Source organism: Lutjanus erythropterus, chromosome 17 (assembly GCF_056507025.1).
Source record: "Lutjanus erythropterus isolate fLutEry1 chromosome 17, fLutEry1.hap2, whole genome shotgun sequence".
NCBI lineage: Eukaryota > Metazoa > Chordata > Actinopteri > Lutjaniformes > Lutjanidae > Lutjanus > Lutjanus erythropterus.
In genome coordinates this window covers 21,940,884-21,996,825 of record NC_139333.1, presented here as the reverse complement: position 1 = coordinate 21,996,825, position 55,942 = coordinate 21,940,884, and the positions used below count along the sequence as shown (strand labels likewise).

Genomic DNA, 55,942 nt, shown 5'->3' with positions numbered 1-55,942 from the left:
CGAGGAGGAGATTAAAGCATAAACACGAGTATAAGTGTGTATAAAGATGTTTAGTTAGATAGTGGATCAGTGGATCAGAGTTATGATGTCTGTGTGTGTGTGTGTCAGTGTGTGCGTGTGTGAGGGGAAAGCAGGGCTTATCCGTTGTCATTTTGTGTTCCTCCCTCAGGATTAGACTTGAGTCTTATTAATGAAAAACTCATCAGATATCAGAACAGTTCCCCAAGGAACCAACCAGGGTTATGAGACACAGATTAAGACCCTGTTTAAATACCGTGTGTGTGTGTGTGTGTGTGTGTGTGTGTGTGTGTGTGTGTGTGTGTGTGTGTGTGTGTGTGTGTGAGCATGTCACAGACAGAGAGTGTGAGTGAGCAGCAGAGAGACAGCAGAGTGGTATTTAATTTTCCAAGATGGGGGGATTATCACTGGCAGAATTTGATCATTCTGCTCTGATCAGGATGTTCAATCACAGCTTATCCCAAATATTAAACTCTCTGTCTTTTGTCCCCTTTCCCCTCAATCCTTCACACACAGATACACACAAACACACACACACACACACACACACACACACACACTCTCACACACATATCTCACTCCAACTGCCGAGCTTCTCATTCAGTAAAGTGGCCCGCTGAGCCTACTGTCAGGGTGGCGTGTGTGTGTGTGTGTGTGTGTGTGTGTGTGTGTGTGTGTGTGTGTGTGTGTGTGTGTGATTGTTCAGCCACCTGGTCACCTCAGGGGACGGACGGGTGAGGAGGGGGAGACACACTGTAAAAATAAACTCTTAGTTTTAACTTGAAAAAGTCCAAGTGTCCAGGCTGCCTTCCAATTTTAAGTTAACTGACCTTTTAAAGATAATTAAGTTATAGTTAGATTCTAGTTAAACAAAGTTGTACTTGAGAAAACATGTTCAATAAGCTTAAGATATTAAGTCAAACCAACATCTCTTCACTGATGAACAATTATACCCTTTATTATAGTTGAATACATTTTATTTAAGTAATTCAATATTAACCTTCATCATGGTTCGCAGTGTTTTTATTATTATGAAAGCAAGCAACCAAGACTTACTTTGAAGTGTATTAAGGACACAAAGTTTTCATCATGGATCTTTTCGTCTTCAGGTAAACTTGGATCTTTGAGTTTTAGAAAACCACAAACACGGGGCGTGAATTTTTTTCAGCTTCTGAAGGAGGCACGCCAGGAAAAGTTTGGGAACAACTGATCAAATGAAGAAAAGGAAATTATCTCTATCTATTGAAATACGTTCCCTTGAAATTTTGTGTTTTCTCAACCTTTTCACTTTTACAGTGTAGTCGATTCCACTAAGTTCAAGTATGACTTTTTACAGTGCAGGGAGAAGCAGGAGGAGGAGGAGGAGGTGGGATGGGATGGGATGGGGGTGGATGGGGTGAGGGGGGTCTCTGGTGGGGCGATGCCGGGCTTTAGCGTCTTATGGAGGCAGCTGAGGAGAGTAAATTAAAAAACTGTTATGTCTAATCCGGAGCACCAAGAACAAGTGGCACACACCATCAAAATCTGATCCCTCGTGTTTACATGGATCTGGATGAGCTTAAGCACACACACACATGAACACACACACACACATGGACGGGGACATCACACGCACACATTCCCTCAAATGATACGTGCATACATACACACATATTCCCTCCCTGCTGTTAAATGCTCTGTGATTGTGTCTCGGGCCGGATAGGGAGGAGGAGGAGGAAGAGGAGGAGGAGGAGGAGGAGGAGGAGGAGGAGGAGGAGGGGGCATAGAGGAGGGTGACGGGAGGTGCGAGGCCCTGATCTGCACTCTCATTTTCAGCCTGGAGGATCTGCACCCGGGACATCTGGGTCACATCATTACAGCAATCTTCTGCTTGTTCATTCCCAGCTTTAAAGGGCTTAGAGTGACAGACCTGCAGACACACACACACACACACACACACACACACACACACACACACACACACACACACACACATACAAGGATACAGATATTCTTACACAGCATGTAACAGTCGAGAGCAGTGAAATAAATCATGTCTGAGAGAGATTGATGTGTGATGTGTAGGGTTTTCAGTGACACGGATGTTAAAGGGATAGTTCAGATTATTTGAAGTAGGGTTGTATGAGGTATTTGTCCATATAGTCAGTATATTACCTGCAGCAGATGGCGCCTCCAGTTTGGAAAAGCAGCAGGAGTCCCGGTGCAGGACACCCACCCAAATTAAAATAGATATCAGTTCAAGTGTACACTATATTTAGGTTGTTTTCACCACCTTACCTTGCTGTCAGACTGTCTTTTCCAGCAGGAAACAGCTGTTATTTAAGCCAAATATTGCTCTTTGTAAAGCCGCCAAACTCCATTGGTGAAATCAGAAATTTTACCTCACAGAAAACATGAGTTAGGGTTAATCAATCAGTTTGTGTGTTTTAAAAGGTTAGTTAGGATTCACCAAAGTCTCACAGTAACACAAACAAATCAAGGCAGCAGTAGACCAACAACTACTGTGTTCTGTGCAGTAAAATTACTGCTTTTTGCCAGTGGAGTCTTGTTGCTTTGAGGAGAGCCATATTTGGTTTATATAACGTTGGGACTCTTAAAGACTCTTAAAGACCTGGTATTTTAACCTTTAACCTTTAATTTGCCTTAATCCAAAGATTAAACATACAAGAGACATTGACTGTAACTTCATACAGAGTTGATTCTTACATTTATGTGTTAATTGGTTCATGTAAAAGATACAATTTGGCTTCTTGTGTTGTTGGCATGGCTGCAACCACAACATTAGAGTTCCATGATTTTCCACCAACTTTTACCTGACTGTAAATGAGTTCTTACATTGACCATCCTAACGTTTTATTGCCTCATGCAACTCTTTAAGAAAAGGGTCAAATATAACATTATTATTATTATATTTTTTCCTCATACCATATACAACCCAGCTCCAAACAATCTGAACTATCCCTTTAAGGGGGATACAGCGAACAAATTGAGTGTGCTATAAAAATGTCACTAAATTATTTTGTGAATACAAACGACCAGAGATGTAGTAGGACAGCACTCGTCTGAGAGAGATGAGAGAACCTCCATATCTATAAGCATGTCTCCGCTCTGTCTGGTACAGTTGCATCGCCATCTAGTGGTAAAAAGCTGGTTGCACAACAGAGTCGCAGTTCCAGCTGTCAGACGACAGGGGGCGCTGCTGAACGACTTACCTGAGAGGACAGAGACACCGCTGTTTTTATTTCAATAAACTGTCTGTATGAAATAAACATGTCTTCTTCTTCTTTTTTTTAAACTGTGCTTGTTTTCATATTGTCCAATTGACTGTAGATGGTGATTGTCAAGCTGCTAAAATGTTTTTGTCATCAAATGTCTCATGACAGTTTTTTTTTTTTTTTTTTTTTTAACTTTTTTTTATTTCTTACTACTTTAGTATTCCTGCAGAATTACTTTTTTAAACATAGTTTTTAAAAAATTGCTGAATAATATAGTTCTTGTACTAAGAAAACAATCTTGTTCATCTCTGAAAACAAAGGACTCCTTTTATTATTGGCTTAGTGCATCAATTTATAAAATAAAATTACATTTAGATTTTTCTTTAGAATTTAAAATCTATCTTAGAAAATAGAAATTAGTTCATCATGTATATATCTACAAATTCATATACATAAACACATAGCCCCTAACAAAAACTGGCAGATATTTAAGGCAGTTGAAAACATCAAAATAAAGCAACTTAACATGACTTAGACACTTCTGCAGTCTGAAAAAGACTGAAGCTAGAGCCTAACCTTCAAACAGCAAACCATATTTAACGAGGTAAGATCAAACAAAACACACAAAAACAAAAACAAACAAACAAACAAACAAAAATTCAAACAAGACAAAGACAAAACGATACAAAACAAAGAGATAAGCTAAGACAAAATAAAATAGGTAGAAAAGATCAAATACAAAAAGAATAAAAAATATACAAGAATTAAATATAAAAATATAAATTATAGATAAGAAACAACTAAACACACAGACTATACACCATATATGGCTACATAGACAAGAAAAAACTACTTAATCCAAAATAATTTTGGTATGCAATGAAAGAAAAGATGTCCTTCAATAAATTCAGATCACATCATGTTTCATTGAATATATTTGAGTCCTATAAACCTTCATTTTCATCAGATGGACACAAACACGTGATTATATCACAACATTCCACCTTAATTTTCTATTAAAGGATGTATCGAGGTATCTTTTATTTATCATTTACACAGGGTTGAATAACGAGATGGCAGTAGACCCCTGCCCCAAAAAACAAAAATTATAAACATTAAAAAGGTGAATAAATAATAAATCATAAAAATTAAACTGTTTTTCATGGTAGAGTACAGTGGATTTATCCTGACAGAAGTTAATCTGCTTCCATCAATCACTCACACCTGTTGACAGGAAGCAAGAAGCCACTGTGTGTTTTTAAATCTCTGTCGTTGACGTGTATTTAGAGTTGTACTTGAATATACCACCACTGTTATGGAGGGGGATTACTGCGTGACGTCATTGCTGCGCAGTACAGGAAGTCCCCCCCCGTGTCTCGTGCTGCGGGGTTTACCTGCTGCCACCAGGTGAGGGTTAGTCTAAAAACTCTGCTCCAGGTGAGGCTCGAACTCACAACCTCGGCATTGCTCTGCTGAATACTGTCATATAAGTACCGCGCGCTAACCGATTGCGCCACTGGAGCTTCGGCGGGAAGGGGACAGGAAATCGGTTTAAGAAAGAAACGGGAGCGCGAGGAGAACAAATACCCTCCATTTTAGTTCCTTATTGTTTAAAATGACTCCAACAATGGAGATAATGGAGACTGGATGAGAAGGTGTCGAGACGCTGGTGGTCACAGAGTCGAACAGCTTACACAGAGCCGATTTACGTGCTGCGTTCAAGGACCTCTCAAAAAGCTCCGACTTCCAACAACAATAGGGAGTAAATATGATTTGTTTGTTTTAGCGCGTTTAGAAGTGCTTGTTAACCTTGTTAGTATTTTAGAAGGAAACTAATAATAATGAAACTTAAATTTTCTTCAATTTAAAAATTTGTCCAGCCAACAGTCCAAAACCCAGAGTCTTCATTTACTATCATAAATGGCGAATAAAAGCAGCAAATCCTTACTCAGAAGCTGAAACCAGCAAATATTGACATTTCTACTTGAAAAATTACAGCTTATCTATTAATCAACGAATTGTTGCAGCTCTGTTATACATAAATGGATTTTTAAATTACTATGTCAGCTTAAATGCTTATTTAGGCATCTCAAAATAGAGAAAACAATAACTAAAATATCTGCCATTTAAAATCTTTTATTATAATCATCATCAGTTGCAATAGCCTACAAGATGCTTAAAATCAATAAAAAAGTGAAAAAAAAAATATCTCAAGTGAAAAGCAGCTGGAGAGTATTACTATAGACTAGTACAAAGAAACACATTTCTTTAAATCATTCTTGTAATTTTCCATACACAAAGAAAAATTTGTAGAGGTGACCATACCGGAAACTATCATTTAATTTGGGAAAATATGAGAAAACAAAATGGTGCAATGGGACAGATTCATTATTTTTTGGCCAATAAGACAAATGTATGTTCACATAACCCAGTGGTTCTCAGACTGCGGGGCGGGGCCCCTGGTGGGGCATTGAGCCTTTGCAGATGGTAAACACTCACTTTGTACTTCATAGAATTTGGACTTGTTTGAATGTCATAATTCTAATATTTCTGACAATACCTGAAGGCAGCATATTCCTGCAGGTGCTACTGTGCTCTGACTGTGTCAGAGATGAACTCAGAAGATACATCATGTGGCCAAAAATATGTGGACACACCTGTGATTTGTGATGTTGTTCATGAGCCACTGAGCTCTGGCTAAAGAGAGTGTTCAGCTTTGTAGCAACAGATTGGGCAAGATCTGTTCCTGTTTCCACATTCAACAATGCCCCTGTACACAGAGTACACAATTCTATTTTTTTTTTATTTTATCTTTATTGGATAAAAAAAATCCATATAATTTACATATATGATATTTAGTGTGTATCATATTTGATACATCAGGCATTTATGAAAATTAATTGATCACAATAATTTTGATTTTAGAAACAATATCAAGTATTGGTCATTGCTTTTGGAAAATTTGGCACATTTAAACTGGTTTTGTTCTTTTTTTTTCAGTAACAACATAACCGTTATTCTGACTGTGCCTTTTTCAAAATCAGTAAAGATTTCACTGCCTAAAATGTGCAACTCATTTTGTGAAGGCAGCCATGTTGGATTTTGCATTCAGAGGCTGGCTGCTGCCTGCAGTGCACTGATAATCCACCAGAGGGCAGAAGACGTGTCTCAGATTGCATGCAACAGGTTTTTTAGGGAAGTATTAAACACATAAATATTGTACAGGCCTCAGAAACTCATGTGACAAATATGATCAAATGGCATTAGAGGGTTAACATCTATGGTTTTGGAATGACATGTTCATTGCTCACAAATGCATGTGTTGTTTAGGTGTCCACATACTTTTGGCCACTACATTTGACATGCTTTTTAAAAAGCTGCTCAAGTCAAATGTGCAGCTGTTAGAAATGACAAAATGAACGTGTAAATGTCTAATCCCCTGCAGTCCCACGTGCCTTAGCTGAAAAACAAATCCAATTTTATGATATTCAAAATGAATAAACTTTTCTATTCAACTAAACTTGATATTACTTCAATGCACTTGAGAAAATATGTTCAATAAGCTCAGGGTTTTAAGTTGAACCCACAACTCTTCAGTCACACTTGACGAACAGTACAAACAAATGTGAAATATCATTTTTTCTACAAACTATAAAAAAAAAAGAAAGGCATCAGGAGAGTTTTAACTTTCAAGCAAAGCATGCTGGGAAAATTTAATTAGGTAATTGAACTCTGTACAGTACATTAATTCAACTCAGCGCTACTCTGCGATGCAACGAGTCTTGATTTCCATTTGTTGTAGACTTTAACAGCTCTGAAGTGATCTGAAAATAGTTAACTTGAATGAATAAAACTTGTCAATTTACGTTAAGTTGATGAGAAAAGATTAGTTAATTTTTTATGATTTAGCTGCAGTGATTGACTGTAAAGCTCCATGCTGCGACAGGAGTGTAAGTGAGAGAAGGACAAACCTTTCTGAACATACAAACAGGGTCTGTGTCAACACACACACACACACACACACACACACACACACACACACACACACACACACACACACACACACAGAGTGCATTACCTTGAGGCAGGCTGTAAGCTCCCAAGAACATGATTTATGTTCTGAGAGCGTTCCTCGTTCCTCATCACTGTGTCAAATTGCCATATTCTGTGAGGGTATTTTACAACAGTCACACACCGGCCGGCCACAGTGTGTATCATCTATTACACTCCCCCTCAAGAGCAACACAAAGACAGACAGAGAGACAGAGTAGGTGGCTGGAAGACAGGGCAGCCTGTCACAGCACACTCTGAGAAATAACGGTTCCAAAAGGGTTCTGCTTGAAGGGTTGAGGTTCTACTCTGAACTATTTGTTTCTGAGGAACCTTTTTTGGATCAGTTCTAGATAAAACCCTTAGAATATACAAGGGTTCTCAGGAGAACACCCTGGGTGGGTACTAGATAAAAGTCATGGATTCCAATAGATTCTTAGTAGACCCCACTGGCGTGGTTCTAGATAAGACATTTGGAATATGGAAGTGTTCTCAGTAGAAATCCACTGAAGATTATAGATAAAAAACCTTGTTGGTAGAACCCCCACGATTGGTTCTAGATAAAACCCTTGGAATATTATAGGTTGTTGGTAGAACCCCCACGATTGGTTCTAGATAAAACCCTTTGAATAGAATAGGTTCTTTATAGAATGCCCCGAGTCAGTTCTAGATAAAACCGTTGGATGTAAAAGGGTTCTCTGTAGAACCACCTGGGTGGGTGCCAGATAAAACACCTGGAATATAGAAGGGTTCTTGGGAGAAAGCCCAAGGGCGGGTTCTAGGAAGTACCTACGGAATGCTTTCTAGATGAAACCACTGGAGTGTAAGAGGGTTCTTGGTAGAATAGAATAGAATGGCACCCTGGACAGAACCCCCAGAAAGGGTTCTGTGTGGACCTGTTACAATATAGAAGGGTTCTCCTTTAGAAATTCTCATAAAGGGTTCTATGTGAAACCTTTTGCAGATGGATCTAGGTAAAACTCTTTATGTTGGTTTCTAGATAGAACCCTATGAAAAGGTTTCCAGTTATACCTTTGTAAAAAGGTTCTACCAGGAACCACAAAGGGTTCCCCTATGGGGATAAGCTGAAGTTAGCACCTTTATTTCTCTGAGTGTGTGACACCATGAAATGACTCAGTGACTCTGGACACCATATTCTGACATCGTGTTGTCGTTGTTGTTTTGTTTTTGTTTTTTTTATTATTCTCAGCATATTCATAATTCAACACATGACATACAGGAAACACTAACATAAACATTCTGAATGAAAGAGAAGAAATCATGTGACCCAATCGGTCAGCGGAGGCTCTCACCTCAAAGACATGCGGCGGCGATGCCAGTTTTAAAACTCATAATCAAACACACCCGAAGGCTGGATGGGCAACTTTTTGAGGCAACATCCTGTGGCAATTTTGTCACGCAGCAAGGGAGCGCGAGAGAGGTCTGAAAACTGGACAAACTTGACTGTTTGGGTTTAAAGATTTAATGCAATGACGAAAATACATGTTAGCAAACAGCTGCTGGCAAAGTTGCTCATGTTCTTGCCTCAAAATGTTGCAGGTGCATCACAGCCTTGAGGAAAATATGACAGATTCATGCCCTTTTCTGCTGCAAAGGAAGTGCTTTAGTACCCATGTTAGGGCTAGGTAGGTACAGTCGGCCATAGAAATAGAATGAGTAGATTTACAGTGCTGTAATGAGATATACAATATATTATACACTGGTTCATGAGGGAGGCTTATGCTGTTTGATGTAAGCTGCTGGCTCCATATTTCTTTGCCTTGTTATATTCTTTCCTGCAGATTTGTCATGAATAACTGACAGCTTTTTGGGTAGAGTTACAGACAGTTTGGATAATAATGCCTCCAGGTGGTCATTCGTCAACTCCGGCTCCAGCTCATCGATTTAAACTTCAAGAACAACGTGAAAAACTGCAGGTCAAACACAATTTAAAGCAGCCATTTCTTTAAAAAAAAAAAGAAAAAAAAAAAGGCCGCTAGTTCAGTCTTCGACGTATAGTGCATTTTCTTTTTAACGTCAGCATTGGGACATTCGCCTCTTCTCCAATGTTTAAGGGTAACTGGTATTTTTCAACCTGGAACATATTTTCACATGTTTTTGTGTCTTAGGCTGGGTTAAACCAACAAAAATGATTTTTTAAAAAGTAAGATTATATCATGGTTTAACTTTAATTTATGTTGCACCAAACTTTGAGGCTAATTTAACCTCTGTTTAGGTTTTACTCTAAACCTAGATTAAATTTACATCTGTTGCAGAAAAACTTTGAACTCCAATTTTTTAGAAAATGTTAGCTAGCAAACAACATAATGTTTTGTTAACTTTCTATCTTACATGAGCTAGCAAACAATGTAATGTTTGTTAACTTTTCAGAAAACATTAGCTAGCAAACAATGTAATGTTTGTTAACTTTTAAGCTAATGCTAGCCAGCAAATGATGAAATGTTTTATTAGCTTTTTAGCTAATGTTACCCAAAAAATAATCTAATGTTTTATTAGCTTCTTAGCTAATGCTAGCTAGCAAATAATGTAATGTTTTGTTAACTTTGTAGCTAACATTAGCTGGCAAATAATATAACACTTTATTAATCTTTTAGCCAACTGTTACACTTTGTTATTTATTCATTTATTCTAATTTGGGCGAGCAAGACTCTAAACAAACTGAACAGAACTAAACAAAGATTAGTTTTTAATTGTGCACCAGAGCTCTGCTTAATTTTGAACCTGGATTTACTCATTTTAAACCTTTTTTTGCTAAACTCCGATTCGTTGGTGCCACCCAGTCTAAGACACAAAAATCTGTGAGAAAATACGGTCCAGATTAAAAAATACCTAATGTTTCCCTTTAAAAAACCCTTAGTCCCCACAAATGCAACCCCGCCCCCCTCCCCTCCCTTCCCAACCAGCCCCATGCCCCCACCCGAGCCCCTTCCCAAAATAACTTTATACAAACTGATAAAACTTCACAACAATTCACCATCAACACAAAGGTCACACAAAGTTCTGTCGTTAATGTCCATCCATAAAAACCATAAGAACAGCACACGTCAACATCCCCTCAGTCTTTCATGTGTTGTTGGCATGATTACACACACACGCTCACTCTCTCTCTCACACACACACTGCCACACACACTGCCACACACTCTCATGCACCCAAATACAGTATGTACACATACAAACACATTCCCAGGGGATTTTAAAGACAGGCAGCACTTGCAGTCAGGTCGGGTGTATGTTTCTATTGCATCACATCCTTCTGTTTCCAACAGTTAGATAGCTTGTTTACGTGTTGTCAAGGATTATAACGGTATTTTAAAAAGCAAAGGAGGGTTTAATGAGAGAATAGGAGGTGTGAATTTGTTAGTGTATTATGCAGTCGGGGTGTGTGTGTGTGTGTGTGTGGAGGTCGGAGGGTCCGATCAGTCGTGGATGACGATGGGGCCTCGCATCCTCAGGCTGGGGTGAGGGTGCGGAGGCGCGAGGACGAGCCCCTGCGGCGGGCCCTGGGAGACCCTGCGCAGGGTGATCTGCTCGCAGGGTTGCCGGCAAGCGTGCCTCAGCTGGGAGCGGGACAGCAGCCGTCTGGCCCTCCTGGAGGGGTGGAGACAAGACAGGACATAAGTGCAGAAGAAGATACACTGCTGCAGAGCCAATAACAGTAAAAACTGGAACTTAATCCAGTTTAAAAGTAAAGTCTTGACCTTAGAAACAGTAATTATCAGTATTAGTAGGTGAATAGTTTGCCAAATTACTGTTTCCAATGTCAAAAATTAAATTTGAATGAAAATTTTTAATCCAGCTTGGATGAGAGGTCCTTCAGGTTCTCAGGAAAAAAAATAATTTAAATCTACATTTCATAACAACTTAATTTTATAAGGATGACTGTATGATTTAAAGCTCCCAAACAGTTACTAGAAAGACCTTGTGGTGAGATTATTTTATCAATCAAAATTAATCATTCAAATGGTTGTGCATACTAGCATTAATTTATGAATTAATGTTTTTTGGTATACTTCTTAGTAAACCTATTTCCAGGACAAGGTTAGCAACAGAAGGTATTTAAAAAGGTCCACCTGCAAAAAAGTAATATCAGTTTAAGTGTACGTTATATTTACAATATTTTCAACACATTATTTTGCCATCAGACACCCTTTTCTAACAGGAAACCGCCATTACATAAACCAAATATCGCTCACTCTAAACCAACCAAACTCCATATGCAAAATCAATCACAGAACACAGGAGTTGCTGAGCTGCTGCTGTTAGTTTATTTGTGTTATTGTGTGATTTTGGGTTATTAAAAGGAGAGTTTTCATTCAATAAAGTCACACAATAACACTAACTAACAGATCAAGGCAGTGGTAGACCAGCAAGCCCCATGTTCTGTGAGGTAAAATTAGTAATTTAGCCAATGGAGTTTGGTTGCCATGGAAAGAGTGACATTTGGCTTATATAACGGCAATTTCCTGTGCAGTAGATAAGCCTGCAGATAATACTTGTTTTAATACATTATTTATAAGTAGCTGACCACAAGTTTGATGCTTTGAGGACTTCGAGCTGCTTCTCATTACTGCAGCCTCTTCCTGCATACATTAAGCTTGTTGCTCTTGGTGTCATGTTTGAAAGTAATTTAAACTTTAAAATGTACGATTGGTATCAACTAAGTAACATTACCCAAATGAGACTACATTAAGCTTTAAAGGTACAGAAATTATTGTCCATGCTCTCATGTTCCTGAGGGGGACAGAGCTTTTGCAGTAAGAGCCCTGAAGCTCTGAAACACCTTGCCTGAAGAAATACGACAGGCTGACTCAATGGCTTCCTTTAAATCTAAGCATATAATGTACTTCCTTTATCACACTGCCTTCTCTGATTTAGTCTGATTAATTTTTTTTTTTTTAGGGATTTATCATTTTTAATTAGTTTTTATTTGGTTTTATTTGGCACTTTTATTCCTTTATTCCTATGTTTTCATGTTTATGTGACACATTTTATAACTTTGTTTTGACGAGAGCTATACAAATAAAGAGGTTAGTGTATTATATCATTATTACTGCAGTGTGGGAGCAGCAGACTGCAGTTTAAAGGGTGCCAGCACATTAAAACAATGATGAAGGCAGCTTATTTGTCACGTCTATACTATTAGTTTACCTGAAGTTTGACAGTGATATATGCTAATGGATTTAAAGGATTAATCATCTGATTGTTTGCTTATAAAAATGATTTTGAAAAGAAAAATTCCTGTTTTTTGTTTTTACGTGAGGTATAAAGTGCGAAGCTTCTCAACAGGATCCTAAAGTCTGGATCCTAGCAGACCTGAACCGGCTGAAAATAAATCATCCTGTCAAGAACTTCTTTTTACTTGCTTCAGGGGGGAAAAATGCATTTGGCTGAGCTGGAAATCTGAACTCCCTTCCTCACGAAGACACTGGATCAGTGAGTTAATATCATGCTGTAGTCTAGAGAAGATCCTCTATAGTGTTCAGAAAGATTTGGAGAATCCTCACAGATGCCTTCCCTCATCATAAATGTGATAGACGATCACTCAAATGCTGTTTTATTTTAAACCAAACCTAACACAGGGGTTTGTGGTGAGTGCTTGTCCTTTTGTGTTGTCATTTTTATTTTTTAAAGGAAGTAAAAGAGTGAATTTTATCTTTATTTTCTGAGCATTAGCCTACTGTTTTCTCTTTTTTCCTCTTGTCTTTTTTCATTGACATATTGCACATGTATATGCACATTATTCCCAGTCATTATATTTCTGTCCTTATCTATTTATTTTGGGTTCTAATTTTACTTTATTTTTTTTTACTACATGTCCCTTTGGCCTGTTACTTTACTCATCTTATCTTATCTTATCTATAGAACCATTGTGCTCTGGCTGATTTTCATCAATAACCAAATCCTTCAAGGCATAAACGCAAAGAAACTCATCTGAATTACTGTCCAGTAGTGCGGCTGTGTCGAATAAAGAGCCGCATGACTCCCCCTGACCTGCAACAGAAGACCTAACATCATCAAAATGCACATAACCCAAGGTCTTTTATCTGTTTCATGAGAAATATTTCATTGTTTAAGATCCCAAATGTCCTGCGCAATCGATTTTTATATAGTAGTAATGGCCATAGCTTTAATACTAGATGTGCATCAAGAGGATGTTTTTCACTTTCTGTCTCAGAAACTAATGCAGAGTTATGTGCAGAGGAATGAAATTATGACATGGTTTATGATCAGAAGTTGCACTTTTAACAGGTACATGGCACAGAGCACCGGCCCCTCTTTAAAATAGTTTGTTTTAGTACATAATATCTGACTAATGATCATTAATGAGGAACTTTATTGGTCATCTGTCATTTCATTTTTACTTTATCAGTTACACTATACACTATTTTTTCGAGCTATTATTATTATTATTATACACATATAATGTAGGAGTATGAGTCCATTGTTGTTATGGTGATAAGTAGTTTTATTGGTGTTGATTTGTTGTGAGCATTTTGTTGCTGCTGTTGTTGTTTTGTCCCCTTTTGCTGTGGATTTTTAATTGTGTAATTTTAATTGTTGTGTGGAACCCAGGAAGATTAGTTGCTACTTCAGTTGTGGCTAGCGGGGACCTAAATAAATAAATAAATGAATGAATAAAGTGAGAAAGACAGAAATTTAATTTGAGCAGAAAAGTTCAGTTAAAGGGCACCAAGTCAAGGTTCCAGACGGCTGAAAGTAATAAGGAACACCACGGAGGATCGACTGAAGCAGACTGCAAAAGTTATTATCAGTAATAGAGTTACTAATACGTGTCTGTTACGAGGTAGAAAACTGTCAGGCTTATAGAGGAGCTCGGTGGTAATTTCCAGTAACAGGATGTCTCTTTTAACAGCCCACAGCAACCGACGGCACTAAAGCCAAGACTGTGGGGCAGACTCACATTTATGTTGGACACGGCACTAATGGAATTCATTCGGAGACAAATGTGAGATGCAGAACCACAGTGTTTGGGTGATTTGCTTGTGGTTTTCTTCATGCCGTCAAGAAAAACACTTCTGAAATCCCTCTTGACGTGCTCTCACTTTCTTCCACTGATCTGTCTGCAGCAGCGAGGATGTTTTTTCTTGTATCGTGAACCGGAAAACACATCAGATCCCCGCTGCTGATAAAATTAAACACTCATCATGACTCTGTGTGCATTATGTTCATCTGAGTACAGTAAATGTGTCTGGAAGCGCGTGCACCAGTCCTACAATGAGCCCTAAGATTGATTATTACGCATTACACATGACAGACACGTACTGTCACTTAGTGTTAGAGCAGAATATCAACTAGAGAGGAACAGAGCAGATTTATCTCTGGTGGCACATTATCTAAAGCTCTGCTGTGTGTCTGTTCAGCTGGCCATCGGGAGGAAGAGAGCAAACATGTAAATCCACTCTCAAACACGTCAAGCTGTCTCATTTACATTTCTGTTTTGCTTTTTGCTCGTTCTGGTTCCTAATATTCCCCATTTCTGATTCTTGTCCCATTATTTGTCGGTTACACTGCAAAGGCAAAAGTCTCTTTCATGCACTGGTCAGTTTAGAGATTTTGCTTCCTTACTATGTCGTCTTTCAGATTAGTGGAAAGAAAACATCCAAAATGCACATTCAGGTGTTTGTTTTATGACCTGTCGCATCTCATTTCTCCTAAATTCACCAAAAGTTACCATTAGATAATTCTTCATTTGCATATTTAAACAGAAAAATTCACAAAGCTTGTAAAACAGTGCAAAAAATAATTGTCTTAATGAAAATAATCAGCTGTGGAAGCTTCAGCATGATATCTGAGTGGTTTCTCCACATTACTACATTGTAAAAATACTGCATTACTGCTCAGTGTCCTGCAGTCAAAATCCTCCTTAACTAAAAGTACAAAGGTATTATTAGAAAAGTAAGAAAAGTATCCAAAGTAAAAGTACTCATCCTGTAGAATAATGTCACCTCTGACTGATACATTATTATATATGACATTTGTTAAAAGCGAGGTATATACAGCAATATACAGTTGTATATACAGTTAGGTGGTTTATTTCAGTGGTTAAGCCAAATCCAAAGGGTCACAAGATAAATCTGAGAGGTTCATTAGATGATAAATGTGGTAAGAAAGTAGATAAAACAAAAGTTTGGCTGCACAAGTTTTCTCTAATCTCTGCTTTTCATGATATATTTGATAATCATATATTTTTAGGCATCACATTATTCTTTAAGTGAAACCAGTTTACAACCACTGGTTCAATCTTCAGATATGCATTCTAGTTTATAACCTCATCATTTATCATTTTTTCTTAATAATTATCCACAAAGGAATCTTCTGCAATGAAATTGTTGCAGTTTCTGTAACATGAGCTTTTTTTACGGGGTGATGTAGCCTCCAGTCAAACCATCCATGATTTCCAGCTTCTGGAAGTTTTTGGAGTTGATTTATTTGTTATTTTGTGCTGAAATGTAGCGGTTTAGAAGTATAAAGTAGCATAAAGTTAAAATACTGAAGAAAAATACATATACACATATATTTGGCTACTTTTGTCTATATTTCAGCAGGCTTGCTAATTCTTTTTCTTCACCTCCAGCTGCGATTTTTTTTTTTAATACAAACTATGTCTTTGCTACGCTAGCTAGCATGGGTCTACAGATGGCAATATAGGTCAGTTGGTTGGTCCAACACTTTGGTCCAGAGTGAAATATCACAACAACTATTGAAAAGATTGCCAAAACATATTCTTAAAGACTATTGATCCTCTGACTTTGTCTCAAGTGTCAACAATAGGAAAAAAGTTCTTTGAAGTAAAATATCTCAACATTTAATAGACTGATTGTCACACAATTTTACAGAGACATTCATGGTTCTCAGAGAATCAGTCCTAAAGACCTTGCTACTCTCCTGACTCTGCCTCTCGTGCCACTATGAAGCCTTTTCCACCAAAATGGAACTGGCCTCATTCCAGTTTAGCTGGTTTTCCCTCAGAACCAGGAAGTGGGCGTGTCTTATTAGGGTTCTAACCCCGAAGGGGTAGAACCCTTCTAAGATTGTACCGGTTTATTATTATTTTTTGTTGTCTGCCGCTTGAGCTCAAATTCCCGTGAGCTGGAATGAGCCAGAAACCTGAAACTTGGCCCATTGATTGGAAATGATGTGCATCAACTTTTATTAAAATATGAGCCCAGTCGGCCACATGGTGGCGCTGTAATTAAGGCTTAAAAGTGACTTTTTGGGGAGGCCACGCCCCTCACACCATAAGTCTGATTGACTTGAAATTTGACACACAGGTCCAGCTCAATGTCCTCTACAAAAAAGCCTCTAGGACCATGAAGGTCCGTCTGACTAGATTTTTTGCTAATTTGCATAATTTGAAAAACAGTAAAATGACATAAACTTTTACAATTTTGACTCCATCAACACCAAATTTGGTACAGAGCTTTGGGGGATGACGAGACACATTTCTATTACAAATGAGCCAGATTGATCAAAAAACACGGCCGCCACGGACCAATGAATCTTCGCTGTGGGCGGAGCTTAGAATTGATTGGCCATAACTCCCACACCCTTTGACCTATCGTCACCAATCTTGGTGGATAGGTCCAAAATGAGACTTGGCAGCTGCCTACCAAAGCATTTTGAGCTCAGCCTATAGGGGGCGCTATAAATGCCACACATCTGTATCTCAAAGACCGTTGGATGGAATTTCACCAAATTTGGTATGCATGCTCTAGGGGTGGCTATTAACTAATATCTTGAATGCCATGTTGATATGTGTAAGTGGGCGTGGCCTATTCGTCATTATTAATTTATGACCAGCTGGAAGGACCTAGGGACATGAAACTTGGTACATGGACTTTAAATTACATCCAAATATTGCTCAAAAAAATTGGTCCCAATCGGCCTCATGGGGGCGCTATAACATAGAGTGTAAAGTTTGAAAGGCTCTGCCTGCCGCACCACAAGTGCTATTGACTTGAAATTTTACACACACATCCTCCTGATTATCCTCTACAAAAAAGCCTCTTGCACCATGAACGCCGCCCTTACAGAATTTTTGCTAATTTCAATAATGTTAAAAACAGTAAAATGAATAAACTTTTACAGTTTTGACTCCATCAACACCAAATTTGGTACACGGCTTTGGGAGATGACGAGACGCATTTCTATTATAAATGAGCCAGATTGGTCAAAAAACACGGCTGCCACGGACCGATGAATCTTCGCTGTGGGCGGAGCTTAGAATCGATTGGCCATAACTCCCGCACCCTTTGACCTATCATCACCAATCTTGGTGGGTAGGTCCACAATGAGACTTGGAAGCACACCCTAAAAAAGATTTTGAGATTGGCACATAGGGGGCGCCACCGCCATTCCCAGATATTCCCCGTTTTTTCCCAAACCGTTTTCCCATTGAAAATGAATGAGGGAATCTTCAAAGATCACAAAATTTCACCTTTTTTCAAACGGTAACTACCGATTCATACTTTCAGCTAGAAACTCCATTCAAACTGGAAAATGTTCAGCAATTCCTTGACTTTTTACATATTATTCAACTTTTCAATACCATTAAAACTTTCCAAAATATTCTGTGTTTTCTGAAACTTGGTTATAATGGAAGTGGATGAGAAAATCCTTCAAACTCACTCATTTTCACCCACGCTTCACCAACTCATACATTCACGTAGAAACTCCATTCCAAGTCTGAAACGTTGACATCGCCGTCGACTTTCAGTGACCGATTCGTATTTTCCATATCTCTTTTAGTTTTTCTACAGCAGCTGTTTAAAAATCATGAAATTTTCAGCCCTTCTCAGAATTTATAATGGGTGTGTATTGCGTGGAATGTTGCAACTTAGAGTGGGTGATGTCATCGCTAGAGTGCACAGCACCTCTGAAATCATCAAGAAATTTTCTCTTAAACTCGCCGGTGCGGCCACATCGTTCACTCTACATACACAAATTGTACACCAAATTGTAGGAAAAGCCGTTCCGGTCGCAGAGGTGCGACCGCTGAAGAAAATGGATTTAGGGTTTTGGCCGCAGGCGGTCTGAAACGACAACAAGTCCGACCGCCTGCTCCATTCGCTCCCATCTTAAGGGAGAGCCCAAACTTCTGGAAGAAAGCAGACCCTTCCAGTTATGTCCATCGTGGCTCTGGCCTCATTTTTCACACCACAGAAATGAAATTTACACCTTTGCGATCCGCATCCCGTCCTCTCGCCGACGGTGTGCTTTTTGTAGCTGTAGCACTTACGGTTTTTCATTAAACAGTTGGAGTTTGAGAGGAACTTTTGGCTCAGTTTCTGCCTTTTCTCGGTGTATTTAAATATGACTGTGCCATTGCCGACCGGCGATTGGCTGAATCAACTCCAGCCGTTCGGCCAATCGTCTGTGTGTCACAGCACAGAGGAACTTTTGGCTCAGTTTCTGCCTTTTCTCGGTGTATTTAAATTCAACTGTGCCATTGCCAACCAATGATTGGCTGAATTGACTCCAGCCATTCGGCCAATCGTCTGTGTGTCACAGCACGGTCAAATTTGGAAAACAGAGAAGTGGCTTTGAGGTTTACTACAGTAAAGAGATGGTCTTCCTGTCTGAACTTTCACTTACCTTCATTTAGGTAAAATCATAATAGTACACTCACATCTGTGTCTTTAGCCTTACAGAATATTTTACAGCCTCTCCCGTACACAACCATTATTATCTCCACATTTCTCCCAAAATGATCATGATCGTGTAACTGTGATTGCTTAAACATTAAAATACCTATTGAAACTTTGAAATACACATCGATAGGTACAATTTCAATGTATGTTTTGATGTTCAAACGGAGTCTCTGTGTGAAAGTATATCACAAATGTCATTAGCGTGTAGGCTGGCTGAAAGGCCGATTTCAAGAAACGTGTGACTTGGAAAGAGTATGTGTCGCTCGGAGCTTTCGGGGACAGGGTGGGGAACGTCTTGCACTACGGCAGATGAGGGTCACGCTGGGTGGTGAGGGTCACGGTGGCTGGTTTGGGGCGGAACAGGTTAGAACCCGCAAATTGCCGCTTGCGGCTATATTTCTACAAGTTGTTGTGTATTCTGCAGCGCCTTCTGTTGATTATGATCCTTCATTACGACGGTTCCTCTCAAAAACAGGTGGAAATGTGGGCTGGTTCTGAGGTTCCAAGAATATTGAAAGGAAACAGTTCAGGAACCAGAGCTAGTTTGGTGGAAAAGGGCCTCCTGAGGTTCACATTTATGGTTCAGACTGAAATGTTTTGACAACTTTCAGATGTATCGCCATGAAGTTTTCTATATTCAACAGTCAAAGTCCCTGAAGGATGAAAATATCTCCACATCTAATGGACTGTTTGACATGAGCTGTAGATGGTTCCCACTGGATTAGTCCTAATAACTGATTTGACAACTTTTCATCTTGAGTAATTTCCAGTTCAGAGTGTGAAGTCTTAACAATTATTGGATGGATTGCCATAAAATTAGATACAGACTTTGGTTCTTCCTGCAGGATCATGGCATAATGATAATCCCTGACTTTGCATCAGCTCCATCATCATGTTTTACGACACTCTGTAGCTCCCTGTGTGACCTATCTTACAAAAGTGTTAATTTTCCGACTCTTTCTGTTTCTGTCTCTATTTATTTCTCTTGCCTCCCTGAATCAGTGGGAGTGATCTCCCACTTCTCTCTGCTCCATGTGTTCTTCATCACACTGAGAAGGAGAAAGAGTGGAATAAAGAGACAGAAAAGGGGAGAAAATTAAACTTTCGATCATTTCTCATTAGCAGCATCCATTCAAAGCAGATCTATTAACGTCTCTTATTCAGAAACATATTAATCGTCTCTATTAGGAGAACTAATGACAGTATAATATAACAAAGGATATTCAGACTGATGCTGCCTGTCTCAAGCACAAACACACAGCCATCATGATCTTGGTGCTAAGTGAGTGATCCATACGAGTGCAGCCATGGTTAATGTGGTAATGATATTTCCACTCAAGGCCCAGCGGTGCCTGGCTCCTCGCTGGCCCATCTGCACTAGTTAGCTGCTCTAATTTTAGCCCAAACGGTCGGAGGGTGGCTGTGAGGGCTGGGTGCCATGGCTCATTTAGACACAGCCTTAATGGAGGAACATCTTTCTCTCTCACATACAGACATGCAAACATTGACTCATTATGTGCATGTGAGTGTGTGACAGAGGGTGAGTCCATGTCTGTGTGAGAGAAATACAAAGAAACTGATTTTTTTTTAGATGCAAAACATAAATACATGTTTATTCAACAGTATATTCAGCAAAACGTGGACTGATGGTCAGTGTTTGTAAAGAGAAACAGAACATAAATATGAATAATATGCTGTTTGGGTTTTTTTTAATCCTTTGAATCAGTAGTTTTTTGCACTGCAGTCTCAAGCAAGTTATGTGTTTACAAAGCAAAACAAATCAATAGCAGCTTACATCAGTTAGTGGCAAGGAGAGTATTAGAGGATGCTGAGGCATCACATTTTGCAAAGAGCTAATCAATTTTATTTCATATCCACTCCTTCAGCTTCAACTAAATGCATCATCATATCTTACATTTCTGCCCACAATGTTATTTGATTCAATTTGAGTGTTGAAAAGGCTATAATATCTCTGCAAATGCTGCAGTTAACAAGATTAGGAGAGTCTAAAACCATGCTAGCAGCTCTGTGAGGCTGTCTGTAGTGGCAGTGGCACTTCAAGCTAAATGCTAACATACTGACAATGACAGTGCTAAGATGTTCATGTTTATCACCTTTTTTAGCATGTTAGCCAGTAAAATAAATGTTACACTGAGTGTCTAGCAGCTAGCATACCTTTTTCAAGGCAGACATGTTGATATGATATGAAATATCTATGACATGTTTGTTATGTTTGTCATCTTTGTTGCGTGTGTTAGCATGCTAACATTTGCTAATGAGCACTATAGACAAAGTGCAGGCTAAAGGGAAAACTATTAGTTTTGTGGCTAATTAGCCATAAACCAAAGTATCTGACAAATAAAAATTCTGCTGTTGAAAAGTTCAGGGATCACCAAAGTTACTACAATTTATCCTGAGTCAACCTCATGCTAGCACTAAGCAAAAACATCTGCAAAGACATGAGGCCTCATTCATTAATGTGAACCATGAATGTCTATAGCAGTCCATCCAAAAGTTGTATACTTCAGTCATCTGGACCAAACTGGTGGACCGACATTGCTATCATTAGAGCTACATGGCTAGCATAGCTTAAAAGTAGAAAAAATAGCTCTATATGCAACAATAATAAAGTCTTTTGTATTGTAACACATTTCAGTAGTAACTTTCACTAGTAATGTTTGAAGAAATTTGATTTGAAAGTTGAAAAGTGGGCATGTTATAATCTTACATATGCAAATTTACCAAGCACTGGCGTATTTTACCAGCATTTGGTTGGTGGCTGATGCTAATTTCATGCCCTGAAAAAGAAATCAGTCAGTGTTTATCTGACGTTAAATGATGTTTTGATGCATCATTAGGCCCTGCAGTATCACACTGTGGTGTCATAAATCTAATGAGCCAACTGACAGGCAACACTGGTAGAAACTGTACCTTTATAAACCCTACACTCACCCAGGCAAGAGCAGATACCCAACCTTATATCTATGTTTTATCTGCTTAGATATGGTAAATAAATATCTTAATGCATTTGTCAAAATGTGTACTTTTACTGTGTTTCTTACCTGTATGAGCTGTATGACTATTTTTATGAAAATAAACAATTCAGATCTATTTTAATCTATTTAAAATTTTACTCTTTACACTGCATAAGAACAAGACTCTTCTTGGCTGCCATTCAGTCTCAACTCAGTGGGTCTGTGTGAATTTAGGAACATACAGTACGTCTTGCATCATTTCTTTCTCTGTTGTGTGTTTGTTTGTGCACTACACAGCTGTTTGAAGGCACTACGGGACTAAAATAACTCCTGAGTGTCTTTTTATGTCACGGCTCAGTTCCTCAAATCTGCTGTACGTCTTTTCTCGGCACCGTTTGCTTTCCTTTCTCATACACACGCACACACATGCAGTCAGCCAATCAGAGGTCAGAAAAGGGTCACCTTTGCTTACCTGGTCTCCCGGGTGACGAGGAAGAAGCTGTCATCGGGGGCATCGATCCAGTTGGGGCGTCTCTTGCGGATCATCACTCCGCCCCGGGTGTTTCCACTGCTGTTGTTGCGGCCGTTATGCTGCAGAAAGATAATTAATTATGATTTTATTACAACCCCAATTTCACAAAAATTGGGACACTTTGTAAAATGTAAACAAAAACTAAATTCAGTGATTTGCAAAAACCCCATATTCAGCTGAATACTGCAGGCAGGTCCGTCTAGTATCTGAACTCTTTTACTATGAAGCTGCACTGTTGTAACACGTGCAGAATATTTCCTGACATCTCTGAAAAAGACGTCGTCTGGATGGCAGCATATGTTGCTCCAAAATCTGTATACCTTTCAGGATTAATGGGGCCTTCACAGATGTGACAGTTACCCATGATGCCCTGGGCACTAACACACCTCCAGACCATCACAGATGCTGTCTATTTCTCTTAGTTAGCTTTGGTAGCAATCTAGATTCCTCTTTTAGCCCAGAGCACATGATGTCCACCACGCGTCAGTCCATCTCAGATGAGCTCGAAGAGGTGAGCAGCATTTCTAGAAGCTGATTTATGTCTTTCTCTTTGCGTGGTAGAGCCTTAACTTTCATTTGTAGATGCAGCGACAACCTGTGGTTTTCCAAAGTGTTCCTGATCCCATGTAGTAATATTCTTTATGGGGGTATTAATGCAGTGCCGCCTGAGGGGTCAAAGGTCACAGGCTTTCAATGTTAGGTTTCAGCTTTGCCCCGTATGTGCAGAGATTTCTCTGGATTCCCCTTAATCTTTTAATGACATTATGGATTATAGATGGTGAAATCCCTAAATTCCTGCAGTTTCGTGTTGAGAAACGTTGTTCTTAAAATGTTGGACTGTTTGCCCACACGGTTTTTCACAAAGTGATGAACCTCGCCCCATCCATGCTTCTCAACGACTGAACCTTTCAATACCCAACCATGAGACTGTCGCTTGTTGCCAATCAACTGGCGTTACACAACCTTTCCCAGGTTTATCAAGTCGAACATGATATGCAAATCATTGCATTCTGTTTTTATTTACATTTTGCGTAATGTCCCAATTCTTTTGAAACTGTGATTTATACAATCAGCAGTGATGCAGATTTACTGGATTTGTTAAAAAAAGAGTGTTAGACACCTACCAGGAGGGGCACACCTGTTGTACTTGGGTTCTCTGCAGAAACAAGAGAAAGAGTATGCATGAGGTAATCTCTCATTTGTGAATAGTATTGATTAGTTTATTACTTTTCCTTTAGTTACAAGTGGTGCAACAAATGACTGTGTTTCAATTTCAGTAAGAATAGTGCAGTTACCAATAAAAAACAAAGTGTCAGACTGAAGTTGAATCATCCAAATTATCCAAATGACCCCCATCTGCTGATTCGCTTTCATTAGAATTAGTTGTCATTCTCTCCAACGAGCTAGTTTAGATAAGAAATGGCAGAAAAGGTTATCAACTCCGGGTGTTATTTCCACTAATTTGATTTTATCAAGCAAAAGGATGACAAGAACATTGGATATCAACACTGTTTGGTCCCCAAGGTTCATTTACATCAGGAGTAACTCATTTAAAAAGCAAGACGGGACGCATTTTCCAATTTTTGGGGGGGTTCAACAGATGTAATACAAGTAATGACTTTGTGCTTCTGGGCAGGATTAAGTTGAGCAATAACAGTCTTATTGGAAAACAAGTCATAATAACTTTTATTAGTTCAGCTGTGTATTTTAAAGAAATGTACGCTTGTGTGTGTACCTGAGCGCCTGTCAGGCTCAGCCCTGCTGTGGTGATGGTAGCTGCGTTTTCCCAGCATGCCGTGGGGGCCGTGTGGGAGAGAGGAGAGGAGGCGTCGAGGTGGAGGGGTCTGCAGGCCCGGGGTGCGGTGGGAGCGAGGGGTGTGCGCTGCCGGACGCGACTCTGGAAGAGACACCACACTGGAGCTGCATCAACTGGCTCCTATAGACCATCTGAATCATTTCTACTCATGATCCTTTTGAATTTGATATTGATTGATTTGATATTTGTTATTCAGAACAACAGTGCAAAGATAAGTTTGATTAAACACTTATTATGAGTTGATTTACCTAGAAACTGCAGAACACTGGTCAGAGTGCTCCTTTGGGCGGTTCTGGTTTTGGGAAGGCGAGTCCCCTGCCCTTCGGACACCCTTAACATGTCTAAACCAAACACACACACACACACACACACACATTTTACAAACCAGTGCAGCGTCTCTCAGACTGCATGACCTCCTTCTATCTGCTCAGATACTGACTATGAATACTGAACACTGTTTATAATTTCTGCATAATCATGCAGTTTAAAAACCAACTCAGTAGGTTGGTGGAATTATGTATGAAATCAGTTTTAACTATTTGTTAAAGATAATCGGTTCATGATTTGAATGGATGCATAATGCTGCCATGCCAAAAAAAGAAAAAAAGATCAGTATCACATTATAACACGAAAGGTTTGTTAAAACAATAGATTTTCATGTTAAATACATGATTTTCACACTATAAAAAGTGATTTTCATGTTATAACAAGACACTTTGATGTTATAACAAGATGTTTTCACATTAGAACTAGATATTTTCAAGCTTTAACATTTTTTCAAGTTATAACAGGATATTTTCAGTTGTTTTCATGTCACCACAATATATCATAAGGAGATATTGTCATGCTATAACAAGAAATTTTCATGTTATAAAAATATATTTTGTGTAATATCAACATATGTTCATAACAAAATATTTTAACACTCAGGTGTTATAGTGTGCAACATTTCTTGCTATAATGCAGTAACTTGTCAAAATGTGACACTTTACAGGTGTCAAAACACGAAATGTTTTGCATCATAAGATACAGTATATTATAAACAGAATGCTCTTGTTGCAAGTTTGTATGCATAATAACATTAAAACATCTTGTTATAATGCTAAACGCAATTACTGTGATTGTTATAAAGTGACACTATAAAGATGTTAACATGTTATAACATGAAATGTTTCACATTATAACAAGATAAATTGTATACTGTTAGAAACAAAACGTGTTATAACATGATTGTAGGTCATAATAATGTGAAAATCATCTTGTTATAACAAAGTTTTCTTTTTGCGTGATACTGATCTTTTTCTGGCATGGCTGCGGAATGAAACCTCTTTTTTATGTTTAAAATTAATGCAGAGCTTCAACACAGGATGCAGGAGTCAATGCAGATGACCAAACCACTCTGAGATGTTAATGCGGTGACTTACTGTCAGGGATGGCATGTCCACTAAAGAATCATCTCTCCCACATGCACATACAGAGATGTAAGTACATGCTTACATGCACACACAACAACAAAAAAACAGAACATACTGTAAAGACACATACATTAAAATATGGAGGTATTATGGCAGCAGGCACTGCAGGTTGAGTCCATGCTGGGGAGGGGGGGAGGCGTGCCTTTATGGTTCCTCTGAGTGTGGTGGAGTTGATGGACAGATAACACGGGACACATGAAGCACAAGGACTCGGAAGAGATGCTTTCAGGTGTGACTTTATTGGAGGTCTACTCTCACACTCACACAGTGATGAAAGAAAAGAGCAAAAAAGAGGTAGAAGATGAGATGAGAATATTGCATAACAGTTGTTAGAAAATGAAGGACGAGGAGGAGGCAAAGTGGAGGGGAGAGAATGGCTCTGAACGGCAAATCCTGTCCACAGGATTTACAAGAGGCAACATGATGGATTCATATGAATATTGCATGATGGGAACACAGGAGGGGGGAACCATCTGAGAGGACATGGTCCAGTTGATGACTCCTTATGGGCATGAAGCCTGATCTACAGTGGGAGACGCAGCCAGCAGCAAAGTCAAGAGCAGCTAGTTAAAAAATAAGGTCCTTACTTCAGCTTCAAACCTCCCTTCTTTCAAGTTTCATCAGTCCAAACTCATCTAAAGCTCTTTATCAACCAAAACACAATTCATTTTCACAAAAACACACATGATTAACAGCATGAAAATGTGCGCAAAGAGGAACAGAAACGTGATAAAATGGTGATGATGGCAGACACACTGAAGCTGAGGTTCAGATTTACAATCAACATTCGTGGCCGTTCAGCCGTGACAGCGCACGCCTGTGCCGGAGGGCGCTGTGCAAAATAGAGCTTCTCTTAGTAAAATACATTTTCTCTACATCTACCTTCAGCAAATATACGGCTCAGACTAGAGTATGACTTCTATTGGATCCTATTACAGTCTACTTGTTAATGACAGGAGCAGAATCAGTGTTTACGTGTGTACGCAGGCGTGCTCGTGTAGGATAGCCCTGTTTAACCAGTAAATCTTTGTGTAGTTTCAACAATGGCTTTCAGTTCACAGTGACTAAGAACCATAACAGATAAAAGAATAAAAAAAAAATAAAAACACGAATGAAAAGATGATCAGAACTCATAGTTATGAGGACAGGCAGTCTTTATTGGAAACAGGGGGTGGGAGAATACAAAAACCAAAATAATAATAACAATAATAATAAAAACAGAAAGAGAGACAGACGGTGGGGAGGGGGGGGCAGAGATGGGGGCTGATGGCGGGGCAGTCAGGGTGAGGAGGGAGGGTGGTGAGTGTGTGCATGTGTATGTGTGTGTGTGTGTGTGTATGCGTTAGACTTGCACCGATTTCAACTTTCTTAGCCGATTCCGATTTTGGCCGGTTCCGATTTTCAGTCTTTCTAAGAACTGTAATTGACAGCATTCACAAACATTTTTGCAACTTTTCTTGTAAATATGTTCATAATAAGACACTGACTATTAAATATTCATTTCATACTTTCTCCAAAATCATCCAGGTTACAACCAGGCCTTGTTATAATTTTATATTAAGATTATGAATTGGGTGAACGTGATCTCGCGATATCAGCTCGCGGGATTTCGTGGGACGCGATTTCACATGATCTTTTGTGGAAGCGGATGTAAACAAACCGGAGACTAACGCGGTGCAACAGTTTGAAGTAAAACTTTGCCGTGAGAAAAACAAACACAGAAGTTAAAGAGTCTGGATGAGAAAATGTTTGAGGAGACGCATCAACACAGGTTGTTTATTCTTCAGCCAGAACAGGAGGTGAGATTTTAACTGTCCCTCTGTGAACAGCAGTCTGCTGCTAGCTTGCTAGCATTAGCCTGAAGTGCGAGAGAGTTTACGGCTGTTTTGCGAAATTGTCAGCTGCTCTGTCTCGTTGTAGACTGTCTTCTCTTTATCCTGTTCTTGGAATCTGTCTCTGACACCATCTTCAAGCAGACGTGTGTCTGAGTGTGTAGCTGTTATCAGCGCTGTGTTGACGTCACGGTCAGTTTGTCTGCTGCGCGCATGATGTGACCATCGTGCAGAACGTGTGTGACAATGATGGGCACAGAACCGGATTTGTGATGCTGACCGGCCAGTCACCGGTCAAGGCCAGTCATGTGAAAACCGGCCCGATTCCGAGCATTGCCGATTAATCGGTGCAAGTCTAGTATGCGTGTCTGCATGTTTTGTCTCCAGGTGTGTGTGTCCATGTGGCAGAAGTTAGGAGGAATTGAAAGAGCTCTTACACTCTGCCTTTATGGCCCCACAGTTAATGGGGACAAAGGGTCGGCGCGCGGCACGGCGCAGCCTGATGATGTCACGGCACATGTGCCGGGCCAGCTTGGTGAGACGGGTGGCCTGCAGCAGGAAAGCCTGCTTGGTCTTCATGGAGGATTTGGGGCTGCCGCTGTTTCGCATCGGCACCATGTGGTTGGACTGGCGGGGACCGTGACTCCGTGAGCGAGGCTCCTGGGAGGGAAGGAGGAACAGAGAAGACGCTGCTGAATACAGATGAACCAATAAATGATTAAAAAACATTTGAGGCGTTCTGAAAACTGCTTTAAAGGCTCTAAAAACGTTTTGTCAGAGTTAGTTTCTTACTATGAGCAATGCAATCCTAAAGAACGCACCAAGTTTCAACTGTTTTTATGTATTTTTTACATATTTTTTATTATAAGATTTCTGTACTGGGTTTTTCTCTCTGTTCTCACTGGTTTGAAGTGGGCAGGGCTCATTTAGAAAAAGATGATGTCTCATACTTCCTTTCAAGAATCAGGATTCAGCAACATTCAAATTTAAAATGACATGTGGGGTTGTCTGTGCTGCCATGTTGCTGCCAATCAGGCTGACCGGGGGGCTTCAAAGTTTCTACTGTTGCTATGGTAATGCATGTCCAAAACAGTATTTGAATGTTTGATTTTTGGTTTTCATTTAAAGAGAGGACAGAGGCACACTGCATTGACTGCACTGAATAATGAGAAAAAGACTGATAAAGAGTTAAAAATGGAGCTCCTCTATGCTATTAGCTTCAAATCCTGTGCAAATAAAAAACAGGTGCATGCACATGATACGAGCACACAAAAACATTTCCATGAGCGGAGAAGGATCCTTGCAAGGGAGCGTTTTTGCTCGGGGTGCACAAATGCAGCCTGTTATGAAGTGAATAAGTGAATAATGATCGCAAGTTTGAGGAAAGTATGACAGCCTCGAATATTTGCAGTTCATTCTCAGTGAAGATTCAAAGACCCACAGTCCTGGATGCAAAAAATTAAGAGTTTTTGAGTGTTAAATCTCTTCATAAATAATATCACAGGATGCTTTTTTCCCCAATTTTTCAGGGGCTTTAACAATAGACGTTTGGTGGCCAGGTAGCTCAGCTGGTGAAGCATCGCCCCAGGTATTGAGGCTGAGTCCTCTGCAGCAGCCGAGACTTCGGTCTACAGCCCTTTGCTGCATGTCATTCCCGCAATCTCTCTCCCACTTTCCTGTCAAATCTTCAGCTGTCCTATAAATTAAAGGCATAAAAGTAAAAAAAAAACTACAAAAAAAACTACAAAAACAGATGTTCACTCCACATCTAAGCTATTTTCTTCTCCATTAGCCTCCACAACATGATGCATTCTATGTTGAAGCTCTGTAGCTTCTGAATGCTAAAAATGTCACAAAATAAAAAGGTGTTCAATAAGAGATGAAACACTGAAAATTTCATGTCATTTAGTTTTTGCCATGGTGATGAAATTTATCATGTTATCAATATTACTGTGGTATTGTCAAAATGTGCTTTTGTATTTAAAACCTCTCAGGGGCTTCAGTTTGTTTGCTTCAGTGCATCACTGAATATTTTGTCCAACTCATTTATGTCACTGTGGGTAATGACAGCGTCCAAAGTCATTATAAAGTATGAATCAGCACCTTTTTTCCTAACAGATTAAACGAAAACTGATCATTCTAACATTTGTGGAGGTAGGATTTATTGCAGGGCTGTTCTATTAGACTGCATTAGATAACAGGAAGTTGAGTCTACTGCACTGTGAGACAGGAGCTAGTGGAGCAGAAATTGGCCTCAATAGACCTTTTTTAATGGGAAAAGCAAAGGCGCAATTAATAACTTCAATAATGGCTGCTGTTTCCCCCGTATACATCAGCCAGTTCCAGGGTATTGGGGATTGTGTAAGTTGGTTTACGACCATTTTACTGGGACACTTCAATTAACCACAGCCATCATTTATATTATTAACTGCACTTGCTGCTATGACAAGTCAAAATCTCATTGTGCAAAAGTGGCTTATTTAGCACAGAAACGGTGGGACTTGGGTGTCTGTATTATTTTCTAAGCAAATCACACCAAAAACGGACCTCTAGAAAAAAATGCTGTATAGTGAGCAAAGAATATTGCACATTTATTTGTATAATTTCCTTAAAAATTCTCACTTAAGAGAAAAATCCATGGAGCTAATATATAAGAAACAGTATGAGATGTTTGGAGATCACTGAATAATTGATGTTGATGGCTCAAAACAACACTTATTACTGTAAATTTTGTTAGATTTCACATTATTTTTCTGTAATTCTTCAAGAACATGAGGTTAGGTGACTATAAACATGTTTTGGTGAACTGCAGACTGCCAGATATTTTTGGATTCACCCTTCTCTCCCACTGCATCCCGTGTTTTTCTGACTGAGCTTACATTGCTTGCTGGACTGGGCGAGGTCCTCTCCTCTGGGCCCTCTGCTCTGCTCGGCATCTTCAGGCCTCCGTACTTCTTCCAGTACATCCAGCAGGAAACGCACAAGCGGCACTGCATGTTTGGAGGCCCCCACGAGTACCACTGGGCCGACTGCATGGCTGTTAATGTGAGAAATGCATTAATGAATGTTAGAAACATCGCTGGAGAAAACTGGTCCAAAGACACTCAGGATATTGATCTGCCTTCCAGTGTCTCAAGTCTCTCCCAGAATGATTTAATCAATGACCAAACATCAGATCGAGTCTCACTGCATGCCTGCTGTTGACTGATGAGATGAGTACATTTAGAGATTTAAGCAGCTAGAGAAACTGTCTCCACAAAGGTATTGGTAGGCAGGATGAAAGAAAATTATATAGTAAGGTTGGGAATATATTGGATTTTGTTGATTCTGCTTCTGTTTCTTATTGGATCCACATTCCAGTTTGATTGTCTTATTTTGACAAGAAACTAAACCACAATATGTTGAAATCTGCCATGAACAGTAATCTGCAGGGTTGTACTGATTTATCTGCTGAACATCTGGATCAGCTGATATTTGCCTTGCGGTCGAACACAACTCTGGTATGAGTAACAGGGCAACCGGTACTGTGTTTTTCTTTGTTTCCCTGGCAGAAAACGGGAAATGTTGCTGTGTTTCAGACTACGTCAGAGGTCAGAATTTCCCAGTTTAAGTTTTCAACTTTGCCTCAAAGCGTTCCTAGTGCACCAGGCCAAAAAAAACACATGTCAGTGACAATTTACTAAGGTTTTTCTTTTGGCAAGTCAACACACAGTTAAATCCTAAGCGGTGCACCCTTTTTGCATAAATGACTGAAAAATGAGGAGAAAAAACAGGTTGGCACAAGGTAACAGACGCCATTAAACATTTTACGGCTTTTAATGCCACTGGTGACATATTCTGACACGCAGAACAGGTTTTACTATATGACAGAATGTATTATTCTGGGTTTCCATGCGTGCCGCAATTGTTGTGTGACGTCAGACAGCTGCTCCTTCATGAAATCGAGGTGGATTGATTTGCCCCAAGTTCAGAAGTAGGAACTCTGATTTTAAGTGTCGTTCTATTGTACTTTTTCTAGAAGGAGGTCAGAAAATTCAGACCTTCAACTTTGTCTGGAATGCAGCACAAATAGCAAAAAATCATGAGGGACTGAGTGTTTTTATTTCAGTTGAAACCTTAAATATTGTTTATCTGTTCATCCTTTTTACTTTTTACGCAACATTTCACAATTTTTGGTATCAGGGCTAGATAACACTTCGTTGTGCTTCACAATTAAAGCTTTCTGTCAGTCACTATTGCAAGGCTTTTACTGAGAAGGTGTGAAGCAGAAATCTTTTAACAGCAAACCAGTTTGGGCGTTTAAGGGGGGGGGGCATTTAGTGCCAAAAACAAATTGCACATTAATCATAGATTAATCAATTCATTGTACAAAAAATTTGGATAAAAAATTAATTGTTAAAATGATTTCTCAAAGCAAAAACACCAAATATTCTTTGTTTGCAGCATCTTGAAGGTGATGATTTGCATTTAATTCTCCTTTATATTACTGTAAATTTAATATTTTGGAGTGGGCTTGTTAGTCCTGGTAGCAGAGTGGATCCTAACTTTGCTCTCAGGAACTGAGCGAAGACAGATATTGATCACTGGATTAGTAACAGCTGTCAAGATAAATCAGCGGATAAGCAGTGATGGTGAAATTTTAATGGCAGCTTCTCCTCTTCCAGAGTCGGAGGAGTTCAATAATGAAGAAGAAACCTGAATTTGTTTCTCTTTCATTGCTAATTGACCCATGTTCACTGCCCCTGTGATTTAATTTCACACCTGCGCTGCTTAAAAACACACTCAACCACACACACATACACACACAAGCAAAACTCACTATAGCAGCTCTCGCAGGCTCTGCCCCCGCCTGCTGCATGGTAGGCCCCGGGGCCCGCTCCATTCACTGTCGCCATCTTGCCATTGGTCATTGAGATCTGGTTGGGGTTGGGCTTGTTACTGTCAGAGAGAGGAAGAAGAAATTTAACTGCTGAGAGAGATTTAAGAGCGAGTGCAGCTGCCTTATGCAGTGCTATGAATTAAAACATCAATTATGCATAAAACAATGATCATCTTGCAGCCAGCAGTACAGTAATGATTCCAATCATCTATAAATGAAGTGACTTACTATGTGGGGATATAAACCTGCTTCAGTTTGCTCTCTGCTTCTGCTGCCTTCAGTCTCTTCTGCTCAAATAGAAACACAGAGGATTGATTCGTTAGTAACAAAAGAAATACAATGCAAATACAATGCTTCCTTTCTTCTTCACACCTTAACATGATAATATATACATTTGAATTACATGAAAGAGGGTTGATATGCACGTTATATATTAGGCTGATTCTCTTATCCAAAGTAACTTGTTCTCCAAGAGCTGTGTCCCCTTATTTGATAACCTTCTAAGCTTTTCCTGCGCCAAAAATTCACTTAACTGAAAAATTTGAAAATCAAAAGAAAATTAACTGCTACTATTTGCAAATTGATTAATCATTTCAGTCATTTTTCAAAAGAAAAAAAAAGTCAAACACTTGCTGGTTCTGGCTTCTTAAATATAACAACTTGTTGCTTTTCTTTGTCATGTATGACAGTAAATGAAGAGTCTTTGGGTTTTGGTCTGTTGGTTGGACAAAAGAATCAATCTGACAACGTTTTCTGACATTTTAAGGGCTAAACAACTGATCGTGACAATGATCAGCAGATTAAATTATAACGAAAATAATCCAGATTTCCTACATCTTCCCCAAAGTCAAATTCAAACACTTTTCAAGCATTTTCAAGGCGCAATTTTAAGCTTTTCCAGCACCTTACAGCCAGTAAATTACATATTTACCAACTATCAACAACAACAAAGACTTCAGTTAATTGAAATGTTTAATCTAAGGCTGCAACGTCTATAAAATGTTACAAAATAAGTATAAGCAAAATAAAAAGTTAAGGTTATGTCTTGTTTTGTCTAAAACCCAAAGATATTCAGTTAAATATAATAATTAACACATCAAAGCAGGAAGTCTCCATATTTCAGAGGCTGAAAACAACATTTTCTGCCATTTCTGCATGAAAATGACTCTAATGATTAATCGGTTATCAAAATAGTTTAATTCTTTTTTACCACTTGCTCTATTAGGCAATTGAGTTTCCAGATTAACTTGCCAGACAGTATTTTACTGGCCCCCGGCATTTGGACAATACTTGCCATTGAGCCATGATTAGGTCCTATTTAATTTCTTCATCATATTAAATCAGATGATATTTTGTTCTGGACAACCAAAACTATGTTCCATGACAGAATTCTATTATTTTGAATGTAATGCAATTTCGATTTCAGGCAGTTTCAAGCACTTTATCCAAAATCCAAGCATTTTTCAAACCTTGAAAACATTACATTGCGTTGCATTTCAAGGTTTTTTTAAGGCTTTCCAGGACCCATAAGAACTCCGATCATCGTTATTTGCAGCCCTACTGATTTTATAACTAAAAAGATCAGTTTATTTGTCATGGGGTGTGCCACTCAGTCTGTAAAAACAGCTGTATAATCTGTGGGTCTGGAGAGAGAGACATTTCTTAAGTCTGGAAAAGAGACCCTGAGGATGTCAAATGACACATTTTTGACAGAAAAACTACATTACAGAGATGAGAACTTTTAACAGGCAGGGGAAATTTACTGAAAGATGGTATTGTGTGGCCTTGTGGGAACTGTAGGATCCAACATTTTTTAACTTTGAGTCATCTCACAAACTAAAATTCAAGATTTCTCAGCTTCTGCTACATCAATTCTGACCATTCTTTTTTAAAATTTGTCTCTCACAGGTCCTCAAACTTTATGGACGCGCATTACTAAATAACTGGAGAATCCATTTGCAATGCAGTAGCCAATAAAAGTAGAACAGAAGACTAACCACAGAAATATTAAACATACATGCCAAGAAAGGTAAGAATTCTCTGATTCTAGCTCCTTAAATGTGAATATTTTCTGGTTTCTTTACTCCTCTCTGACGGTAAACTGAATATTGTGGGCTGTGGACAAGACAAGACGTTTGAGGACGCCATCTTGAACATTTTTCACCATTTTCTGAAATTTCATGGACCAAACAACTAGTCGATTAATTGGAAAAACAATCAACTGTTATTTTACAAAATCAAAAGGTCTTCAAACTTATGAAATACGCAATTACTAGTGAAAAACTTTAGTTTGGATAACAGCAGACTAACTGCCTGTGACTAATACGAGAGGTCTGGACCACTGTGTTCATATCTGAAAGGGAATTCAAAATATGACAAAACTGGTGAATGCAACAAGTTCTCCTGAATCACTCATACAACCCACTTTATAACAAATCTGCTCCTAAGAGTGTTTTCTGCATGAGGCTCAATGTGTTTTAGCATGACTCACTGATTGTGAACAGAAACTCTTCTTTGTTTATGAGAAAACTCCAGAGGGCACCTATCAGCCTTGGACTGAAAACATAAAAGCACAAAATCTTTCTGACTGTCCCGGCAGAAAAGCATAAAGCATTTTAGTTGTTTTGAAAATGCTGAATTCGTCTCACCTGTTGCACATATCTGTCTGTGGTCTTCCACATGTAGTAGTACTCTATGATGCTAGTCAGAGACTTCCAGGGCAGCTTCAGAAGAGGAAAGAATGAGGAAGTGTGGAGGGAGGGGGTGGGGGGGACAGAGAGAGAGACACACAGAGCAAATTAATGATATTAATATCTCATGTTCTTGCCATCTGGGTGCGAAAGCCTTCATGTATATTCATGAGAGAGAGGCATCGTGACCAAAGAGTCTGAAAGCTACCGGCTTTGCTTGGTTCTGAGCCCCAGACAAAAAACACACACACCCTCACACAGACACACACAGTGATTCACACATTTAATAAGTATTCATGAGCACCTGGTGCCACCGCATACACCCATATCCTGCCTTTATTGTACAGTAGAGGTAGATGGTGGGAAGGAAAGTTCAATAGAATCAAATATTCATCCCCCTGTAGGCTTGAAAGGCGGCTGTTAAAATTGGTGATTTTGTCCTTCACAGAGCAGTGAGTGAGTGTGAGAGTGTGTGTGTGTGTGTGTGTGTGTGTGTGTGTGTGTGTGTGTGTGTGTGTGTGTGTGTGCGTGGTCAGCTTAATTGATGCGGATTACAATGGATTCACATTGTGACAAGTTTTCACTGAGGAGGAAGAGGTAACAAAACATCAATAGAAAGTTCTCCAATTATGTCTGCAGCCTAATCAAACTACTTCTTCTGCTAATTAAGTTTGCTAAGTAAGTTTCACACATTTTTCCCCAAAATACAGTCAACATAACATCCTGAAATAAAATGCTGCGAGTATCCGACCAATCTGAAATGTTCAGCAGTGCAAGCTCAGCAAACAAGGTTCATGCACCCAAGCAGCAACTTTTTGAGAGGTAAAATAATGTCCCCTGAATTTACACTGAACAAAATTATCTACACTAAACTATCTCAGACTTCTTCTGTGCACACTCTGTGATCATTTTCGTTTGCCAAGATAATCCATCCACCTGTGGCGTATGGAGTCTCTGATTAAACAGAAGGATTATTGCACAGATGTGCCTTGGACTGGTCACAATAAAAGCAAATGTGCAGTTAGTTTAGTGCTTAATAAATGTCTTATTCCAAGATAAAATTGCATATTTTTATGGATTTTAACATATTTGTGAACAGAGTGTTGCATTTATCTAGTCCCTGGTGCCTATGTCGGAAAGGCAGAGTTTGTTCTAAGGTTCACACTAAATACAAAATGCTTAAAATGACTAAACCAAACAAACACTGAAATATATCAGTTTTGAATCAATCATCATGTTTATTCATGTTTATTGTTTGTGGTTGCAGAGGAGTGACAGTCCACTAATCCTGAATGACACGACGTTATACAAGCCGGTGTGAGAGCAGTTATAAACACACACTTACAAAGTCTTGTCGGATGTCGTTGAAGTCTTTGCCGTATTTCTCTAGTGCCTCTTCGAACATGGCAGCTTCCGAGGCGCTCCACTCCTCCATCTCATCCCTGCAGAGCACCGGGCCGCCCGCTGGGACCAGAACACTCAGCGCACTGGACAGGTCGTAATTATGACGATGCAGCGTGTCCATCGCATGGAACTGCGTACAGAAAGAAGGATTATAAATTAATCTAATGTTAAAGTCACGACCGGCTGCTGCAGGTTGTGTGTGTGTCCAGCTCACCAGTGTGATATCTCGTGAGGCTGCAGCTGCACTCATGTGTAAGCTCGGCTGTCTGACTGAACTGCTGCAGTCCAACGCTCGAGCAAAGGTCCCAACCGCCCTGAAAACAACACAAAAACAAACATAAACAACTATACAGAAAATACGTATTTAAAAAAATCACAGCAAGGTTCATGTAACACTTCATTACAGCATAATAATTACGTATGTTTATTTGAGTCTATCTTTGGGCTGCTCCCCTCTTGTCTTCGTGGGTGAATCTCACTCAAAACTAGTAATTATAGTCTCAGCTCAAATGAGCTCCTCTCGCTGTCCGTTCCTATGATTCGCACTGAAACAGGCTTTTATGTTCTCTGCCCCTGAAGCCTTTGACCACGTGCAGACAAATTTGCAGTTAGACTGATCCCAATTAGGGCATTTAGAAACATAGTGAAAGGTTTGGAAGCAAATTCAACTGGAATAAGTAATGGCTTCCTTAGCTAGATTCACTTCCCCCGCCTGTCTTCTTAGACAAACCACCCTGTGAGTTGATGCTGTATGTTTTGTTTTGTAGGTTTTATTACTTGTGTGCATGCTGTTTGATGCAATGTTCTGCTGCAATCTTGACCAGGGCTTCCTTGAAAAACAGATTTTGTTATTTCAATGGGACTCACCTGGTTAAATAAGGGTGTAATAATAATAAACATAATCATACATCTTAATCATTTGAGCTCATTGTTTTTTGTTATTTTTACAGAGAAATAACCAGACTTTGAGTCGCTTCTGGTATTAGGGAGCAAAAAAAGGCACAAATGAACCAATCTTTAATCAAACACAATAATCTGACATTTGTAATATTTGCATCGATTTAAACAGAAATGTTTTCATTATTAATTTTAATGCAATTTTCATCCATCTTTTATAAAACAAATGAACGTGATAAATTCACACAGATTTTTTTTGTGGAACAAAACATGAGAATAATGAGCTTTACTTTGGAGCCATTCCCCAAACAACAACATCGTGCATTTATTACTTTTGCAATTATATTTGTGTTATTGTCCACAAACGGAGGAAAACAATAGCAGTGGATTATGTGTCAGAGCAGTGAGGGTTCTAACACTGTAATATTTGAACCACCACAGAGTACCTGATGTTTCTTTAATGTAACTTCTATTGTGTTTTTATGCAAATGTATTTTAAGGTGTCCTGTCTGAAAGTCATATGTTGTGTTTTTATGTTGCATTTGCACATGCAAGCAAAGACAAATTCCTCTCTTTTGCATGCAAACATTTTCTGCTCTGTTCTAATAAGAATCGTTTGATGTGTCTGTTAGCTGCAGCTGCAGACTTCAGAAATCAAGTTCACAACATGCTGCTATACAAATTTAATCAATCTGCCCGGGTGTTGGCGTTGAGGTCAGATGTGAAAGGTCTTACCGTGCCACCACTAGGAATTGGTCTATCTGTTTGTTGGTGAGTGGACACTCTGGATCCCACAGCTTCTCTTCTAACTTGGACTGGTCCCTGTCATCTGCCTCACCTGCTGGACACACAGAGACAACAGACACACACAGGCAATAATAATTGGGTTATATCCTAGATATTGTAATCATGTTTTTCAGCCCTTGACCAGTTTGAATATTCAGAGTTGAATACACAGACAAATCAAAACATAATGAACACAATTTGCTACTATCTGAAAATGTCCATGTACCATATGATGGTACTGGACAGAAGAGGCTCAGTATGTCCAATATGGTTATAATTTTATAAATATTTTCAAACAAAACATCACAGATAGACTTTCCGATAGCTTTTCAGCTCTACAGCTTCAAATAAATGCTTTCAGTCAGCAAGTTGCAAAACTAAAACCTAACATTTTGCAGCCTTTGTTTACAGCAGCAAGAAACCTTTCTGGAAAACTGACTTAAGTTACTGTTCATACTTGTCCGTCATGTGGAACATTTGCGGAAACTTTTAAGTCACGTGTGTCAAAGAGGCTTCAAATAAAATCAGTCATTAAACAATGTAATTCATTGTTCACGTCAAGTGTGCACAATCTAGAAACCAGGAGAATTAATCATGTGCTTTAACACCAAACCTCTAAAAGATACTTTTACTTTACTTCAACAAGGAAAAGAAGCTGCTACTATCTCCATTATAAGAACAAAGATGCATATTCTCACCCCTCTACAGAACAACAACTTTTCCCCACTGTAACTTTTTGAGACCAATCACAGAAACACACACAGTAGAAGTGTGGATAATGGGGCTTAAGATTAAATAAAACAAAAAAAAGGATGTTAACAACAAAACGTGTAGGTCTAATTAAATAAATCACTTTTTGAGTGAATGATGAGCAGTTTTGACTGACCTTCTTGTAGCATTTCAGGTACGTCTGCCTGAAAGCGCGGTCCCACTCTGATCTCTCCTTTGTCAGCCAGAAGGGTCTTCTGTGTTGGGTCGTACACCAGTGAGTAGAAGAATGTATCCTGAGGAAAATAACACATCAATCAGCCTCCATATTTCAAGACACTGGCTCTAATGTCAAACCCAATTATTCTTCTAGTATACATTCAATCCTTAAATATGATTTTTTTTTTTTAATTCCTGGGATTCCCAGTGTGAAATGAAGGATGAAAGAACTCAAAACAGTAACATGCTAAAATAAAAATGAGAGGGTTAAGTTTAAGAAGGAAATTAACATAACTACTGCAACTTTTTTAAAGCTTAAATGCCAAATGCTTGATTACTAGGGGTGTAACAATCTATCAATCAGGATCAATGATCCAATATCCTCTATGGATCATTTTAAAGATATGCCTTTATTTTGATATTCCCAATTCCCATGGCATGTCTGTGTCACCATTTTTGTCCAAGCACACTTCCTGCCTAAACATTCAAACAGTGAGCACCATGTGGATAATGGCAAGCAGCCAAGAAAAAGACTATGAGGATATTTACTGCCCTCAGGGCAATAAATCATGTGAAAATATTAAGGATTTTCATAGAAGAGACTTATCAAAAGACAAGCCTCATGGCATATGCAAATGAGGTGTCCAACCAGGTGTGCTGTAGTCTACATGTGCTGTAGTCTGCCATTAAATGCCAAAGGAAGAAAAAACATGGTGGAACAATAACAGCTAGCTAAGTGTAAGATAGCAACATGTAGAGCTGCAGCCACAGCTTCACCTCCACTCGTCGCAAAGAAACACAGTAAACAGACATCTATGGAAACATGTGATCCAGGCAGATCATTGGGGAATAATAATAAATTCACCACAACCAGTATGAAAAAGGTGCCATCAACCTTTTCAGGCGACAGGAGGAAACACATCCAACTTACTAACTTAGCGAAGCAGCTCACAGACAAACATCTCGAGGGTGAATGAGTGAGTTTCACTTCATGTTAACGTAACATTAACAATGTACACTGTGTTCTCCTTGTTATCCTGAAATACACCTCACCATTAGTTTTGTCTCAGCAGCTATACAGTTGTGTTGCCAGTTATATTCCACAATGTTTGCAACAGCTAAACTCTGAAGGCGAACATGAGGTAAACATAGCCCTAAGGCTACCATCTAGTCATCTGTCATCAACATGTCAAATACATAGGCATTTTGTCTGTCACCATGTTAGAGAATTTAAACTGCTGCTGCACTCTGAGTTCAACTTTCATTCAAAGTTCAGCAGCAGAAATCATTGCACTTTTGTATTACTTTCCAGACATGGCAACAAGCTCCTCTGACAACATGCTCCCCCTCAGTCTTTTGTCTTAGCAACTCAGAAGAGTTTTGTGGCAAAGAAAAATAACAATCCCTGAAATTTCAAACTGTTTTTTTAGTATCACGGACTACTAAATTTTGAGAATCATGACATCCCTGATCGTGATAAAACTTGTGGTTACTTAATTAACCAAAGGACAACTATTTTGACAATAGATTACTTAATTAATCGCAAAGAATCCTAATATACTATAGTTCCAGCTTCTCAAATGTGTGGATTGTCTGACTGTTTTTGCCTTATGTGATAATAAACTTAAAAGTTTTAGTCTTGGGGTGTTTGTTTGACAGAACATGCAATCTGAAACCATCATCCTGGGTGTTACAAAATTGTACTGGAGGTATTTTTCACTAAGTAAAGAACATAACCAGTTGATTAATCAACAGTGAAAGTCATTGTTGGTTGCAGCCCAAGGCGTTCTATCAGATTTTGACACCCGGCATATGAAAAAGCATATAAAGCATGACTAGACCCTCTATGACTGAAGCAAGTAAAAACCAGTAAGAGATGACAAATCAAGTAAATCTGACTCACCTCTTTGTCAAGGTATGAAAGAACGGCTTCAGTCTCATTCAATAATGCGACACTGCACTTCCCCCTAATAGAGAGAGGGAGGCAACAAGCACCATGTAAAACACAGACACAGGAAGTGAGCAGCAAACAATTTGCGTGTTGTTCATGGCTGGATGAGTGTCTTTTCATGGACACTGCCTGCAGATGATGAGGTGTGAGCGCCTTTACAGTACCTGATGTGTGTCGCAGGTAGACTCTCATACTGCCGGGAGAGGAAGAGCTCTCTGTGGCGAAGCTGGTGTTTCTGTTTTTCTGTTAGCTCTGTCTCTGTCGGGTTCTCCTTCTCCTCTTCCAACTCCTCTGCAAAGGAGAAAATCACACCAGAAAACACATAAATGAGGAATACATGTGTTACAAGTTGAAGAAAAACAACACAAGAAACACAGTGGCGTAATCGTGACAGAGACCAACAGATTATCAAATGTTTTCAGCTCTATTTATCCATTTATTTCTAAGATTTCATACAAAACTACTTAATGATGCTTTATATCTGCACTCTCTTCAGATATAAAACAATGGGCTGGTAAAACGGCTCTCGTGGGCTTTGCAATCACAAACTGTTGCTGCCATCCATTAAAGACACACAAGCTATTATGCTCAGGACTATTACTAGAAATGCAACTTTGGGAACACAGTGTTCATCCACAAATGCAGGATTTGCTTGCTGCAGTTGAGTCAGCAGCAGCAGATAAACATTTTAAATCACTGTTACACAGCGCAGGCATGTACTTAGATAAATAGAGATCATCAAACACTGGCAACTACCTATTATAACACCAGTTGTTTTCACAAGCTAGTATTGGCACTGGTACAGCGTCACATCCCTGTTAAAAAATCCTACAGAGGCCCGGATTCCCCGTTTCGTCCCATTATATATCACACTTTAAGCTGCCAGTATGCTGGCCCAGTAGCTTCAGAAAATCCCTCCGCCCACACCTTTCTGCAACTTTCGGAAACCGACAATCTCACACCCACTTCACACCGTGATTGGCCAGCTGTGCGGAGGTGAGACGGGAGTCTGGATTTCAATTTTTTTCCATTCTTGACACAACTGTTAATCATTTTTTCATGTGAAAATCCGAGTGCAACACGATGAAGTCCTCCAGGAAAGACAAAAAAACTGGGCCTGGGCACAAAATAATGGCAACATGTAAAAGGCTGGATGCCGTCATCAATAGCAATAAGAAAGTAATTCAATAAAATCTTCTATAATCTTTCACTCAAATACAAAAGCACACAGCAAATACTCCCCAGAAACAGTGATAAAATTAGTGCAGACTCGAGCTGCAATAATTAATCGATTATTAATTGACTAATTGACAATTAATTGTCAACTATTTTGATAATCGATTCATCGTTGTGAATAAATATGAATATTTTCTGGCTTCTTAACTCTGCTGACAGTAAACCGAATATCTCTGGGTTGTGGATGAAACATTTGAGCATGTCATCTTGGACTTTGGGAAACACACATTTCACAATTTTCTGATACATCATGGACCAATTTTCTCAGTTACTTGAGAAAATGATTGATAAATTAATTAAAAATCAAAATAATTGTTACAAGAAAGACCTGAAAAAAGGACCTATGTTTCAACCGACAAGATGCATGACACAAGACGTGATAGAGTTAATCGATTGATATAGAAAATAATCCACAGATTAATCGTTAGTCGCAGGCCTAGTGCAGATGGAGAGGAAATCATGACTGCTGCTGGGAACCCCTCGGGATCTCCAAGGAGGAGCTGGAAAGCGTTGCTGGGGAGAGAGATGTCTCAAACACCCTGCTTAGCCTGCTGCCACGTGAACCAACCTCAAGTAAGTGGAGGGTAATGAATGGATGATGGGACCAACAAACTGATTTTATCTCCTGAGGCAGGTTGTCGGTCACAACCTACATGATCAATCATTTAACAATAACTGACGTGAAACTTCATGACTATAATGATTTTTCAGCTGTATCACCAACCCCCTAAATACTTTTAATTTACAATGTGGCTGGACACATGGTGTGAACTAGTCTATTTCTTCTCTCAGCTGCACTGCGGTGTGACAGGCTTTGAGCATGTACATTTACACTGAGGCTTCACAGCAGAAGACAACTCTGTCAGATCTAAACCTTTAAAGCAGAGGTATGCTCAAAACAAACCAGTTTATCTAAACAAGTCTGAAGACTTAAGGGTTTCGAGGCACACTTGAGGGCGGGACAAAAACACCTTCCATCTTAGAGAGCGGCGGGACACAGAAACAACGAAAGCAAAAGGACACTTGAGAGAGAAGGGGAAGGGGGATTTCAGAAGCTGCGTAACAAGTATTTCATTTGAAGTATGCTGACCCCTTTGACAGTCCACTCAACTGAGCAGTGAATTAGTTAGTTCACCATCTTTAAAAGCCTCTCTTTATGTTCACATTTTAGTGTAACATAGTCTCTCCATTTTGCAACTCCACTCTACTTTTATCCACCAGATCGCAGCCTTGCTGCTGTCTGATCTGCTCTCCTTTGATACATCAGAGCTGTAATTGCCGTGTAAAGACAGCTAATGAAAACTGAAAGTTTTTTTGCTGCTTCTGTTTCACACAGAAAGCTTTTCACCAGCAAACCACTGAAAGGCGACTACAGGAAGTCTACCTCTTACTTGTCACTGAGGTTAGCAACTGGTTGTTAATTTATAGGTCTTCACAGTAAGATGACAGCTTTTCTCAGGATTTTGTCAGTGGATGCTTAAATGTATGCATTCAAGTAGTGCAAGGCGGGGTAGGAAAGATAAAACAGGAAGCAGACGCAAGCTCCGCTGAGTTATTATAAAATCAAATTTTTAGATGTGTTGAGTGACACTACATAAAAACATATTTTATATGTTTTACTTCTTTTATATTTTATGTTATTTGTATTCTAGTCATCACTCACTTTTTTTCTACCTGTAGTTTTCATTCTGGAGCTGCTGTAACAAGTGAATTTCCCCAGTGTGGGATAAATAAAGTTCATTTTATAAACACTGTTCATCACACCTCTATTGTAGCAGGGAGGCAGTAGCAATCTCAGTGGTATAAAACACTGCCAAAGGAATAAATACTTCAATACTTGTTCAACACCAAGTGTTTAAAATAGTACAATGTCTGTTAATCATAATGTTAAGAGTACTAAAGCTATCAAAACTTTTAAAAAATGCTGGTTCAAGACCTCGGTTCAGTTCAGTCTTTGTTGTCCTGTCTGAAATTTGGCTTGCAGCAAAACCAAACAGTGTTCAGTGGCTTTTTCTGTGGCAGCACCACGAGTGAGTTGTTGATAATAAAAAAAAAAATTTTGTGTGCTTTTTGTGTTTTTGTTCTTTTTTGCCATGGTTTCAAAATAGGTACTGAGTTTTTAATATTAGTGTTGTATGAAAGTGTAAAATAATACTAGCATCACAACATCTTTAGTAGCAGATACTTCAAAATACTGGCAATAAAACTCACTGCACGACTTAATCACAATGTAGGTAGGTTCATTCTCCTGTAGACACAAAGTTTAGCCCTCAGCTGCTGTTTGATCTTTGGCTGCAAGATTAATCAGCCTGATAGACAAAATGGATGCAAATTTAGCCAACTGGGCCCCAGGATACCTCCAGTGAAAACTCCCTTCTTGAACAGACCAATTCAATAGGAAAATAATAACCATCGGTTAAACCGATCGTTTCTCTCTGGTTGGAATAAAATATTCTTTCTGTGCATGTCTGCCCCACGTGGATTTCAAGAAAGAGTTTCCAAGAGGGACAGAAACATGGCAGTAGTAGTAGATATCACTAAGAAACTTCAAAAGATTTAAAGGTGCTGCTATTGTTCCCATGATGCAATGTGGTTCCATTTTCAAACAACACTGGAGGAAAAACAACTTGTTCTTTGTTTACTGGCAGTCGCCAAACAGGAACAATTTCTCCTGTTATATTTCCTACAGGTTCAATCCTTCACAGCAGGCTGAACCAGCTTGCACATGCCAAAAAGTTATGTTCTGAATAAAGGGACAGTTCACTCCAAAATCACAAACACATATTTTGGCCTGTAGTGCCACTTATCTATCTAGATGTTTTTGGGGCAAGTTGCAGAGTTTCAGATATATCAGCTGTAGAGATCTCTAACTTCTCTCCAATGTAATGGAAGTAAATGGCACACGGCTTGTGGTGCTCAAAGCACCAGAAAAATACAAGTGAAACATTTGAAAAAAGCGTCGGCTTTCCAAAAAGCATGACCCAGTTACTCAAGATAGTACACAAACCTTGTTGTGAGCAGTTTCATGTACAGTCTAAAGCAGATCTGGTAGATTGTCCTGCAGAAAGAATCTAGTCACTGCATTAGACTGTGACTGCTCACAACAAGTGTTGTGGATTATTTTGAGCAACTGAATCATGATTTCTGCAAAGAGACACTGCTGTTGAGTTTTTCAATTACATTTTGGAGGGGCGATTTGAGTACCACAGGACTTCGTGCCATCTAATTTCATTACTGGAGAGAAGGCCAACATTTCTACAGCTGTTATCTCCAAAACTAAGCACTACAGGTCAGAGTTAAAATGTCTATTTTTGATTTTGGTGTGATCTGGGGCATGTAAACACACATTCTATTGCACCACTTTATTTAGCGCCCATGCAAACAGTTAAGTCATTGTCATGTAAGTGTAGCCATTGATATTTTTGTATCTCGACTTGTGGATCAGTAGTTTGGTAATAATAACAGACATTTCAGCTTTGACTCCTACAAACTGCACATTTTGTTTTATTTCTGTAAACTGGCTGTCCTTTTGTTTTCCCCCCTGAACTAATCTGAGCCATAAATTGTGTGAGTTCCATTTTTTTCCACAGAGTGGTAGGCAGTGTTAAATTTTATTATTGTTTCTGTCTCTTCTGCTGACCAGCTGGAGGACGACTGACTCCAAATAGCTTGTAGAATTGGCACTGTACTGTGATGAATACATATGTCCCTGCATATTGTATGGTTTTATGTTTTTGTGCTTAAGGTTGCTTTATGTTTACAGAGACTAGACAAATACGCAAAACTGGTTTTCCACAAATGCTCAGTGACCACACAGAGAGTGAATAGTAGTCAGTCACACAGTACATTCCTGTCTTTCCTGTCAGTGTAAACTTTATAAACCATTCTTCACTGGCGCTCCTCCTGCTGCTGACTCTTCATCACAATAATCCTCCTTTAAAGTTGTGGGTTTGCTTGGCGGAGGGGAGTTTTGTTTTATTTCCAGATAAAGATCAATTAATTTGTTTTATTCTGGACCAAAGGACAAAGTGAAACATCACTTGAAACAGGTAGAAGGCTTCCTACACAGACCAGGTGTTGTTGTGATAACAACACCTTCCTCTCCTGTTTTCTTCTCCTCATTCAGCCACACTCACACTCCTGTTCTCTACCTCCAGGAAATAAGTCATTGAGAAATAAATGTGATATATAAATATGAATAGCAGCATATTTTCAAGACACACCACATTGACTATTTATGTGACTTAATGGTTGCACTCTGGAGCCGAGGGAGACATGAATAAAAAAAATAATCATATAGACAGTAAATGTTACAATGTACAAAGGAAGTGTTAAGTGGAAACATGGCTGAAAATATCTGCCTGACTGTCACGCAGCAGAAAGACCATAATGACATTTTCCCTCACTGAGGATGTCTGTATGATTGTCAGGTGCATTTGAGTTTTCAGTTTCAGACTGGTGCTGCACTGTCCATTCTTCACATCCGCAGATTACTATCTATTTATATACTGATTATTATTTCAATTTGTTAATTAACACCGCAATAGGCAAAATCATATCAGGATTATTTCAGAAAAAAACTGACTATAACGAACAAAATGAAGCAAGACAAAAAACTGAGTCAGACATACCTAGCAAAGCAGAATAGACATCTGTTTGCTAGCGATTTACAACAGTTGACAAAACTGATCTTGTCCAGCAAAATGCATGTGCATGTTTGACGCATCATTTGGTGGGAGGGGCTTAGCAGACTGACTGTACACAATGCAAAACCTTCCACCTCTCTCTGTGTCTGGTACCTCATATCAAATTGCTTACAGCAGCTTTAAGTGTTTGATCTAGCCTACAGAATGAAAAATAAAAATTATAAAAAGGGGAAAACCACCATCACAGTTTCTTCAAGCGTAATGTGACATGTTCAACGGTTAAAACCTGTTCTATTCAGAAGCAAGTACAACAGAGAAAATCTGAAAATCTTCACTTCTGTGAGGCCAGGAAAGAAAGAACTCATTATCCAAATTATCTGTTCAATGACTTTTGTATAGTACTGAATATAAATATACAAATTCAGAAGAAATTGCATTGTCTTTTATAACACTCGATTGCTTAAGGGACTTTTAACATTTATTCACATGTGGCACCGAAACAAAAAGTCTGAAGGTGTGACAGGAGTTGCTACTCACTTGCATGTTTGTCTGCGAGCTGGATGAGGCTGTGGGAGATGTCTCTCCTTCTGTAGAAACAAACCACCTTGGCCTCCACATTCCCACTGGCCGTCTGAAACAGAAGAGAGCACAGGGATCCAGGCTGACTGAAAGAGGTGGCAACACCTCCCTGCACAAACCTCTAATTTCCCAAGAGACCTGGCTCTTTTGTGCGCCCGTCAAGCTATGTTGCTATGACAGGTTGACCAGGGCAGCAACAGCTCTTTTGATCAAATGATTGATTGATTGTCTCGCTGTATAATTAGTCCGACAGGCTTAAAGACTCAGCTACTATTAAATGCTGTGACTGATGGAGAGAGAATCGATGTGGGGGTACGAGGATTGAGAGAACTGCTTCTGTCTTCGGCTGCTTTTCCAGGGAGCTAGGGCTGCACGATATGATTAAAAAATAAATCATATTGCGATTATTTTGACAGATATTGCGATATGATTTGCAAACTAAGGGAAATGATAACTTTTATATCACAATTTTCCTTTTTGTTGATAAAAGCTATTAAAATAATGATGCTGTGACATTTGTTGGGGCCAGTACCAAATGAACATATTTTCTGACATCTGGAGAACAACAAGTATGAAGATTTGTATGCCAGAGCAAGTCTGCAGCACAACAATACTTCATTCTAATACTGCTTTTGACACATTTTTCCTTGCTTCTGCAACACCTGATCAGATTTTGATTTTGATAATATCTCAATTAATTGTGCAGCCCAAGTAAGTGCATAGGTATTTAAATTGAGGGATAAACACACAAATACCTCATGATTTATTGCAAAAATGGCCACCAAGTTAAAGCTACCTTTCTCTTTTAAACACACTGTATCTTTTGCAGGCCCACTGTTTTACACTGCATCATTCTGTAGGGAGTTCCTGTTATTTTGTCCACCCACTTTATCACTTATGATAATCACAGTGTCTCCTGTCTTTATTTTATAAAATACAACCTCGTACACTTTCCTGCCCACACCATCTGATAATGACATGAATTTATCGGAGTAGCTTAGTGCAAGTGCAACACAGGAAAAGCTTTTCTAATGTGCCTGATAAGTTCCCATGAAAATGTTAGCAGACATATTGCTTGCATGTTTCCTGTAAAGCAGTCAGGGAGGAACTTGTCATAGACATCAAATGGCTGTTACAATATCCAATAGCGCTGGATGTGGGTTATGCCCCCAACGCAATGCAACAAAGCAGTCCATGGATGTAGGAACAGAACAAGTCTATTAGCAGACTCTACTCAGACCAAGAACTCGGCTGGACCAGGACCAGAACAGCCTCCGAGACCAATGGAGGACAGTCTGATAACAGGGAATATGGTACAGTATAGAGTTGGGGTTGTTTTGCTGAATTTGACTCCCAGCACAGGGCAGTTGAGTCACAGCTAACCAAGCTAATGGCAGTTAGCAGTTAGTTAAGCTACTCAAGCAACAAGTAAAACTATCTTTCCATCAGGAAACTCCATGGACAACCTCAGTATTGTAGTCCCTGATGGTCTCAGAAACTGTGTTCATCCCGGTGACCGGTCGCAATAAACAAATATGAGGCTGGAGGACATCGGAGGGAAAACCAGAAAATATTTTTTCCATGAAACATGGTCCAGTTTTACCCTAGTCAGTGAATCAAGTTATAAAGTTGTGCTTTTGAACAGCGAAGCTCAGCCCCCCATAACACTCAAATCTGCTCCAGTGAATGAATGTATTCTCCTCCCATGCTCTGCTGGGTCACTGGATGCAAATTTAGTGTACACCACTGAGCACAGATCATCATCAGTTTTTAATCATTTTCCAGGAAAAGACAAGCCAGGGCAGGAATTTTTTTTTCTATGTATACTGTAACTTCCCAAATTCTAGTTTTCCCAAGATTTACAATCATTTCCCAAACTGAAGTCACTTTTTCATTCTGAAATTAATTTAATTCTGACATTTTGTGCTGCAAGTGAAAATTAAGACTTGAGTCATATGTTCAGCTACACAACTTTAATGGTGAATGCCAAAACACTGACTAAGTGAGTAGGACTGTGAATTGGCAAGAATCTAGAGATACAATTTGTATCACGATACAAGGGTTACAAGTCAATATATTGCAATACTTTAAGCAAGACGATATGATGCCATTTTTTTAAATCTAATTTTAGGAAAACTGTAATTGTATAAAGAACCCACCACCATATGTATAACATTTGAGTTGAAAAGGTTTACTCTTTCATGCAATCAGAACAAGGGAAGGTGGATAACAGCCCTACTATCTAGCAATTGGGGTTTTAAACGCAACACAAAATTAACCACTGCCACTAATCTTTGCTTGCATCAAAATATCACAATACAGTGTTTTGAGAATCAGTACAGTATCACATAATATACTATCGTGTTACTCGATATTTTCTTACACCCCTATGAGTCATTTACATTCATTCTAACACTGGTGATATATAACTTAAGTAAGTTTTAATATTTTTTCAGGCGAGAAATTAATCATTTAGATTCCTAATATGTGGTCAGTTAATCCATTATTTGGAAATTTGTTGCAACATATTTTACATTAAAGTTTCTCTACTGTCCCAGAATTTTCCCAGACACTGAATCTTTGTGTGCCACGTGCTCTTTATACTGTCCCTGGGACAATAGGACATCCTTAATTTTGGGTGCTAAGAAATTCTGAAATGCCGTATTGTGTAGTATAGTTGACACATAGTGCAATATTTCTGTGATATAAACACTTAAACATCAATTTTGACTTCATGGGAACTTTAAGCAACATATCCCTTAATAAATTAAAACGTTAAACTCTACAACTGATCAAATATTGACAGAAAAACATGAAACCATGTTACGTTTCAAAGCTGCTACAAACAGGTCTTTAGTCCAAAGCTATCTGAGCTCCCACACTGTTCATTACAATAATTTACCCCGCCTACACATACACTCCCAACAGGTGTGTCTGGTGAAATCAACGGCAGTTAGGAGATCACGGAACACCTGTCACACTCCATCATATCACAAATACTTTTAGTCACAAAATGGACAAGCATACAGCATCACAAAGAGGGGGTGGAGACGTGAAACAGAGAGGAATCCTAGCTATTCACCCTCAGGCATTAAAAGGACTAAACATACACAAAAATGACACGTAAACACTTCATTACCTTGTTGAGTTCTTCTATCCGGCGGATCAGGTAAGGGTTACTGGAGGAGTTCTCAAAGAATACATAATCTGCAAAAGAAAAACACACAAACTGGTCACTTCACTGTAACTAGAGCTGCAATGATTAATCAATCATTAATTGATTAGTAAATTAATCTGCAGTTACTTTAATAATAGATTAACTGGTTTGAGTAATTTTGCAGTTGTAATAGTGTATATTCTCAATTATTGCTGATCCTATAGAATATGATGCAGCAATGTAGATTAAACCACCCAACAGTATATAAGTTAGGGCTGGGTGATATGGACAAAATCAAATAAGCCTAGAACAATATTTCTGACCAAACACCTCAATCGAAATTGCAAGACTGTTGGTACTTTCACAAAATACTGACACAATGAGAGCTTTGATAACTAATTATCAGTAATCATTGGTCAATGTGGCTGTAAATAAAGTTACAGAAAACGATATCATTTTACTACAACACAGCCATCTTATGTCATATCACAATATCAATATAATATGAATATATTTCCCATTATTATTCCATCCCATTATTTCCATAAATGTAACATTTCTGGAATTAAACTGTATGGTTGCACATACTAAAAAGTCACCAATATACATTTGTATATTGCAACCATCATCCCAACTCACTAAAAACTCAAGTTTAGGAATGAAACATTGGCTGAGTGACATACTGTAGATAAATATACCATTGAGCATATGTATATCTGAGTAAATGTGGACAAAATCATGAATATCAGCAATTGCTAGATCTACAGGATGAATTTAAACAGATGTGAAGACCATTAAAAAACTGGGTAATCGTAATGTGCAAGCCCCACAGAGAATATCAAACAAGCAATTGTATGTGTACTGAAAGGTTCTCTCATACCCTGTGAGACAGTTAACATGCTGTTATGATTTTGTAAGATAAATAAATAGAGAACAAGGATATTTTTACGTCATAATTTTGCCTCTGCTCATAAACAAAATCAGCATATAAACATGACTTCACCTAGCCTGAGGAGAAAGAAATCCAGACGGATTCAAATCTGCCAAGATAGAATATATAGTAATTTTGGAAAAGTTTTAGTCAATAGAAAATGCTGTCTGAAAAATTGTAATTACTATGTTCCAGACACATAAACAATTCAGTGAAGAGGTAAATATGACAGAGTTGTCAAGGGGTGACACTGAGTTGCATTCGGTCATTGCATAAATATTGCTGTTGTCTGCCTCTAGATTCAAAATGTTTATCTCCATGGTTGTATTGCTGAAAAAGAAAAAATTCCAGCCCTAACATGTATATTTTTCTCTTTAAGATGTCAGCGACTATGTTTAAATGCACAAAATATTCCAGTTTTTACCCTTATTCTGAAACAGACAATATTCCTGCCTACAAAGCTCTTTACATGGTTAATGAAAATGATTATTCCACTAACATTCCCATTTGTCAGGGCCGCACAATGCATTGCAATAAAACTGCAAAATGGCCAAGTGCAATATCCAAATTGCAGAACCAGAACCATAGTACAATTAAAAAAAAGAAAAATATGTGCAAAATTTGCATTATAGTGAGGTACTACAGAGATGCCCAGGCCTAAAAATCTTGTTCCCAAATGAAAGAAAGCACGTTTGTTTGGTACAGACCTCAATAAATATCACATCATCCGGATTTTAATAGTTTTTTTCAGTGAACATAAAAATTGTAATGTAAAACTCGTCGTTTCCACTACTCCCATCACAATTTCAGTCAATATGACATTGTTACTAAAATGAGCAACCCTGCTTTATAGACCAAACAATTTATTAATCCAGAAAATGATCATAAGATTAATTGACAATGAAAATAATTGTTAGTTGCAGACCCTTCAAAGTAGTTCTAGCTACATGTGCGAAGAGGCAACGTTTCAAAAAGCCAAATTTCATGACAGTTTTGATGTCCTTTCATAAATATATCCAATACACAAGTTTTATATTACAGGAGCTGGAGTTTACAAAAAGCACTTAAAGGCAGCAGGAGGGTTGTAGCTGAGGTGACCATACGGACAATGAGCTGATATATATATATATGTGTGTGTGTGTGTACTGTAACGAAACTGACAGTAATAAACTGTTGCCAATATCACATGGGCAAAGATGCTTATTGTTTATGTTTATGATATGTCAAGAAACTATGCCATCCATTTAAGCTTATTCGCGGTGGTAATGTAGATCTGAAGCCCTAGTACGTGTTAATAGAGGTGTAAGGTTTAATCCAACCTCACGCACCGACGCCATGAATCGAGACTATAATTTGATGGTGAATTCCAGCAGGCTGCTAACGAGCTAGCTAGCCGGTTAAGCCAATTTGCTAATTAATAGTGCCTGTGGTCAAACTAGGAGGACATTGTAGCAATACCCGGTGTGTGATGTTATCAAGACTATGATCTGAAGCGTTCAAATATGTAATATGAGCGCCACAGCTGCAATAATGGTAATCAGTGATCGGGTCGAAAAGGGAACCCCAGGCTCGCGATAGCTCTCGCGAGAGTTGTCATTTTAACCCAAACTATGATCTTTTCCTGACCCTAACCAGGAGCTGTATGTCACTACACCCTGGATATAGCGCTGTTACATTTTAAAACATATTTAATTTATACAAAGGGCACAAAAGAGAAACAACGCAAACAATCCTCGCGAGGATTCCGCAAATCAACGGTTACCCTCTAGACACAAGCGTAATGAGTGCTGGTGCTAACGTTAGCTAAATAAGGACTCGTACTAATGGCTGCATGCCAGAAGAGGCAAATACAAAGGCAGCCTCAGACAGCCCGTGGTAACATTTTAACAACCTTTAAAACACATGTCTATTCGAGAGGTCCCCCGGTGTATCACTCCACCGTATCACAGGTCTAATTATCCGAAAGCCAAAGCCCAACAAAGGTGCCGACAATTGAAAAATGTTTACATTGTAAGCTAGCTATTTAGCAGGCTGGCGGCTAGCTGCTGTGGCCACGACAGACGCGAGGCCTGACCCATTTTGAATCCCAAATATTTAGAAATTATCACCTTCCTGCTCCAACTTAATGCAACTCTGTGAGTGTAGCACAGCCGTATCTCACTATTAGATGCAAACTGACAACAATAAAGCCACACAATCCTCAAGGGATGCAAAACTGTGAAGGTTTCAGTTTGATAAAAAGATCCACATTGACATACATACCTCCGACCCGGTACATGTTGGCCGCCATTTCTGCCCTCCCGGAGTGTAAACCATAAACTAAGAGGAATAGAATAAATTAATAAAAACAATAAAACTCAGTCTCTAAAAAGGTGTAAGGTGCGATAAATTATGATCGTCCAGACTCCGGATGTGTGCCCAATCGGGAGATTTTTTGGCAAATCAACCCCCCCTCCTCCTAGGATTCACTGTTCCCTTTACAATACAGTGAACTCACGGCAGCAGCCAAAAGAAGTCGGATCAACCCGAAAAACCACTGACTGGTGACGTTGAGAGGGGGCCGCGCACGCGCAAACACAGGCACACACACTCACGCTCACACACTCAGACACACGCGCACACACACACACTGTTACCTATAAAACTCATACTGTAAAATGTTTTAAATAAATAATATGTGCGTAATTCAATGGTGGAGGTACTTTCACTGCACTACAGTTCGGAGGGGCTCATATTTAAGAAGCTGAAATAAAAGAATGTGGACTCTTTTTTTTAATTAAAAATATACTCAAAATGATTCATCAGTTAATTTATCCTGTCACAACTTGTCAACTGAAAAACATGCTCTTGTGCTCCACATGTTTAGACCTATTTTTCAAATCTTTCCTGTAATGATTGTTTTCATTATCAATTAATCCATCGACCATTTTCTCCATTAATGAATTAGTTGTCTGGTTTATAAAATGTCAGACAATGTGAGAAATCTTGATCGTAGCTTTTTTGTCCACAACAGAATCAAAAATATTTAGTTCACTCACTACCAGAGAAGAGTAACAACATGAGAACTATTCACAGCTGAGAAGCTGAAATCAGAGAATTTTCTTTCTTAAAAAATTACTCAAAATGCTGAATCAATTATTATATATGCAGATTAATAGGACATTTGATTGATAATAGATTCATTGTTGCAACTCTAAGTGTTTTGCATTATTAGTTCACCCAGCTGTTCCTTCATTTGTTATGCACAATTGATTGATTGACTGATTGACTGATTGATTAATGTAAAGACAAAAAATGCCCAAATTTTCACTTAGTGAAGCATTTTTTTCACTAGAGGCCATCATAACGAATTAGCAACTGTGTGCATGTGAATTGTGCATGGTACTATATCGTTCTCTATTTTAAAATTGTAATCCTGCTAACAGTCTCCAGTTTTAGTAACTGTATCTGTAATCTAATTACAACTTTTTCTTTTATCTGTAACTGTTATGGAATACAGTTACAGATAAAAGAAAGTTTTTGTATACAGATTACATAATACTGTTACATGTAATCCATTACTCTCCAAGCCTGCTGACAATCTGTACTCAAGTAGAAGTACTCTTACATTACTGAAATATTACTCAATTTCAAGTAAAACTAAGAGTATAATCTTTTTTTCATCTGTGTAATCTTTTTCATTGGCCCGTTTGCAATTAAACAGCATTATTGGCCACAAAAATGCAGATGAAAGGTTTAGATATGAATTCAAATTGTACTTATGATTTTAAAAGTAACTAAGTAGATTACATAGTGTAATGCATGGTTAAGTTTGAGTCAAATTACAGACTTGAAAAAATACTTACAAAAGTACCCAAAAAAGGTCTTAATTACTCTGATTTGAGTAGTTGTAATTAGTTACTAGATATTAGTTACACCTGCTGGGGTGAGAACAATTTCCAGATCTTTCAACCATAAAAGTAAAAAAAACTAACTTGCACTATTTATGTGATAAAACTTTGATAAGTAAGTTTGTTTAGTCATTTTATTTTTGGACAGACGACAGGAGAGAAAAGGTGTATTTTGATACCCAAATCAAGTCCTGTACCAAATTAGGTTGTCATATAGCGAGTAGAATAACATATGTCACTCTGCGACACATTATGCCCACTTCATACAGCTGCAGCCCTGCAGAGGCCGACTTTGCTGCTAAAGTTGGTGGTTGCAACGTATAAATAACAGCAGGAGCACTGATATACTGTTCTGTTAGAA

The 55,942-nt window shown here is 38.8% G+C and overlaps 1 protein-coding gene and 1 non-coding gene across 2 annotated transcripts; both read right to left on the bottom strand.

The window, feature by feature from the left end:
• Positions 1 to 4,662: 4,662 nt before the first annotated feature.
• On the bottom strand, positions 4,663 to 4,756 carry trnai-uau (transfer RNA isoleucine (anticodon UAU)). The gene is made up of 2 exons: positions 4,719 to 4,756; positions 4,663 to 4,698 (listed from the first exon to the last, which is right to left on the bottom strand). It is a non-coding gene; the product is annotated as a tRNA-Ile (tRNA).
• A 5,517-nt stretch (positions 4,757 to 10,273) lies between these two features.
• Positions 10,274 to 54,219, bottom strand: mta3 (metastasis associated 1 family, member 3). Its single transcript, XM_084740108.1, has 19 exons — positions 53,954 to 54,219; positions 50,743 to 50,810; positions 47,562 to 47,655; positions 41,307 to 41,433; positions 41,095 to 41,158; positions 39,151 to 39,268; positions 38,214 to 38,316; positions 36,796 to 36,895; positions 36,523 to 36,711; positions 35,136 to 35,210; positions 32,716 to 32,774; positions 32,428 to 32,546; positions 30,488 to 30,645; positions 28,046 to 28,268; positions 24,550 to 24,642; positions 24,221 to 24,382; positions 23,610 to 23,641; positions 22,426 to 22,544; positions 10,274 to 10,894 (listed from the first exon to the last, which is right to left on the bottom strand). The coding sequence occupies exons 1-19, from the start codon at positions 53,979 to 53,981 to the stop codon at positions 10,723 to 10,725; spliced, it is 2,103 nt and encodes a 700-aa protein (XP_084596234.1). The 5' UTR covers positions 53,982 to 54,219; the 3' UTR covers positions 10,274 to 10,722.
• Between the last annotated feature and the right edge of the window lie 1,723 nt (positions 54,220 to 55,942).

What these genes read in the sequence shown, in the direction of transcription:
- mta3 (XM_084740108.1), bottom strand. Translation starts at nt 53,981, where the DNA reads ATGGCGGCCAACATGTACCGGGTCGGAG. An exon ending in TTTCATACCTTGACAAAGAG is followed by an intron (nt 39,269 to 41,094) that starts GTGAGTCAGATT and finishes TATTTTCCTCAG; the next exon opens with GATACATTCTTCTACTCACT. An exon ending in AGCCTGCGAGAGCTGCTATA is followed by an intron (nt 30,646 to 32,427) that starts GTGAGTTTTGCT and finishes TCACATTAACAG; the next exon opens with CCATGCAGTCGGCCCAGTGG.